Genomic DNA, 72,089 nt, shown 5'->3' with positions numbered 1-72,089 from the left:
CCTGATGCAAAGAACTGACTCATTGGAAAAGAGCCTGATGCTGGGAATGATTGAAGGCAGGAGGAGAAGGGGACGACAAAGGATGAGATGGTTAGATGGCATCACCAACTTGATGGACATGAGGTTGAGCAATTTCTGGGGGTTGGTGATGGACATGGAAGCCTGGAATGCTGCAATCCATGGGGTTGCAAGAGTCGGGCACGACGATGTGACTGAACTGAATGGTTTTAGCATTCAGAAGTGAACACTAGTTATGTGCATTATTTCACTCAGAGTTGAAGCATGATTTTCTGAATCTATCGGTATGTTTCTGCTTTTATTTTCTGGGATTCTTCTGTGAGGACCTCTCCTTTGTCAATCATTGGTAATCCCCCAAGGTATTAGGAAAGGCAGAATAAAGGCTTTATTTTGCTTGTCAATTTTTAAAAAACTGAGTTGGTCTTTTAACAACCCGTAGTGATGGTCAGTTACATCTTTGGACTCATAGATTTTCGTATCTATATCTTTTACTTGCAGCTATTATTTGTTGGATGTCCAAATGGTTTGATCCTTGGCCAGTGGGAACCCCTCAGATTTTCTCCTTTTGTTTTCTTTTAATAAAACCCCAGTAATTCATGATGTTTTCCATGCTTTCTGGCACAATAAGGTATACTAGACTTAGTATATTTCTACACCAAATCTGGATTGAGTCATTTCTCCAAGGAAGAATGCTCCCTTTTATTGGAAAATGCTATTTAGAGACCACCATCTTGGTTCTAGAAGTAAATTGATTGACTTTTTAAATGGCTCTGTGATACTCCGTGACATGCCATGACGTGTTTAACCATTGTTCATTTTTGGCATTCACTTTTCCCCCAGTTTTGTCGGGTTTTGTCTTTCAATTACAAAGCCACATAGAAGTTACAAGAAAACTGTATAAGAAGCTTGCTATGGTCCTTGCGTCATTAACAGAAATTGTAAAATTGAAAACCAATACAAGAAGAGTTGAAATTTTTAATATAAACTCTGATAACCAAGTAGTTCTTGGGCATTATGTGAGGACTAAAGGAAAATAACACTTGTTCAGGTAGATAAAGAATTTCTCCTTTGCTTCCTAGAGTTCATCATTAAAAAGACAAGAAGTTGATACTCTCTTCTCCTTTCCTCTCTTGGTTGGAGAGGAATTTTCCTTCCTTCCCTCAGGGATCTCAGCAGAAACATACTTTCTGTTTGCTTTTTCTAACTGTGCTTCTGGCAAAGGGATGCACACAAGCTCTCCAAGTCATGAAGCAGCTTGGACCTCTCATCAGCTCCATACAACTTTGGTGGGAGGTACAGCTGTGTGCCATACTGGCAGTACATTTTATTCTTGCAGAGGGCATTCTGGCTTTCTTGATTCTATATTTTATTTCTTTGCCAATCATCAGACAGTGTGCAATGGAGGAAACAAAATTTATTGAGAGCTTTCAGCTCTGTGACTAGCAATAACCATTCCTGGCTGGTTACAACGTTCCCCAGATGCACCATGCTATATAACCCTGGCTTTCTAGTTTATTGTGAATTCACCGCACTGTACTAACGCTGCCAACTGGCCGTCTTCTCGGTATCTACATAAAAGAGAAAGATCTTGGTAACACTCTTAAAACTTTTGATAAAGCTTATCAACTTTACAAAAAGAAAATTATGGGAGTACATTGCGGAAAATTACACATAAGGAATAGCTTGATAAATTTCTACAAATTGAACACATTCATATAGACACTGTTTGGATCAGTAAATAAATAGTTCATTATAAGTACCCCTAAAGCCTTGTTATGTTGCTTTCAGTAGCTCCCCTTCTACCTCCGAGGACAGCTATTATCCTGATTCTTTTAAAAGCACAGATTACTTTTACCCGGCTTTGGACTTGTATAAATGAAATAGTATAGTATATACTCTTTTGCATCTGACTTGTTTCTCTCATCTTTTATGAGATTCAGCCATATGAATATGTGTAATTGGAGATTGTTCTTTCTAATTGTCATATGAGTTTCTGCTGTGTGCCTCTGCTACAATTCATGTATCCATCTTCTGTTTATGAGTGTTTGGATAATTTCCAACTTGGGGCTATTAAAACAATATTGCTATCAGCCTTCTAATACATGCCTTCACTGAACATATGTGTTAGTTTCTGTTGGTTCTACACATAGAAGGGGGATTTATGGTCATAGCAGTATGCTCTGCCTTATTAGAAAGGAGCACATGGAAAATTTGGGGGGTGATGGATATATTTACTTGATTATGATGATAGTTTCCTGGGCACACAGTCAGTCCTCCATATCTGTATGTTCTGTATCAGCAGATTGAACCAACAGTGGATCAAAAATGTTGGGAAAAAGAAAAAAAATTCCAGAAAGTACCAAACACCAAAACCCGAATTTGTGATGCTTTGGCAACAACTATTTACATGGCATTTACGTTGTATTAGGTATTTTAAGTGCTCTTGCTTTTAGTCGCTGAGTCTGTGTCTGACTCTCTTGCGAACCCATGGACTGTAGCCTGCCAGACTCCTCTGTTCATGGCATTCTCCAGGCAAGAATACTGGAGTGGGTTGCTATGCCCTCCTCCAGGGGATATTCCCCACCCAGGAATCGAACCCGCATATCCTTCATCTTCTGCATTGCATGCGGATTCTTTATCCACTGAATCACTCAGAAAGCCCTTTATTAGCTAGTATACTCTATTTGGGGCTTCCCTGGTGGCTCAGATGGTAAAGAATCTGCCTGCAAAGCAGGAGACCTGAGTTTGATCCCTGGGTTGGGAAGATCCCCTGGAGAAGGGAATGGCTACCACTCCAGTATTCTTGCCTAGAGAATTTCATGGACAAAGGATCCTGGTGGGCTACAGAGAGTTGGACACGACTGGCCAACTAACACACATTCTAATTTTAAACAGAGTTGATGATAATACCAAAGAAAATTGCATGCTATCCATACTATAGAACCAGATTCTGATTATTTCATGTCTGATGAGTTATTTTATGAAATGAATCCTCCTTTGTTCTCTGTGTCTCTCCTCTCTCCAGTAGCCACACGTGTTACCATCACGTCTTTATATTACTGTGAACACAGCGATTATCCAAGCATTGTCTTTGGCTGCTTAGTGATCCTGAGACACTTCCAGGGAGTCTGTGAGGTCAAATCTGTTCCCAGTTTTGCTTTTTTCACTCTGTTGACATTTTCAGTGATAGTACAGAAATAAAGGTAGATAAACTGCTGACATCTCAGCACAAATCAAGACAGCACCACCAGCTGCACTGGTAGACATGTATTCTTCATCTGCATGCACTGGCAGAAAGCAAAACAAAGAGTTTCACTCAGGAATGACGTTGATGAAGCAGCACTACTATTAATTTTATTAAATCACAATCCTTGGATGTGCATGTCTTTACAGCCTATGTGCTGATATGGGGAGTACAAATAAAGTCTTCCTATTACATAGAGAAGAACAAACAAAGGCATTTTGTGCTTGACTTTTGAGCTGAACTAGCAGCTTTTTTTCATGAACACCGTTTTTCAAAATTTGACAAGACAGACTGGTTATTCAGATTATTCAGACTGGAGTATTTAGCAGACATGCCCAGAGATTTTCATTTAAAGACAACAATCTTAAGAGATTCTTTTTTCTTGACTGAGAATGATATTTCCTGTAAAAGCTTGAACACAGGTAGAGCCCAGGGAGTTCCAGGGATTTGCTGCAGGACACATAGCGTAAAGCAGCAGATGAGGATTAGGTAGGAATCAGGCCCTCTTGCTTCCAGCCCACTATCCTTCCCATTTCACTAAATGAGACAGGTGGCTTTTCATATTTCATGTGTCCTCTCCTTGAGACAGAGTTAATGCAGCAAGAGAAAGAAATGCTAGGTGGAAAAACTGACAAGGCAGGTATTACACAGCCACTTAATTTTTATTTTGTAATTTTCACAATCTGAGCAACCAAGTAGAATACATGAAGGAAGACACTAAAATGCAGCATAATAAAATTCATTTGACCAGGAATATGAGCTTCCATGTTTTTGTCTCCAGATCAGCTTTTTTTTTTTTTTTTCTCCATTTTTAATGTTAACCGTTCTCTGAGTCCAGTACTCACTTTGGCAAAAACTACATTTAGTTGCAAATTGAGACATGGTGCATAGCTACTATGATTAAGGAATTCAGAATCTTATCCAATATAAGGCCTTGAGGGCAGAAAGAAATGCTGAAGGAAAAACATTTCAACGTTGCCATGTCCAGATGAATGCCTGAAGTAAATATTAACTGTTATTTCTGCAAACTTTCTCACTGTTTTATATACTTCATTTCCCCCGCTTTTGAGAAACGACAACGTATCCTAGCAACATTATGGGTTTCCACTCACGATGAGTCTTCTCAGCGTGGGCTGAGTGGGTGTTTGTAGCTCAGCTGGCTGGTGCCAGAGTGGAGGGCATGTCTGATTTGATTCCACCCCAGGCACTGAAGGACTTTCAAGATTTCCCTCTTAATATTTGGCTTTACTTGATAATCCCAGAGCATGCTGGGAAATCTCAGCAAGAGGAAAAATTTAGTAACCACAGGGAGGCCTGCTCAGAGGGTTTTGTGGGATAAGTATGAAAGCTTCTGAGTATGACTATTAATGACTCTTGAATGTTCTGCTTTTCACAAGATTTCCCATCAACAAAAAGTGTGTAGGCTTATGAGGACAGAGGGTGTTAAGAAAACTCAGCCATCCCCAGAAAGACAAACGCATGATTGAGTCATTTCCCAAGAGAGAAGCCACTAGCCAGGTATGTGGAACCATATGGGCCAGCCTGTAATTTAGAATTTCAAAAGCAGGAGCCAGCCAAGGGTTGCATGGGATTTTAGCCTCATGTTTTCATCATCATTTTTTGTTCTTGGTTTTGAGTACTGACATTGCCCTTGGCATATGCAGAAGAGGAGACATGCTATCTGCCTCTAATCAACATTGGAGGAAGTGCTCAATTTAGAAACAGCTTTTGTAGCCGAGATGGTGATCAAACCCCAAAGGCTTGAAAAATTTCTCTGTGTGTGCAAATCAGTATCTCGTGTATTTTCTTTTCAATTCTGTTTCCCCCTTTTGTTGTTGTTGGCCTTTGTTTATATATGGTTACTAAGACTCTCTGTCTTGGAAATGTTCAGCAATTAAGCTAGATCCTTCTGTGGTCTGGGTGCTCCAGTTGTGAGCTGGCCCCAAAGAGGTGGTGGTATAGAGGGAGCGTTTGCACTCTGCACTGGGGGCGGACAGATTTCACTGACTGGGCTACAAGGCTCTGAAAAATTCTAGCTTTTCTGAACATTTGGAAGCATTTGACAGTGGTTGATCTTGACATAGAGGAAATCTAGCCAGCGGCATCTGTGTATAGCATGTCCCAGAGTACAGGAGACTTTCCTTATGACCCTGTACCTATAGGACTAACCTAACATGATAGCTGGGTTTCCCTGGTAGCTCAGCTGGTAAAGAATCTGCCTGCAATGCAGGACACCCTGGTTTGATTCCTGAGTCTGGATGATCCCCTGGAGAAGGGATAGGCTAGCCACTCCAGGATTCTTGGGCTTCCCTGGTGGCACAGGTGGTGTACAGAATCTGCCTGCCTGGGGGACCTGGGTTTGACCCCTGGGTTGGGAAGATCCCCCGGAGAAGGGCGTGACAACCCACTCCTGTATTCTTGCCTGGAGAATCCCCATGGACAGAGGAACCTGGCAGGCTGCAGTCCATGGGATTGCAGAGTTGGATATGACTAAGTGACTTAACACAGCAACAAGACAGCTAGAATGACTCTGGTATTCTATATGCTGGAGCCAACCTCGCCTTTGTTTAATTGGATTCAGCTGACTTTATTAGGTTCCTACGAAGAAAAAAATACAAGAGATTTTGAACATAATTAATTCTTGTGACTTATTACCCTCATTTTAAATCGTAGGAAACAGAGATTAGAGAGAGAATAAGTGGCTTATCCAAGTGCGTACAACTGACTCTTCTTGCCACATATCTTCATTTTGATAAGAGAGACAGCTTTCCCTTCTGTAAGAAAAATTCGGTCTCATGGTCTGATTAGTATCTATGACTTAAAAAAAAAAAAACACTTAATTTTTCTAGATTGCTTTTAAGTGTACAGAAAAATTGAGAAAAAGATACAGAGATTTCCTGTGTGTTATGAATACCTGCCTCCCAGCCCTCACATACTGTCAACATTCCCAACCCTCGCACATTGTCAACTTCCCCCTCCAGACTGATGTATCTGTTACAATTGATAAACCTACATGGACACGTCATTATCCTTCAGAGTCCATAGTTTACAGTCGGGTTCACTCTTGGTTTTGTGCATTCTGTGGGTTTGGACAAATGTCTAATAATATGTGCCCATTATTATGGTAGCATATATAGCATTTTCACAGCCCTAAACATCCTTGTAATCTCTTATGCATCTCTTCACATTGCCCTCTCTGCAGCCCCTGGCAACGACTGATCTTTGTACTGTCTCCATCATTTTGCCTTTGTCAGAATGTCGTGTGACTGGAACCACATGTTATAGAGCCTTTTCAGATTGGCTGTATCCAGTTTTGTGTGCCTGCGTGCTCAGCCATGTCTGACTCTTTGTGACCCACCAGATCCCTCTGTCCACGGGATTCTCCAGGCAAGAATACCGGAGTGTGTTGCCGTTTTCTCCTCTAGGGCACTTAGTAATACGCATTTAGATGCCTCCGTGTCGAGGATCTTCCATGTATAGTATCGTGTCATCTGAAGACAGTGACAGTTTAGCTTCTTTTCCAATTTGGATTCCCTTTACTTATGTAGCTAGGACTTCCAAAACTATGTTGAATAAAAGTGGTGAGAGTGGACATCCTTGTCCTGTTCCTGATCTTAGAGGGAATGCTTACAGCTTCCTACCATTGAGGATGATGCTAGGTGTAGGCTTGTCATGTATGCCCTGCATTATGTTGAGATATCTGCCCTTTATGCCCACTTTCTAGAGAGTTTTTATCATAAATGGGTGCTGAATTTTGTCAGAAGCTTTTTCTGCATCTATTGAGATGATCTTTATTTTATTGATGTGGTGTATAACATTGATTGACTTGTGGATGATGAAAAACCCTTGCATCCCTGGGGTGAATTGCACTTGATCATGGTGTATGATCTTTATGCTGTATTGTTGGATATGTATTGCTAATATTTTGTTGAGTATTTTTGCATCTATGAAATTATCAGGATTCATCAATGAATTTGGTAAAGTTTCAGGTTACAAAATTAATACACAGAAATCAGTTGCATTTCTATATACTAACAATGAAAGATCAGAAAGAGAAATTCAAGAAGCTATTCCATTCACCATCCCATCAAAAAAAAAAAAAAAAAAAAACTCTAGGAATAAACCTATTTAAGGAGACAAAAGACCTGTACTCTGAAAACTATAAGATCCTGATGTAAGACTTCTCATTGTCTATTAATGAATTGATAGCTCATTTTTCTTTAGTGCTGAAGAATGTTTTACTGTCTGTATATACCAAAGTTTATTTACCAATTTACCTACTGAAGAATATCTTCGTTACTTTCAAGTTTTGGCAGCTCTGAATAAAGCTGCTATAGAAACCTAACTGCAGTCCCTCAAATTTTGCTGTGTGGCAAAGATTATATTTGAACCAAGATCTTTTGGAACTGAGTCCAAGTCCATTATCTTTTCACACTTCCATCTTGTTTTCCCTGCTTCTCTGTAGCTCAAACGGTAAAGAATCTGCCTGCAATGCAGGAGACCAGGGTTCGATCCCTGGATTGGGAAGATCCTCTGGAGAAGGGAATGGCAATCCACTCCAGTATTCTGGCCTGGAGAATTCCATGGACAGAGAAGCCTGTCAGTCTACAGTTCATGGGGTCATAAAGAGTCGGACATGACTGAGCAACTAACAGACATATAGATCTTGTTTTCAGGAGAGATTTTTAGCATCTGTGGTGGTGCTGAAAGTAACAAAGAAGATCAAAGGAAGAAAAAGACTTCAGGAAAAACCAGTAAAGAATGCTGAGGTCAGAGCTTTTATTGTCTTTAAAAAAGAATTGATTCGAGTTTTGAAAGTAAACAACTTTTTGCTTTGTTCTTGTGTCTTTGATGAAATTTACTCATCAGAAAGTGATAAAAGTTTGCTACAGTATAAGCATCGTTTCATCACAGAGTCATTTTTTGATTAGTCATGGTATTTCCCTCATGATGAAATGAAAGTTTCATAAAACTATACTTTGGAATAGAAATGGATGGTAGTTTGGTCAGTTTTCTTGGTAAGTAGAGCCTGACAATGAGAAGACCTGAGCCCAGGTCCATTTCAGTGATCCACAAAAGAGATCAAAGTAGAATTTCTCTCTGTTTAAAGTATTCTGTTTTATTGTTAAATATTCACTTGGAAAGGATTTCTTGAGAATTTTTCTCAAGGTCACTGAAGCTAATTTTGGTAATAAATTTAGGATTTAAAGGCAAGTAATGATTTGATTGAATGAAAATTTGACCACTAATTGTCTAAAAGTACAGAGACTGTGTGATTAAGGGCCAGGAAGACAACTGCAACTATTTTGGGGGGTTGAAAGTGTTAGTCACTCAGTTGTGTCCAACTCTTTATGACCCCATGGACTGTAGCCCACCAGGCTCCTCTGTCTGTGGAATTCTCCAGGCAAGCATACTGGAATGGGTTGCCATTTCCTTCTCCAGGGGATCTTTCTGACCCAGGGATCAAACCCACATCTCCTGCATTGCAGGCAGATTCTTTACTATCTGAGCCATCAGGGAAGCCCTGGTGGGGGATTGGGGGGATTGAAGAATCTATAAATGTAAACAATCTGATTTTGTTAATGGATTCTATGAAATTTCAAGGTAATCATTTCTTAGGTTACAGCAGCAGCTTTTGTAGAGCCAGTGCTATGTCCCTTTGTCTAAATTGTAACCCCTTGATGGTGATGCAAAGCTTTTGATAAGAGCTTGAACATATGGTGAGAATCACTTTGAAGCTAGCTTCAGAATCCTGGTTTTGTAGTTCTAGTGACTAACCTCTTTGATAAAATAAGCTGAAAAATCTGTTTCAAATGCAATATACGTATTTTAAAAGTTAAATACCTCCTAAATGATCTGAATCTGCAGTTCTAGATCTTTTTTAAAAAAGATTTACTTATTTAATTGAAGTCTAGCTGATTTACAGTGTTGTGTTAGTTTCAGGTGTATAGCAAAGCATTTCAGTTGCATACATATGTATCTATTTTTCCAAATTATTTTCCCTTATAGGTTATTATAAAATATAGAGTGTAGTTCCTTGTGCTACACAGAAGGTCCTTATCGGTTATCCATTTTCTATACAGTAGCATGTATAGTACAGTTCTGGATCTTAAATGGAGTTTCTGCATAACCAAAGGCTGAGTTTCACTGTGGTTCACTGGTCATCTGAGTTACTACAGCAGGATGCTGAGTTTTGATGTTCCTTTTCTTCCCTTGTAAAATCACCTCTACTTTTGTATTAGTGGAGAAAGAGTCCATGAGCTGTATCAATGGTGAAAGGATATTGGAGTAGGCTTTTAACTGTCTCCTCACCTCTATTCGTATTCTGTACAGTTTTATACGCATATTGCCATTGGAGTGTATAGTTATCTGCCACCATCCAGCCCAACATGAGGCCGTCTGACGTTGAGCTGGGGGCACCATGTAAAAGCTGTAACCTGCAGCGCTCCGTCCGTGGCCTTGTCCCTCCCTCCAGTCTTCTCTCTGCTTCTCTTGGCTTCCTGTTTTCTGGCCCTGTGCCTGGCTACAGCATTCCGTGCTCTCTGCTTCACTTTACTCTCTTCCTTACACAGAGTTCTATCCCTTCTGGGTACAGTCTTGGTGATGGTGTTCACGGTGGTACCTCTAAGTTTGCAATGCAGACTGTGCAGCCTTTACAGACACTCCTGGCATGTTGTTTATCCAAGAGTGGTTTGAAGACCACTTCTGTCAGGATGACCTTGGGAGGGAAGATTGTGAAATATCTGAGTTGACTGAGCCAGGACCTCTGGGGAGTGGGGCCCTGCAATCTGCATTTTAACAGACTTTCTCTTTAATTTTTTTCTGACCAACATTTTGTAGATACTGTTCTAGGTTGGATGTGATCCCAGGCATGCCCATCCTCTCTGATGTCCTCTGCAGTGACTCCTCTACCTGTGAGGGCTCCCTGGCCTGACCTGACTCTGTTCCATGAGTGTGGTTGACGGTGGATTATTTATATTGTTGTTGTTTAGTCGCTAGTGTCCGACTCTTTTCGATCCCATGAACTGCAGCCCTCCAGGCTCCTCTGTCCATGGGATTTTCCAGGCAAGAGTACTGGAGTAGATTGCCATTTCCTTCTCCAAACGATCTTCCTGACCCAGGGACTGAACCCGTGTCTCTTGCATCAGCAGGCGGATTCTTTACTGCTGAGCCACCAGGGAAGCCCAGGTTGTTTGTATTGCTCGGGCCTTTCAGAAAATCCTGAGAGTGACTGCCTGCCCTTTGCAATCACAAATGTAATTTTCCCTTTACTTTGTATATAACCTACATTTCCCCAAAGCCTCATCTGTTTGTGGGTACAAATAAAGCCACTTAATGTTTATAACCCAAATTTCACTGACTCATGCCCATACTGACATAATACAAGACTTAATTTCCTGCAGAATTTTCCTTGAGTGTTTCTGGGAGGTGTGGGGAGGAGCCTCCCAGGTGCCGTCAACCCTGCTTCTCTGCGCCTTCTGCTGGTTGAGGTGTGTTGCTTTCGGAGTCATTTAGGCTCTGCGTCTACACGAATCCAAGGCTGGTGGCCTCCCTGCAGGTGTTGACCAGGACTACGTGCTCTCTCTCTGTACTTTCGGAGCCACACACACTTGAGGAGCCAGGGGTGGAGCTGTGTTCTCAGGCATGCTGACCAGGTCGGAGCCATTCTGTGCTCGGTATAGAGGTAAGAGGATGCTGTTTGCTCTGCCTTTGTTGTAATTTTTCCATCCAAGCAACACAGTTATTCTCCAGAGTCTCCAAAGCCCTTTTCATTCAGTTTCTGTGAGTAGCTCCTCTCTCCAGCGTCCCAAACACTGTATTTTTTTTTCCAATCTGATCACTTCCTTGTGCATGCATGCCAAATCCCTTTAGTCGTGTCTGACTCTCTGTGACCCCATGGACCGTAGCCCACCAGTCTCCTCTGTCCATGGGATTCTCCAGGCAGGAGTACTGGAGTGGGGTGCCATGCCCTCCTCGATCACTTCGTTGGATGCCTACAAATAAACTACATTCCCCAACAAAAGCACTGTGAAAAATCTACTCCTTAGACCCATTCACCAGGTCATCACACATGCTCAGCTATATCTGAATCTCTGAAGCTCATTTTATACTTAGGTGGGGAGCTTCCCTGGGGGCTCAGTGGTAAAGAGTCCATCTGCTGATGCAGGAGACACGGGTTCGATCCCTGATCTGGGAAGATCCCACAGGCCATGGAGCAACTAAGCCTGGGAGCTGTAACTACTGAGCCCGTGTGCCACAGTTGCTGAAGCCTGCATGCCCTGGAGCCTGTGCTCTGCAACAGGAGAAGCAACCACAGTGAAAAGCCTGTGCACCGCAACTAGAGAGCAATCCCCACTCGCTGCAACTGGGGAAGAGCCTGGCAGCAACAAAGACCCAGCACAGCCAAAAATAAATAAAATTATATATAAAGAAAGAAATATAAACTTAGGTGGAGACTCTTCCCCTACCCAACACACACATCTGTTAAGTTCCTGACTCCAGTGATCCCAGTTTTAGAGTTACTACAGAGAGATCCTTGAGAAGAGGTTGAAACAAACTTTGGAAGGTAGAATAAGCTGTCAGAGTGAAAGAAGGCAAAAGCATAGATTACTGAAAAATTACAGTTTTTTTCTTTCAAGGACGACATCTAAGATTTAAGTTGAAGAATATGAAAGAAAAGAGAGAAGCAGAGAACTGAAGCGCATGCGGGATTCAGCATCTAAATGGAACACAGTCTTCCCTACCTTCCTCCCCCGTTACCACACAGGGCCAGCTGTCACCAAGAGCTGCTTCCAAAGCAATTACCATTCCTTCATCAGCAAGGAGGATAAAATCTTCACAAAGCAACAGATGACTGGATGCGATTGGTTCTTCTGACTCTGGAACTGCTTTAGAAAGGAAGTTGCATCCTTGCAGAATTATTATTATCAATCAACCTTTATTGCTTCAGCTTTCTTTATTGCATTCTAACACACAAAGTAATGAAAACATATAATAAAGAGAATAAAACACGTAATGCATCACTGTGCAGATATTGCAATCATAGCAAATCCGATGTAAATGCTCTACAGGGAATACTTGGGCCTTCCAATACATTGCTAACAGTTTGCATGATACTACATCACGTTATTTATCTACTAAACCTGTCATGCTCTGCTAAATATCGTGCCAGCATCAACCCCAAATAGCAGTACTCTTTTCTATCCTCCCAACGGAAGGCATATTTCTTTGCTGTCACTGGTTTTAACGTTTGCAAAGAGTGGCTCCAGCTCCTGAATAATTAATGCATAACAATTACTAAGCTACGCGTAGTTTACTGTTCTAGCCCCTCTGGTCCTTGCAGCGTTGCTTGCTTTAATATGCACTTCGAATTGGAACCAAGAGGTAGTAAAAGTCATTAAGACGGCACGGAGCTCAGTCAATAATGATTTACAGACTTTGGACGCATCCTGGGCTTCTCATTCATGGCTCTCAAGCCCCATCTGCTGCTTGTGTTCTTTCTTATTCCCCTTTTGCAAATGCTTCTCTGATGGAGGATTTCTGCTCCGTTTACACTTACTTAAAAGAATCGACACTGGAGAGTTCAGGTCAAGTACATATTTCCTCTTCGGTATTTCCAACTCAGAAAGAACATTGGCAATGACTAAATACACTTGGCCTATCTCTGCCAAATATATATTAATACATGTCAAGCAACTTCATAACCTCATATAGTATGGACACTTAGTAAATATTAAATAATGATAAGAACTACTAGAGCGATTCACCCAAAGGACTGTAGGAGGGGCTTTTTGAAAGCCAGCTGGGAGGGTTTTAAAGAGGAAGGAGAGCATTCTCATGGTGGGAGCAGGAGAGGAGTACTGTGAAGGCTGACTCTGCTGTTTGTTGCTCATGGTTTCTTCTCAATATTCCTTGAGAAACTTCAGTGATTCCCATGGGCTTTAAGCTGTGCCATCCCAAAGGGCAGAAATGGAGCATTTTAGGAGTTTTGTCTGAGAGCTGGAATGATCCAATGCTCCAGGAATATCTAAACAGAAGATGTGAGCGACTCTGGCAGAGCAAATGCCCCTTGGGTGGGCATTAGAATGAGAGCCAGTTGCTACTAGAAAGTCAGTGACACAAATTATATTCTCCTTGGTACTTGGTCTGGGGCTGAACATATACAATAGAAAATTGGTCAAGATATTTGTGAGGTGGTGGTAAATAAAAGAATATGTTGTAAACACCATGCCACACTAACCAAATTGGGGGTTTGGTTATATATATATATATATATTATATATATTATATATATATAGTATATACATATGCTTTGGATGCTAAGTCGCTTCAGTCATGGCCGACTCCTTTCAATCCCATGGACCATAGCCCGCTGCCAGACTCCTCAATCCATGAGATTTTCCAGGCAAGAATACTGGAGTGGGTTGCTGTGCCCTTCTCTAGGGGATCTTCCTGATCCAGGGATCAAACCCACGTCTCTTATGTCTCCTGCTTTGGCAGATGGGTTCTTTACTGTTAGGGCCACCTGGGAAGCTGGATATATACACACACACACATATATATATGTGTGTGTGTGTGTGTGTGTGTGTGTGTGTATGTGTGTGTGTGTGTAAATATCTGTCAATCAGTCAACTGATCAATCGGTCAACTGATCAATAGGTATCTTAGTTGCTCCATGTTTTCCTCTTGTAGAATATTATGCCATTTACCTTTTTTTGGAGTCTCTCAAATTTCTCCATTAAATACAATTTTTTTAACATTTTAGAAATAAATATATAAATTCTTTGAGTCTGGTTTTGTAGACTGAAAAACAGATTGGCGTTTGCTTATGGTAGGCAATATTAATTTGAGATGGTTCAGAAAAGGTCTTTGACTAAGTGGACCCTGGAGACCTACATGTTAGCATAAATCTAAAAGGTCAAACTTGCTATTTCCTCCTCACCCAGCAGCCCAGGCCGTACGTACTGTAATTGGTATTTTGCCCTTTCCAGCTCTGAGATTGTTGCAAGGCCTGGCACTGGGCTAAGTGGAAAGGACCTGTGTCATTGGTGGAGTAAACAGAAGGGCAGCTGAAAGCGTGCATTAGTCCATGCTGTGATTGGTTTGCTGATGAATCATTTGTCATCATGGTTCCCTTTCATCAGGAATGAAAGGGAGGAGAGACAGCTGCAGCATGACCCTACGAGCCTCACAGTACTGTGTGTAACAGACCGGATGTCAGAATCTCTGGGTTCCTTAGAGAAATAGAAGACACTGGCCACAAAGCAGCATCACCTTCTGTGACAGATTCCCCACAGAGGACTCCCATTAGGTCAGGTTCCTCCGCAGCTCGTGGCAAGCGATGAGTCCACTGGACGCCTTCTTTGTTCAATGGGTTGGTTGCTGATTGCCATGGTGGAGGGGCTGGGGTGAGAGGAGTCAGGGATTCTAGGGGAGACCACCAGACACCTGGGTTCAGTCCTCGGAGCTCTCCCTGTCCCATCGCCCTCTCCCTCTGAATGTCGGCACCCCGTCCTCCTCTCCAGGGGGTTACGGTTACTTGTGTGAGTGACCCAATTCTTAATGGAAGGGGAGGGGAGGGGAGGTGACTGTCCACATGAGATGGCTTTAAGGGGATGGAGAAGAGGTCATATTAACTGCTGCTCGTCAGTGGAGGGGGAGCACCCAGACTGCTTCGACCTGAGTGCTGGCTCGGCCATCACGAAGCTCCTGGGGGTCAGAGCTGGGCAGCCTCTCAGTGGCCCATTCCCATCCATGAGGTCTTGCCTTTCTCCTCCCCAGCCAGGAAATCATTTACTGGACCGATGACATAAGGACCAAAGATCCTCTCTTCTTCCTAGTTTGTATCAGCTAGTACCTGTACTTCAGCTTGTCCAACAGGAGAAAAATACTTGACTTCACTCTCTCTCCTCTTCTTTAATACTCCTGCATGTGTCGTGCTCAGTCGCTCAGTCGTGTCTGACTCTTTGCCAACCTATGGACTGTAGCCCACCAGGCTCCTCTGTCCATGGGATTCTCCAGGGAAGAACACTGGAGTGGGTTGCCATTCCCTCTCCAGGGGATCTTCCTGACCCAGGGATCAAACCGATGTCTCCTGCCTCTCCAGCACTGCAGGCAGATTCTTAACCTCTGAGCCTCCTGGGAAGCCCCTTAATACTCCTAAGGTGATTCATAGTGCCTTGCTTGAGTCAGAAGAGACACCTGGTGGAAGCTTAGAAGAAATTCTGGGGAGGGGGAAAGTTGATGTGGGAAGGAGATTGAACATTGTGTGTGTGTGTGTGTGTGTGTGTGTGTGAGTGTGTGTGTATGCATATGTGTGTGTGAGTGTGTGTGTGTATGTTTGTGTGTGTGTGTGTGTATGTATGTGTAATCACCCTCTGCTTCTGTCTTATGAGGACCCTTCTGATTACATTTAGGGGCTACTGGAAAACCCAGGATAATCTCTCCATCTCACAATCCTTAATTTAATGGTATCTGCAAAGATCCTTTGTCCTTAAAAGGTAACATTTACAGGTTCCAGGGATGAGGAATTGATATCTTTGGAAGGTTATTTTTCTGCCTACCAGACTTCTCTTGTTGTTCAGTTGCTCGGTTGTGTCTGACTCTTTGCAGCCCCGTGAACTGCAGCACACCAGGCTTCCCTGTCCTTCAGCATCTCCTACAGTCTGTTCAGACTCATGTCCACCAAGTCAGTGATGCCGTCCAACCATCTCATCCTCTGTCGCCCCCTTCTCTCCTTGCCCTCAATCTTTCCTAGCATCAGGGTCTTTTCCAGTGAGTCAGCTCTTTGCTTCAGGTGGCCAGAATATTGGAGCTTCAGCTTCAGCTTCAGTCCTTCCAATGAATATTAGTCCCAGTCATTTCACTTGTAAAATGGAAATAATGGTACCTAACTCGCAGATTATGGTGAGGATTAATTCAGTGTGTTATATGATAATTGACAAGAGAGATCTTCAGAATCCCATTTAGACTAGGAGAGCTGCAGCATGCATCCTGCTCTCCTGTGGGAAGATGCAGCTAGCAGCCTGTGTTTTCTGAGACGGGGTTAGGACAGTTGGAAGTGGAAATCATAAGAAGCCACTAGTTTTTGTTCAGATCAGACATTACAAGCCTGCTCTGTGCTGGATACTCTTTTGAGGACTGAGATTACAAAGATAAAGCCTGGATCTTGAGGGATTCCATGCCTGAACTGTTCCATTTGGGGTGCACAGATGTATACAGTATGAGCCCATTGTGTTAGGGGTCCTGCTACGAAGAGCCCAGAGTGCTGTGGTGCAGAGTGGACATGGAGTTGGCCAGGGAGGGCTTCGCATCTGCATGGTGGAGGTGTTGGGAAAACTCAATTTGCCTGTGGGTCCGACCCCTCTCAGTTGCTTGGCAGTTACACATTAAATAGGCCATTTCTATGCCCGGTGGCTCCTGAATTTTGGAGTGGAATAGATGACGATGTTGTGGAATGAGATACAAATGTGGATTTTTCTGCTTGATTCTTTTCCAAAGTGTGAAGGTCACAGAGAGTTGTATATGGGCGATGCTTTTCAATTTAGCACAGAGCCCAGGAGGGCTCTTTTTCCTTTTCTCCTACTTCCCAATTTAAACACGGCTGAATCTTTAATAATCAAACCAAATAAATGATGAAATGTCCAGCGACAGCTGGTGGATTTGATGGAGCTGTCCCTGGAAATAGAAGTGTAATTCTGTCGTGTTGATGGGAAAGAAGATGTTGATCAGCACGTTCCGAGTTCATTATCATGCTCACGCAGACCGCTGCCTCGTGATTTCCTGTCAGATCCCTTGTTCAGTCTGCAATCGCGGTAGACACAGGAATGTGTCATTCGCATCTACTGGGAATAAATGGTGTTTTCTCTTCCAAGTGTATTCTTGCAGCCCTCTAAGTAATTATTATATGAGAGCTAACGGTTGTAGTTCCAGTTTTAGAGATGCTGATAAATTATGGGGATCCCATTTGGAGAGACAGGGCATATTTATCAAAAGATAACAATTCCCAGTAGCATCTTCCAAAGCAGCAAATGAGTAACTCAGACAAGTTTTGGAAGAGAGTGGTGTTTGGGGAAGAGGTGAGTCCAGAGCTGAGCTTGAGAGTGCTGGCAGATAGGAGGGCCTTGGAAAGTGCTTCCCAGAAACCCAGAAAAAGTGGGACTAGCAAGGGACAGAGGCAAAAATGTGCTGATGTGCCTTTGGGAACAGGATTTATATCCATGTGGATAAAGTAGTATGATTAGAGCCATACAATGGTACAATAAACGTCTGAATAGGAGTTTCAGTCCAGATTCACTCATTCAGCATGTATTCATTCGTCAGCTGCCTATTGAGAGGACGCATCAGCTACTTATTGAGACCCTGAAGTAAGTAATGTATTTTGTGTGTTGCCATGTTGGTAATGAGAAATGAAGACGATTTTTGAGCTTTGGAGTAAAGTAAGAACATGTAAAATCATAGACTAAACTAAAAATGGTGATCTGAGAAGATTCCTTGAACTGCCTTGCATAGGATGGGTTAGAATGGGAGATACTGAAAATAGAGAGATGAGTTAGGGAATGTTGCTAGTGAAGGGCTTTGATAAGCGAGGCAGCAGAAGGAATGCATACAAGCGATGTTATCAGGACAGAGTGGTGGATCAACAACAACAGGAAGGTGTTGTTTCCTTTCAGTTCTATTCCCCTGGGCTTCCCAGGTGGTGCTAGAGGTAAAGAACCCCCCAGCCAGCGCAGGAGACATAAGAGACACGGGTTCGATCCCTGGGTCAGGAGGATCCCCTGGAAGAGGGCCTGGCAAAACACTCCAGTATTCTTGCCTGGAGAATCCCCTGGACAGAGGGGCCTGGTGGGCTACAGTCCATGGGGTCACAAAGAGTCGGCCACGACTGAAGCGACTGAGCACACACATGCTATTTCCCTCTAGACTGTCAGCACACCAAAGACAACAGCCATTTACTGTTGTGTCTACAGCCCCAAGGCCTGTGCTGGGCACGCGGTAAGTTTTCAACAAATGTTTGTTGACTTACTGATGATTAAAGATGGATCGAACGTGAGAAAGGAGAAGAAAGAAGAATCAGAAAAAGTTTGGGTTCTCAGAACAGAGGACAGTTATTCGTTATGAACAGGAAAAGAGGTGGTCACAGCAGAGCTGTTCCTTCAAGAAAATGTTCTGCTCTCATTGATCAGGCTTTTGTGACATTGAGGTGAAAATGAGAAAACCTGGGGCTGGTCTAAGTCCGTTAATCAGTTGCATTGATTGTAACTAGGTTACATGTTAGGAAGAGAAACCAAGGCCCATGGCATCTAAGAAAATGACTCAGAAGCTTGGAGAGGAGGAGAATGTGAGTATAGTTTGAAAAAATCTAAAATTCTTCACTGTCACACAAATCTGGTTTTATGCTTGGGAAAGATACAACTCATCAAAAGAAACTTAAATATTTGCATATCAACTGGGGAACAAATGTTAAAAGATTAGTACACTTGGGTAAAAAGTTTAGCCCGAAGTCTTTTGTAACACCCTTAAAACCGTACCTCACAGATCTGGGCAATTGTTTCAGAGGCAGGTTCAGCAGACAGGCCAGGAAGGAATCTTTCACCCCATTTTTAAAGTTTTATATACCAGAAACCCTGAGTAAATCTGTGCCTGTTGTAAATAATTTGGTCACACAATTCACACAGTGCAGAAATGTTGGCCCCATAGAGCAGAAAGTTAAAGTCCCCTTCACAGACATCCATATCATTTTCATTATAGGCAGCCACTGATAGAAGTCGGGTTTTATTTCTTTCATATATTTTAATCTATGCACATAACACATAGAGGGATTTGAAAAATAAAGGTGTGGGACTTCCCTGATGGTCCAGTGGTTGGGACTCTGTGCTTCCACTGCAGGGGCACTGGTTCAATCCCTGGTCGGGGAACTAAGATCCCATGCCTCAAGGCAAAGCCAAAAAGTAAAAAATAAATCAATAAAGTTCCAAAAAAAAAAAACAATGACATAAGTAAGATTATACTATACGTATTTGTTTTGGGGTATCTTTTCTTCTTTAATATCTATAATCTTACCATGTCCATATATGTAAATCAGTCTCATGCTTTTAACAGTTTGCATGGTATTCCACTGTAATAATAGTTAACATTATATAAGTATTTGCTGTATGTCAAGAACTGTGCTAAATATCTTAATATGATTTTCTTAATACTTATGCCACTCCTAAGGGTAGGTACATTTATAATCCCCATTTTGGAGATGAGAAAACTGGGGCATTAAGAGATTAAGTAAATTTCTCAATAACACAAAGATAACAAGTGTCAGAAACAAGATTTTATTCCTGGTAATCTTATTATTATTATTATTTTTTTTGGTGGGTGGTATGGCATCTGGGCTCTTGGTTCCCCAACCAGGGGTCAAACCCATGCCCCCAACATTGGGACCTTGGAGTCTTAACCACCAGACTGCCTCAGGGATGCTATGCTATGCTATGCTATGCTAAGTCGCTTCAGTCATGTCTGACTCTGTGACACCATAGAGAGTAGCCTACCAGGCTCACCCGTCCCTGGGATTCTCCAGGCAATAACACTGGAGTGGGTTGCCATTTCCTTCTCCAATGCATGAAAGTGAAAAGTGAAAGGGAAGTCGTTCAGTCGTGTCTGACTCTTAGCGACCGCATGGACTGCGGCCTACCAGGCTCCTCCATCCATGGGATTTTCCAGGCGAGAGCACTGGAGTGGGGTGCCATTGCCTTCTCCGACCTCAGGGAAGTCCTGAGGTAATCTGATTTTAGAGTCCTTGGTCTATACTGCCCTCTTATGGACCTACCATAATTCATTTTGGAAAAAAAAATCACCATTCAGTTCAGTTCAGTTCAGTTGCTCAGTCATGTCCGACTCTTTGCGACCCCATGAATTGCAGCACACCAGGCCTCCCTGTCCATCATCAACTCCTGGAGTTCACTCAAACTCATGTCCATCGAGTTGGTGATGCCATCCAGCCATCTGATCCTCTGTCGTCCCCTTCTCCTCCTGCCCCCAATCCCTCCCAGCATCAGAGTCTTTTCCAATGAGTCAACTCTTCGAATGAGGTGGCCAAAGTATTGGAGTTTCAGCTTTAGCATCAGTCCTTCCAAAGAACACCCAGGACTGATCTCCTTTAGACTGGACTGGTTGGATCTCCTTGCAGTCCAAGGGACTCTCAAGAGTCTTCTCCAGCACCACAGTTCAAAAGCATCAATTGTTCAGCACTCAGGTTTCTTCACAGTCCAACCATAGCCTTGACTAGACAGACCTTTGTTAGCAAAGTAATGTCTCTGCTTTTGAATATGCTGTCTAGGTTGGTCATAACTTTCCTTCCAAAGATTAAGTGTCTTTTAATTCCATGGCTGCAGTCACCATCTGCAGTGATTTTGGAGCCCCAAAAAATAAAGTCTGATACTGTTTCCACTGTTTCCCCATCTATTTCCCATGAAGTGATGGGACCAGATGCCATGATCTTCATTTTCTGAATGTTGAGCTTTAAGCCAACTTTTTCACTCTCCTCTTCCACTTTCATCAAGAGGCTTTTTAGTTCCTCTTCACTTTCTGCCATAAGGGTGGTGTCATCTACATATCTGAGGTTATTGATATTTCTCCCAGCAATCTTGATTCCAGCTTGTGCTTCTTCCAGTCCAGCGTTTCTCATGATGTACTCTGCATACACCATTAATAGACTCTTACTATGTTTTCAGTTCTTCAGTTCATTCATTTATTCATTGAGCAAGTATATATATATATATTTTGAATGCCTACCATCTACCACACACTGGTCTAGGTACTCGGGATTCAACAGTGAACAAACTAGACAAAAATTCCTACCCTTGTGGAGTCTACTGCAGAAAATAGACAAGATAAATAGGTAAAGTATACAATATTACAGATAAATAAAAAAGCAGTGAAAAGAGATATGAACTATCGGGGGCTGAGAATTTTAGGGTGTTCTGATGAAGCTTTTTTGAAAAAGTAACATTCGAGCAAACTCCTGAAGGAGGTAAAAGCATGAGCTTTGTCAATGTTGTACACTAACTCTCCTGGATACTTGTAGATATTGAATTATCAAATCTCTCCTCCTTAGTAATTGCAGCAATCAGAGAATTATTGCTTTGTGGTTCTGGTTGTTCCTTGGGAGATGCAGCTGAATTATAAATATCAAAGAGCAAGAGAAGAAAGAGCCAAGTTGTTTCGCTTTTACAGTAAGCCAGTCTTGGAGGGATGTCTCCACTCCTAGATTGCATGGGAACACCACTTTGACCAGTGTGTTATCTCCGTCAGCCATTTCTTTCCAACTCTTGGGAGCCTGGATGGCTGTCTGTTTTGACCGAGACAATGTTCCATTAGCCAAAAAATCTTGTTGAAATAGAAGAGTCTCTTCTAGGTAGAGTTTAAAAACTTTTAATGGAAAGGAAAGGAAAGAACTCCGTGTTGGATAGTCACTGGGAGGAAATCAAGTTTTGTTTTGTTTTGTTTTGTTTTTTCATTTTTGTACTCCTTTAGACAGCCTGAGCTGCTTTTATTCATCATTCTTTATAGTGTCCTAGGCAGGTGTAACTGTCACATAGAAAAAGATGGACTTAATGGGGTATGGTCATAAAATAACTTTGTTTTCTCCTGTGGCTCTCAGACTAACTCACTGTGCTTGCTTAAGTCTCCTAGATTTTTCTGGTAACTCTTAGACTATCAAAAGTTCTCAATCACTGCAAGTCATAAGAAAAATTTCAGTTCAGCAATTTAAAGGTGCAGCCCAATTTAATAATAAAAACTCTGAACTTCATTTAAAGTTTGAGATTTCCCCCTCTCCCAACTTACTGCTGCTGATTTGGAATTGGAAGCTAAGGAGAGGAGAAGAGAGAATATCAACTTTTATATTTTCCATTTGTGCTTAATCTGCACACACCCACTCCACTCTACCCCACTTATTCTCCTCCAGAATTGTAGTTGGCAGAAAAAAGAAATAAGGGATAGGAAAGTTCTTTCTTCATTAAAAAAGATGTTATCTGGCATTGAGGATAATTGCTATGCATTTTCAACTTTATAGGACATAGAAAAGAAATTCTCCAAAGGAATTTTTTTTTTAATGAAGCAAATAAAACATTGTCACCAAATACTGAAAAAATTGCACTAAAACAGAGTCACAGATTCTTATTTTAATAGTGAGACAAGTACCCTAAATAAAATGAAACTTACACAGAATCCAGTAGCACCTTAGAAGATAATACACCATCCCTGCAAATGTATTTGGAAGCTAAATAGTTGATTTGATATAAAAATGCACTTCCCAGTTGGCAGAGTGGAAAAGAACCTGCCTCCCAATGCAGGAGATGCGGATTTCATCCCTGGGTCAGAAAGATCCCCTGGAGAAGGAAACAGCAGTCCACTTCGCTATTCTTGCCTGGGAAATCCCAGAGCCTGGTGGGCTACAGTCCATGGGGTCACAAAGAGTTGGACACGACTGAGCATGCATGGACACATGGTAGAAAAATATGTCATAATGGATTTCATCATACTAATAGTTGTACGCAGGAAAAATACTATGATAATTTTTATGAATACTAAAAAGGCATTTGACAAAGTTTGAGATCTATTAAAATTAATTAAATAGGAATGTATAGATTTTTCTTTAATATGGTAAAAAAATGCCCATCTCAATCCACAAAATAGCATCATACTTAGCGGATAAACACTAGAAATAACATTTCCATTAAAGTCAGAAATGAGAGAATGTCCACAAACACCACTATTGTTTAACACTGTTTAGTAGGGAGAAGGCAATGGCAACCCACTCCAGTACTCTTGCCTGGAAAATCCCATGGGCAGAGAGGAGCCTGGTAGGCTGCAGTCCATGGGGTCGCTAAGAGTCGGACATGACTGAGCAGCTTCACTTTCACTTTTCACTTTCATGCATTAGCGAAGGAAATGGCAACCCACTCCAGTGTTCTTGCCTAGAGAATCCCAGAGATGGGGGAGCCTGGTGGGCTGCCTTCTGTGGGGTCACACAGAGTCGGACACGACTGAAGTGACTTAGCAGCAGCAGACTGATGTAATAGATAATGCAAATAGGCAAGGGAAATACACGTGGAAAAAAGAGGAAGTAAAGTCTTTGCATACAATGTGATTTGTAAACCTCTGAAACCAGTGATCAATGGAAAAATGACTGCAAACAACAAGATAATTCAGGAAGACGACTGCTACAGAGTTATATACTTAAATAATTAACTTTGATAGCTACAGACAAAAACCAATTAAATAATAATGGAAGATCTCATTTATAAAGCAATATAAATTTCCAAGAATGAACTCAAGAAGAAGTATGTAATTTCCATACAAAGAAAACTTTGTAAGACCCTTGAGGGACATAAAAACGGTGACTTGAACAACTCAAAAGGTATGCAGTATCCTCAGAGAGGAAAATGATGTGTCATAAAGAAGTTGGTAGTTGCCAAGCTACATGTATGAATAGTGCAAGTCCAATGCCGTAGAAGAGGGAATCATCAGAGAGTCAAGCTGGTGTTTCCCTACGTAAAAGTTGTTGCTGTCCAATATTTAATTTCAAATTTTAATCCTGTTAGCCACTTCCTTATTATTTTGCATAATTAATAATTGTTAAGATTCATTCATACACTTATTTTGCCAGCATTTCTTTTGCATAGGAGACCTCACCCCAGGACCATATTCTTTCTTCCTAAGTATAATCTTCAGAATGTCCTTTATTGAATGTTTATTGGTAGTAAGTTCTCTCTCTCTCTCAGGTTTTTTGGGGAGCTGGAAATGATTTATTTTGATTTAAAGAATGTGTGTTCTTAGTTAGGTATCATATTTAGCTGACAGATTTTTTGTTTTTGGTACTTTGATGGTATTATTAATTGTCTTCTGATTTCCGTTCTTGTTGAGAAGTCAGCTGTCAGGTTAATTGTGCTTATGTAGATGATTTTCTTCTCTTTGACTACTTTTAAAATTGTTTCCTTTGTCTCTGACAATTAGCAGTTTTTAACTCTGATTAGTCTAAGTGTAGATTTCTTTTTTTTTTTTTCTGTTCTGTATGGGATTAGTAATATTTCTTGAATTTAAGAATCTATATATTTCATTAATTCTAGAAAGTTCCCATTCATTATTTCTTCAACTATTGCTTCTTTAACATTCATTTCTGCTTCTTTTGAAATGCCAATTAAATATGTTGTAGACATTTTTTCAATCTGCCCTCCTTGTCTCTGATGCCCTGTTTCTTCCCTACTTCTGTCTCCTTTTCTTGCTGTGCTACATTCTAAAAACAAACAAAGATTCTTTGGTTCTGTTTTCAAGCACCCTACTTAGAGGAGCAGCCCATGTCACTCTGTACTTAATTTACCTATCTTCCAGGCACTGAATGAAGAAAGGAAACAGAATAAAACTCCCTTTAGCTGCGAATGTGTTGGTGGGCACTCAAGTCCAGACTGACTTAGAGACACCCACCAGGGCCGCAGACTTGCCCATGGAATCCCTGGTCCCTGGTCTCCTGGCCAAGGTGCTGAGCTTCGGATTTGGTGTCCTTCGGTCTGCCACCTGGGCACTACCTGGTTCCCCTGCTCCAGCGGAAACCTGTGAAACCCTACCCCTACGCGTGGTCTCAGAACTCTTACACTTCTCTCAGGGTCCAGAAACTTCTGTGTTGTCCAATTCAAGTGGTTCCTGCAACTCCTCCATTTAAAGAGGGGCCCAGCTTAATTCTTAGAATAATAAACTGTTTTGTGCTATCCCGTCATACAGCTGAGGAAACAGAGGCATAGAGGCCAGGGCTCAAGGCTGGTAAGCAGCAGAGGCAGAATTTGGGTGTGGATGGCCTGGCTTCAGTCCCTGCCCCTGCCTGCTCTGCTGTGTTGCTCTTGGTCTGTGACACGGAGGCTCCTCACTTCTGCTCACCCCTAGGTATAAGTAAGCATATCCCAGCTTTAAAAAATAAAGTGCCGCTCTTCTTTTCTGGGGTACAGTGAAGGTTATTATTGTTGTCTAATTGCTAAGTTGTGTCCAACTCTTTCGCAGCCCCATGGACTGTAGCCTGCCAGACTCCTCTGTCCATGGGATTTCCCAGGTTTATGAATACTGGAGTGGGTTGCCATTTCCTTCTCCAGGGATCTATTCTTCCTGACCCTGGGATCGAACCCAGTCTCCTGCATTGGCAGGCAGGTTCTTTCCACTGAGCCACTCATGGAAGCCTGTAGACAGTGAGGGAAGAAATATTAATTCTCAAAATTTTTCTTTCTAACCCACTGTTACATACCTAGTGAAAAACAGTATGTTGCTTTGAAAACTGCATTAACTTAAGGTCCTCATATCTTAAGTTTTCTCATATTAAATTGGGGATAGTCCTTCAACTGTGATTTTGCCTCTGTGTTTTACTTCATCAATATTTGGTGATATGAGAAAAGAGGCATTATCTAAGAAGGTGTTTGGAATCTTCAGGAAAAAAAAAAAAAAAACTGTGTGATATTATAAGAAGAAAATTGATGCACAGCAGATACTATAAGTGGTAAAATGAATTTTAACTTTGGTGTCCCTGTATGCTCCCTATCCAGTTCTTGGTAAAATATACTTCAATCTAGAAGAAAATAGGGTCCCTGCCAACTGTTATTAATGCTCACTTGCTTTTTAATTGAAGTGCACTCTTGGAAAATGCCGTATGTATCTGGGGAAATATAATGCATTCAGCAAAAGAATAAATCTTTTTTTTGAGTTAGTTAGACCCAGGGATTTTTTTTTTTTTTTTCACTTTTCAGTCATTCCACAATGTTTCTGGTTTATCAGCTCCTTTTTCTTTGCTAAGCAGTGATGGTAATGCATACATTTGCCTTTTCCAGTAAATCATCCTTTTATAATTTGGCTTTCTTTCAATCTCAGATTCCCATCAGAAGGGTTTTACCTCGAGGCATATTGCAACCAATTTCCCTCGTAATTAATGCCATATCTGCCTCAGAGTCCATTTCAACTCCCAAATGAAAATTGATGAGGCAGCCAACCACAAATAAGGATCACATACCACTGATTAAACTATCAGTCTAGTTTCCCAGCTATTGCGTTACAGTGCTGAATCATAACCGGAGAGTGAGTTTTCTAGTCTTTTGCAATGTGTATTGCTCAAAGTAAGTGTCCATAAATTACTATTAGCAGATGAGGAGAAGGATTTTATATGACCCCTATCAAATTCCACCAGAAAGACTAATGATTAAAGAGGTTTGTGTCATAGGGACTGAGACGCCACAGCACAGGAAAAAAAAAAAAAATGTGTCTAGACTTGATAAAATGAGCCACAAACTGTGATGAAAGCCTCTAGGAAAAGAAAAACTACTCACCGAAGTGCTTTTTCTCATCTAGGTGGACTGTGGATGGCATGTTGCCCTGGGAATACGGAGACCGAATTCTCCACCCACCAGCCTTCGGTTCCATATTTCAGGGTGGGAGTGGGATTAGAAGGTGGTATATGAGGTAACTGTTCACCAAATGGTCAGAGCAAGAATTCATTCCCTCATTCATTGTGTTCATTCACTCATTTACTCAATATTTACTTACCCATCTTTCAGGCACCATGTTAAGAATGGGAGCACTCAGTGAAAAGGATGCCAGCTTTGTCCTGGTGGAGCTGATACCCTGAGGTGGTAGGTGTTTCCAAACAAACTTGGGTCTGCTTGCCCACCTGTAGCAAAAGCAACGCACTAATATCAGGCTGTAGTGAAGGAAAGTACAGCGTTTATTGCTGGTGCCAAGCAAGGAGTCTGGGCATCTAGTGCTCAGAAACCTGAATGCGCTGTTTGAAGACAAGGTGAAGAAGAGGACTGTGGTGTGCATGATCGACTCGTGTACATTCTTCTGAGGGAACCAAGAGCCCACATCAACAACCTTCTGGTTCCAAGCAGTTTGGGGTCTCTGTGCCTGTGGTCAGCATATAGTTCACGTCTTCCACCCAGTGGGGGTTGCAGTATCTACAAAACAGCTTAAAGGACATGGCTCAGAATACTATCTCTAGCCCTTGAGGAGGTACTCAAAGTCCTTGATTTTAATGGCTAAAACTATTGTTATTTTGTCTTACTTGACTGTTTTCCTTTGTTTCTGCATGTTCTCACTCCTCTGATTAAACTTATTCTTTGGCACTCTGGGAAGGCCTAGTAGGCTGAAATTTTCCTATAGACAAGAGGCAGGCAGAGGACATGGAGGGTGGGGTGGGGATCTGTCCTTGGAAGGCCCCATAGGGGTCTGATTGATTCCAGTGGTGATGGGGGACAGATCAGTAACCAGATCAATCAATAAAGGGTAATCAGTGCTGCAGGAGAAGTAAGCATCGAGGCGCTAGCTGAGCACATAAATGCTGTGTGTATGTGTGTGTGAGAGAGAGAGCTGGGGGAGGGAGCAGACTTCCTGGAAGAAGTCACCGGGGCTCTCAGCAGTAGATGGGGAGAGCTAGCGAGGTTAAGGAGCAGTCAGGGTAGGGCAGGCATTTCAGATAGTGCAGGCCATTTGAGGCAAGTTTGGGATGGAAAAAGAGCATGACCTCTCCGGTAACTGAAAATTTAATCATCGCGAGAACAAAGGTGCGAGGAGTCTTGTGGAGAAAAAGATCACTCGAGGGAGGCTGCCAGATGTTCTCCCTGGAAGTGTCTGTCCATGAGTGACAGCAGAGCAGCTGGGAGTGCGATTATGAGAGCAGAATCGTGTGTGTGCATGTAAGTATATAAATTTACCTCCAAACGTGTTGGGTATTTCGGTGCATAACACATGCTTGCTGTTTTGGTATCCTTTAGACATGTTTTTAAGGAAGCCATTTTAAAAAGTAAAGTTAGCATTACTGTAGAGATGAACCCTGCCCCCAAGGACCTGTCTGTGACACCCTCCAGCACATTCTTTATGTCCCAGTTTGAAGGATCTGACTTTGGTTTATCTCACTAATACCTGTAGTAATATCCCCCAAAGTAGTGGCAGAGTGGAGGCAAGAAATTCCAGAGCTTCTTCCCATTATAGAACAAGCTGTACTCAGTGGGGACCTAAATCACAGTGACTTACTAAATTAAAAAGCTTGACCCTTCCACCTTTCAGAGACTCAGCCACCCTGTCCAATTTTTCAGCTGCCCACCGCCACAGCGTGTAGAGGGCTGTCATAGCAATCCAGGGGAGGGACCACGGTGTCTGCTTGTCAAGGATGCCCTGTAGAATCAGTGGATGCTCAAAAAGGATCCTGGCTCAAAAAAATACATCCAAAAAAAAAAAAAAACAAAACCCATTGAGTAAATGGTTTAGTACTACGTATTGCCTATGCTTGTACTTTTAATAAGCTGATTGGTTTTCACAATTTATTTTAGATAGCAAAACTTCTTGTCTCAAAAAACGATAAGCTCACTTTCTAGCTATTATACTTCTTAAAACTGAGGAGATGATGATGATAGTAGTTGTTTGTCCAATAACATGCCCAGGACAAATCGTATGAGAGGAACACAGTCAGAATCATGTGGCGAGATTTGGCTTTGCCCACGTTCCTTGGAAACTAGAAATTTCTAAAGGTATTTTGTGTGCATGCTGCACTGTGTGAAGTTTTTAGGTTTTTAACTTCAAGGACATCAAAGTATTGGAAGAGATTCAAAGAAGGATAATAAAACGCGCATGGGGCTGCCTTACAGAAGTGGGCCAGTCACGTAGGGTAACAGCGAGCTTGCCCGGGCTCTTGCTGAGGAAGCCACAACACAGGGCGCTGAGACCCCCTCCACCCCATCCGTGGGACAAGGGCATAGACCATTATTTATGCCTGACTGGCCTGCCTTTGAAGAACACTGCAGGTATGTTCAGAGCACAGAGCCTTGCTGTGTGGTTTCTTCAGAGAGGGTTTAACCACACACATGTTTGCCATGTGTGGTAAACATGCTCCTTCCTTCCAGTTTTTCCCTTACACAATTTTAAGAGGAGGGAAGTCTCTGGATCTAGATCCTGATCCGGGAGTAGATGAATGAACACCACGAATGCCTCCAGGCAACGGGCACCCTCCCAGACACGCTGGATCTTGGACTTCGTGCCAGGAAGAAGAGAGCTGGGCTCTGCACAATGGTGAGTCCATCCTGGGGTGAAGAGGGTGACTTGGAGCACTGGAAGGTTTCAAAGTCCCAGGTTATTTTTTATGTGTAAACTGCCCTTGATGTACACTTCTGCATCCAGGCAGCTGGGGCTTCCCTGGTGGCTCAGCTGGTAAACAATCCGCCTGTGAAGCAGGAGACCCTGGTTTGATTTTGGGTTGGGAAGATCCCCTGGAGGAGGGCCTGGCAACCCACTCCAGTATTCTCGCCTGGAGAAGCCCCACGGACAGACGAGCCTGGCAGGCTACAGTCCACGGGGTTGCAAAGAGTTGGGCACAACTGAGCGAAGAAGCGCAGCACAGCACAGCATCCAGGCAGCCACAAGCCTGGTTGGTCGGTTCCTGCTCCTTGCTTTCAGAAACATTTAGGCCAAGGTTGGCAAAAGCTCCTCATTATTATACACACATCACAGTGAGAGAAACGGCATTGCAGTACAGCTCCAAACTCACCCTCTCCCGCTTACACACGTGGGTGCTTCCTCCTCTTCTACCAAAATGTAACAAATGTCTCTGCTTAGTTTCAAGTCTTCCTCAAATGGCCTCCTTCTCATCTCAGTCTGACATCTCTTTATGTCCCCATGAGTAAGTCTGTGCCAGCTAAATGCCTCACTGCTCCCCCAAACATCCCAGTCCTATTTTCTTCTGAAACTAACACTAAGGGAGGCGGGGGGGGGACTGTTCATTTTAATAAATAAAGTTTTCAAAAGAAGCTACCCCAAGTATCTAGGGCTGATAGTCATCCCATACCATTGAGATCTTAGAAGTTGCTTTGTTTCACTGGGCCATTATTTTGATGTCGTGAAGAAACACGGAACATCCCTTAGTTCCATCCTCGAGGGCAAGTATTAGTACAGGATGGAGGTAACTGCCTCGACACCGGGCTCTGGCCCCTGACACAGGCCATGTGAAAGTGAAGAGGAGGAAGTTGTGAGGGGAACCGATGTTCTCTGAGTTTCCATCATGTGCCAAGCACTGAGCTAAAGGTCCCAAGCACGTTCTCTCCTTCAGTCCCCATAGTCATCCTCTGTTGTGCCCTTTAGGACCCCTTGGTTGGCTTGCTGTGTTAAAGTGACGTGCCTCAAGCCACCCGGAGAATAAATGATGAGGCTGAGGTCACACGGGATCTTTCTGCCTCCTAAGCTCTTGTTATTTCCATTATGCCACATTTCTTTACAAAGACATAGAGAGTAGGGGTGGGGAATACTGTAGAAACAGACAAAAAAGACTTATTTGTGTTCAGTATCCAAGAAGTCCCGTACCTTCTGCGATGGCCCCAGCTTTATTTTTTAAAGAAGATAATGACCAGGAGAATGAGCATTCAGTATCTTTCAGGTTCGGCTCTACGCCTGTTTTTCTTCAACATCTCTGTCACTAGGAAAGGATTTATTTAAAAATCTTGTTCTGACTAGTTTCTGTCTCAGTACAGATTGTTGAGGAGCTCAGTGTTTCTACCGTTTGTTCATTAGTATGGCTATTTTCTGTGTTTTATAATTTCATTATTACAAGTGAACTCAGTAATTAAAATTAACTTTAATTAACTCAGTAATTAAAATTAACTTTGTTGTTGTGTAGTTGCTAAGTCATGTCTGGCTCTTTGCAGTCCCATGTACTGCATCCTGTCAGGCTCCCCTGTCCATGGGATTCTCCAGCCAAGAATACTGGAGCGCGTTGCCATTCCCTTCTCAAGAGGATCTTCCTGAACCAAGGCTCAAATCCATGTTTCCCACATTGGCAGGCAGATTCTTTACCACTGAGCCACCAGTGAAGCACTGGAACCCTTTAATACACCCCCAGTTAGAGGGTCATTGGTGTTCTGAGTAATCCCCTGCCTGCTCCTGTTTTAGCAAGGAACTAAAAGAATTTAGACTGAATTTATTCAAACATGCATAAGATCCATTGATTCAATATTCCCTTCAGTAGTCACACACTTTGGTTGCACATGTTAGTTCCATGTCTTTTCATCCCACGGCACCTAAAAAATTCAGCATTGGAGTTCTCTGATGAGCACGAGACAAAGGGCTAGGACAGAGGATGTCAAGTCCTGCAGATGCTCAGGATCAGAATTCTTTCTTAACCTCTGCCCGTGATCCTCTCTGTGGAGAAATGCCACAGCAGAAATATCTTGAGAGTTAACCCATGAATTGCATAGCCCCCATCAGATATGTATTCAGCACCTCTTAACCAGAATAATGACTTACTCAGGAGTAAAAGGACATAAAAAGAGGTAAAGATTAAAAGACTGAATAATAAAATGGGTGAGTCAGTTAGCAGAGCAGAAGAAAAGAGTGTAGTCATAGGATGGCAAATGTTATAATTATCAGGCTCCATGAGTGCCAAGTCCAAGAAGTGATGGGAAAGCAGAATTAGTGGGGACAGTGGCAGAGAGCAAGGTTAAGGTGGGGGAGGGGGCACGGGAAATGGAAATAGGCTAAGAATTAGGAATGAATCGCAAGAAGCGGAACCACTGACAGCAGACAGCAAAGATGGGGAGGAGCAAGAAGGCACTCCAAATTGAAGACTGCAACAAAATAAGGAAAAGAATGAATTATATATGAGCAATGAGTTTCAGGGCAAGATGACATATACATTTCAATGACTCCTGAGGTTGGCATCACTGGATTATAGCACAGTACCACAACTGGTGCTTAGAATGATGAGGCTGAGCCATTGAGAATATCTTAAATTATGAATATATTATATGCTAGACTGCAGACAAGTACAATAAATTTTAGAAGGATTTTAATAAAATATACTTGAAATTTAAGCTTTATCCACGAATGCATAAATATCCAGCTATTTGCAAGTATAAGAAGTTCCTAACCATCCTAGGTTAACTAAAGCATTGCCAGAAAGGTCACGAGCCACATTTCCAAAGGCACACAGATGTGCAAGTAGGGAAAGGAAATGGAGTCCTCTTGGTCAAGCACAGGGTCCGCGGGAGCGAGAGTGGAGGGCGTGTGGAACTGGAAGGCTTGGCCACCACTGAAGGCCTTTAAGCAGGAGTGTGCCGTGAGCAGACGTGTGTTTTGGCAATATCATTCTGGTGGGGCACTGTGGGAGGCTGCCCTGGAGGAAAACTCGGGAGCAGAGGACGGCGCGATAGCCACTTATCTTGGATGTAAAATGTAAGGGGCACCAAAGCCTCCAGTAATCAAGCTCAATATTATTTTAATGGAGTATTAAAAAAAAAATCAAAATTAGTGCAAAAAATCCTTGATGAACAAGATATCAAACTTTAAAGACAGAATTGGCAGTGACGCAGAAAACATCCAGGTAAGGCTGAATGAGGCAAAAAGCAGTTTAGGAAAAAGAATTACATGACTGGCGAGACACAAGAGTGTGGCAGGAGAGTCAAGGACAAAGCCCAGGTTCATGGCTCGTGTAGCACTGTCATGATGCATCCTCAGGGATGCAGAGAAGAAGCTGGTTTCAGGGAGGAGGATGAGGAAATGTGCTATAAGTTTATTGCATGGGAGGTGTTACGTGGGTTATCACACAGAGGAAGTCCAGCCAATGGCTGGTCAAGCACTTGGTGAGACATCTAGATGGGTGTAGAGACAGGGGCTTTTTCATGTGTAGATGCTCATGGAAACAACGTGTAGGTGAGCCTGCCCAGGGAGTGGGTGCATAGACAGACAAGACAGACCGCAGTACTGAACATGTTAATAAAAAGCAGTAGGAGTGGGACTTCCCTGGTGGCCTGGGGGTTAAGAATCTACCTTGCAATGCAGGGGGCACGGGTTTCGTCCCTGGTCGGGAAACAGATCCCACATGCCGTGGGGCAACTAAGCCTCTGTGTGGCAACTTCTGAGCCCGCGTTCCTCAACTAGAGAGTCCACGCGGTGCGAGGAAAGATACCACGTGTTGCAACGAAGACCCGAGGTAGACAAGTAAATAAATACTGTTAAAAAAAGCGATGGTAATGTTTATTGAGGCTTACTGTGTACTAGCTACTCTGCTGAGTTGTTTACAAGCATTTTGTAATCACATCCTCACAACAACTGAAAGTTCTGTGCTGTTATCCTCATTTCACTGATGAAGAAACGGATGTTAGAGAGCTTGCATAACGGGGGATTTGAGCTCAGCGAGTAAATGACAAGGCCAAGATTTAAACTCAGGAAGTCTGAAGAGACAGTGGAGGCAGCCTGGCTTTGGAGAGCAAGGACCGGGGTTTGAATTCCATCTGGTGTGTGGAGTGGAGTTTGAGGGCAGATTCTCTAGGATAGCAATGAGAGGGGCCACTCGTGGAAGGGCTGAGCTCCACTTCCGGGAGAAGGCATGGGTAAGAGGCACCGATGTGAAGAAGCAGAGACTTTTTGTTATTCTCCACGCCAACAGCAGAGAGATGTCTGGAAAGGACTGTGATGTTTAAATTTACCTTAAGAATATATTAAGACTTTAAAATTTTTCTGAAGAGATTGAGTGAAGACTGGAATTGTGTGCAGTGTTTTGGCTTTTCTGCAGCCCTGAGCACATGGGACCTGGTAATATTTGGATTACATATGGCTGGCAGATGGTGGGACCAGACTTACGCTCAGGTCTTCTGATGCAGGGCCAGCATCCTATCCACCAATCCACATTGCTTTTGTTTATGAGTAAGACTGTCAGTGTGCAGAAAGTGTTAGTCGCTCAGTTGTGTGCGATCGCATGTACTGTAGCCTGCCAGGCTCCTCTGTCCATGAAATTTTCCAGGCAAGAATATTAGAATGGGTTGCCATTTTCTACTCCAGGGAATCTTCCCAACCCAGGGATTGAACATGTGTTTGCAGAAATAGAGTAAAAAAAATTTATTTTCTTTTTAAATTGTGAGGATTCTGGTTTCAACTATGCTGGATCATGAAGAAAGCTTTCAGGAGACAAAAGGTTAGGGATGGTTCACACAATATTAGCTAGATGAGGAAAGGCTTTTATTTCATTAGATTGATTTAATAATCATTGAGGGCCTGGTGTCATGGAGAAGGACTTAGAGAGGATTGCAGAAACTAAAAGCAGGCTAAACTTAACCTATTCACTGAAGTGCCCCATATCTGAAGCTGTTCATGCTAGAACAGAATTTGATTCATCAGCATGTACCTGACGTGCCCTTTGGAAACTGTGTTAACCATTTTATTTAAGCTGTGACATTTCATCCAGGTTCACTTATTTGCATACTTGTGATTTCATTTGCATATATTTTACTGTGCTGCACTCTGGGAATATATTTACTTATTTCTATTCTCTCTTCTCTTAAATTTCTTTCCCCCTCTACAGTCCTTTGGTAATGTTGCTGACCAAATATTGAGGAAAACATTGACAACTCTGGAGCTTCTATATCCAATCTGCCATCAAAACTTTTCTTCCTTTAAATATCTGCTGGAGGCTTGAGGATATATTGTACAACATGGGAATTAGAGCCAATATCTTATAGTAACTGTAAATGGAAAATAATCTTTAAAAAATTGTATTAAAATTTAAAAATATGTATTAAGAAAAACATTGGTGAATACGCTCCCTTAGTTTTTATTTTCACTATCACCCTAGACTGGGGATTTCTCACCTTCTGACTGGTCTCTTGGACTCTTTGTTGGCTCAGTGGCAAAGAATTCACCTGCGAATGCAGGAGATGCAGGTTCGATCCCTGGGTTGGGAAGGTCCCCTGGAGAAGGAAATGGCAACCTGCTCCAATATTCTTGTCTGGGAAATGCCACGTACAGAAGATCCCGCTGGGCTACAGTCCATGAGGTCGCAAAGGGTCAGACACAACTTAGTAACTAAACAATAACAGCTGGTCTCCTGACTTTGAGTCAAAACCATGCAATTCAGTCATTTTCTACATCCCGAATACTTCCCCTAAACTCACCACTTAGTGCTCAGTGGCCCTCACAGTGAACTAATTGCACGTTTATGTATTAGATACATCATATTTCAGATTCTTAACTCCTGCAATTGTGAAACTGTTAAACACTAATAGTTGTATTTATGGACTCACCCACTTTCACACTAAAGAGAAATAAGTCTTTTAAAGTCTGCTTCTCACCTTCTTCTGCCCCCTGAGAAATACTGTGTCCTCGATAGCTTAGTTCCTTATTGGGCCAACACAGAAAGAAAATTAGAAAATGGAGAAAAAGGAATGCATCGGAAGGGCTGGAAAAGTGTTTTTCTTTGGTGGAAAAGAAGAAAAAACAGAGATGGAAAGAAGCGGGGAGAGAGTAGAAAGATGAAGTTCTTTAAAAAGAATGCGGTTTCAAAGTAGGACTTAGAGTTTAGAGAAAGTGGTTGGAGATGAATAGAGATGGGCTGAGGGCAGATTCTGGGAGAGGAAACCTAAGCTGAGGATTCAGGAAAAGCAAGACACGGAGAGAAGCTGAGCTTAATTGTGCTGGTGTTGGGCCGACTGCTTTAACAGTGACCCAAATAAGAGTAGTGTGAAAAATACGGAGGGTTTACTTCCTTCATAAAAACGTCTGAGCTGAGAGCAGTCCACCAGGAGAGGGGTGCTTTATGAGGTTGAAAATGTGGCCCAGGTTCCCTCTGTATTTTTGCTCCCACACACATTGTCCTTGTCTGTGTGATCCAAGTTGGCCCATCTCCTCTACATCCATATTCCTACCCAATGGAGCGTGGATAGAGGAAGTAAGATCACTGAGTTTTAAGATCACTACATTCAGAAAACTAAGATCATGGCATCTGGTCCCGTCACTTCATGGGAAATAGATGGGGAAACAGGGGAAACAGTGTCACACTCTGCTCACACTCCATTTTCCAGCGCACCATCAGTTGGCCATACCAGTTGCAAGGGAGGCTGGGCACCATTGTCTTTAAGCAGGTGGTCCTGTGCCCAGCCAAAGCTTAGGGGAGTATGTTACTAACAGGAAGAAGAGAGGACTGTAAACTGAGGAACAGTCAGTCTCTGCACTTTTTGTTAGATACCATAGTCAGATGGGCAGAAGATCTTCAATAAGTGAGCTTGAATAGGTTATGCAGAATTCGAGGGATAATCTGAATTCAGATGGTAGAAGTCAGGTATGTTGGAATAGGAAAGGAACATTGTATGTGGAGTACTGTTGGCCTTGAAGTACAGCAGGACACGCTCCAGGGTCCCTGAATCTGGACCGTAAGTGTGTCTCTAGTTCAGAGATGAGCAAACATTTTCCGTACATGGACAGATAGTAAATATTTTAGCCTTTGAGGGTCATACAATCTCTGCCAATCTACTCAACTCTGATGTTGGAGCATGAAAGCAGCCTAAACAGTATATAAGCAAACAGGTGTCATTGTTTCTCAATGAAACATTGTTTTTTAAAACCGGCTATGGGTCAGATTTGACCTTGGCCATAGTTTACTGATCCCTGCTCTAGTCTGTGGTTTTAAAAGTACAGTCTTCTGAAGTTAGCATCTGACCTCATTAATCATAACAATTCTATCTACCTTTCTCTGATACAGAGTCTACCCTGGTGGCTCAGATGGTAAACAATCTGCCTGCAGTGCAGGAGACCCAGGTTTGATCCCTGGGTTAGGAAGATCCTCTGGAGAAGGGAATGGCAACCCACTCCAGTATTCTTGCCTAGAGAATTCCATAGACAGAGGAGCCTGGCGGGCACTACTGTCCATGGGGTCACAAAGAGTCCACGAGTCCACCTGACTGAGCAACTTAATACTTTGACTTTTCACAAATAAATTTATTTAACTGAGTGTGTTCTATGCTAGGTAATGGGATACAAAGGAAAGTGAGCCATAGTGATTGAACATATAGGGAAGTCATTGTCTTGAGGAGATATTATATATAAGGAAGTAATTTCTAAAGCAGCATGATAATAGATATATTTAACAGATTCTGTAGAAACACACGGGAAAGAATGCCAAGAGAAGGTTTCTCAAAAGCAAGGCTTATGCTGGGACCTGAGGATGAACAGAAGAATCCCTGGCTCAGCATTGAGGGAAGGGTATTTAAGGGAAATTTAAGGAAACAGTGTGCATAGGTATATGTTTAGTTGCTAAGTTGCGTCTGACTCTTTGTGACCCCATGGACTGTAGGCCGCCAGGTTCCTCTGTCCATGGGATTTCCCAGGTAAGAATACTGGAGTGACCTAGAGGAGAACATAGGCAAAACACTCTCTGACATACATCACAGCAGGATCCTCTATGACCCACCTCCCAGAATATTGGAAATAAAAGCAAAAATAAACAAATGGGACCTAATTAACCTTAAAAGCTTCTGCACATCAAAGGAAACTATTAGCAAGGTGAAAAGACAGCCTTCAGAATGGGAGAAAATAATAGCAAATGAAGCAACCGACAAACAACTAATCTCAAAAATATACAAGCAACTCCTCCAGCTCAACTCCAGAAAAATAAACGACCCAATCAAAAAATGGGCCAAAGAACTACATAGACATTTCTCCAAAAAAGACATACAGATGGCTAACAAACACATGAAAAGATGCTCAACATCACTCATTATCAGAGAAATGCAAATCAAAACCACTATGAGGTACCATTTCACACCAGTCAGAATGGCTGCGATCCAAAAGTCTACAAATAATAAATGCTGGAGAGGGTGTGGAGAAAAGGGAACCCTCTTACACTGTTGGTGGGAATGCAAACTAGTACAGCCACTATGGAGAACAGTGTGGAGATTCCTTAAAAAACTGGAAATAGAACTGCCTTATGATCCAGCAACCCCACTGCTGGGCATACACACTGAGGAAACCAGAAGGGAAAGAGACACGTGTACCCCAATGTTCATCGCAGCACTGTTTATAATAGCCAAGACATGGAAGCAACCTAGATGTCCATCAGCAGATGAATGGATAAGAAAGTGGTGGTACATATACACAATGGAGTATTACTCAGCCATTAAAAAGAATACATTTGAATCAGTTCTAATGAGGTGGATGAAACTGGAGCCTATTATACAGAGTGAAGTAAGCCAGAAGGAAAAACATCAATACAGTATACTAACGCATATATATGGAATTTAGAAAGATGGTAACAATAACCTGGTGTATGAAACAGCAAAAGAGACACTGATGTATAGAACAGTCTTATGGACTCTGTGGGAGAGGGAGAGGGTGGGAAGATTTGAGAGAATGGCAATGAAACATGTAAAATATCATGTAGGAAACGAGTTGCCAGTCCAGGTTTGATGCATGATGCTGGATGCTTGGGGCTGGTGCACTGGGACGGCCCAGAGGGATGGTATGGGGAGGGAGGAGGGAGGAGGGTTCGGGATGGGGAACACATGTATACCTGTGGCGGATTCATTTTGATATTTGGCAAAACTAACACAATTATGTAAAGTTTAAAAATAAAATAAAATTGGAAGAATAAAAAAAAAAAAAAAAAAAAAGAATACTGGAGTGAGTTGCCATTTTCTTCCCCAGGGGATCTTCCTGACCCAGGGATCGAATCTGTGGCTCCTGCCACATCTCCTGCATTGCAGGCAGATTTTCTAACTGCTGAGCCACGGGGAAGCCCAGTGCGTAGAAATGCGAATAAGAGAGTTTGGTATGTTTGGAACACACAAGTGCTTAAGGAGCAGAGAGGTCATGGCTTAAAAGTTCAGATTATAAAAGGCCATTTACAAGTCATTCTAAAGAATTTTGTTTTATCTCAACAGGAGAGCCTTTGAGAAAAAAATGGAGCCAGGCAGGGACATGATCAGATTTGAGTGTTGAGAGAGATCCCTCCTGCAGGAGCGTGTGCCGTTGACTGGAGGGGAGTGAGAGGAGAGAGCTGGGAAGCTGTTAAGGATTACCATATATTTAGGCAAGGGAGATGGAGGGCCTGAATTGGTTACCAGTGTAGGGAAATAAAAAAAGGAATAGACTCAAGAGATCTTTGGAAGTCAAGATAATAAGAATTGGAGGTCAACTGAAAGCAAATTGTGTAGGAAGAAAGAAGAATCCAGTATGGTACTCAGGATTCTGACTTGGTTTGCCAAGTACATGAGGCACTTATCAAGACAGATTATGGAATGTAGAAGGATTAGGTTTGGGGAACTGGATATGCATTTGACTCGGAAAATCCAAGTGAAGTCCATAATGCAGATGGATGTTTATGTTTGTTGCTTGGGAGATAATCTGGACTAGAACTACAGACCTATTTGATTAAGATGCTTCAGTTTGGGGGAGATATTTACATTCTGTTGCAGCTTCGCTGGTGACTCATGGTAAAGAATTTACCTGCAATGCAGAAGACCCAGATTCAATCCCTGAGTCAGGAAGAACCCCTGGAGAAGGGAATGGGTACCCACTCCAGTATTCTTGCCTGGCGAATTCCATGGACAGAGGAGCTTGGCACACTACTGTCCATGCTGCTGCTGCTGCTGCTGCTAAGTCGCTTCAGTCGTGTCTGACTCTGTGCGACCCCAGAGACAGCAGACCACCAGGCTCCCCTGTCCCTGGGATTCTCCAGGCAGGAACACTGGAGTGGGTTGCCATTTCCTTCTCCAATGCATGAAAGTGAAAAGTGAAAGTGAAGTCGCTCAGTCGTGTCCGACTCCTAGAGACCCCATGGACTGCAGCCTACCAGGCTCTTCCATCCATGGATTTTCCAGGCAAGAGTGCTGGAGTGGGGTGCCATTGCCTTCTCCGTGGGGGTGACAAAGAGTCAGACACAACTGAGTGACTAACACTTTAACTTTTACCCTCTGTTACATCCTAGGTTACAAGACCACAACAAGTTACAAGACCAAAACAGGCAAATACAGAAATCAAGGGAAATTCAAATGTGAATCTGAGATATAAAATCAAACCGAAGACTGCCTACACTAACAGTAGACTTCAAGATTTGCACTGAAATTCCTCAGGATCCATACAAAGAGTGAGGTAGTGACTTGAGTCCATAGAATTTATTAAGTATTTAGGGGAAACCAATTGGTTTTGGTCCTGAAATTTGAGTTTCCCATGTTATGTTGTGAGCAGTTTCTCCCAGCATATCCCCATAGCAAATAAAATGCCTTTCACTAAGCTGTTTCTTCTTTGGCTCTTGGAAGGGTCATGTGAAAGCAAAGCTGTGCCAGAGTAGTTTTATATGGGTCAATCATCCTCAGCTCATCTGTCATCTCCATAAAGTCCCTAGATCAGTAACTCTTCCAAGGGCTGTGACAGAGAAATTCTGAACCAGGTAGAACCTCTATGTCATTCTGCTTCCTAGAGTAGGCTGATCAAGTAAACAATGACCTTACTGACCGTGTGTTTAAAGTGACAGTTTTCTTCTCTTGTTCTATGGACTCTATCAACGTCATTCTTCTTGATGTATGTATTTAAGGTTTCTGAATTAGGGCAACATTATAGCGCAGGCATTTTCAGTGCCACTTGGTTTAGGCCAGAAAATCTTTTGTTTTTCAAAATGTTACAGACAGATCAGCAGAATGAACTGGCCCTGAACCCTCAAGGGGTTATCCAGGACTTATTCCTGTCTCTGTAAAAGGTGAGCTAAGTATACTTAGAGTCTGAAACAGGAGAGGAGAAGATTGTCCAAATCAGAACCTGCATTTGTCAGTTTTCTTCCTCAAAAAGAGCATCTCTCAAGAGTACATTTCATCTTGAAATCCAGATTTTATTCTTTTTATCTGTCCATGAAAATATTAATCAGTTGATCTAAGAAGGAAATGGAAAACTTTATTCGAGCCAAATTGAGGATTATAACATATGAATAGCTTCTCAGACAGCTCTGAGAATTGTTGTACCTGTTAGAGGTCAGAGCACAGTTGTATTTTGTTGTTGTTTTTTCCATTTATCTCTAAGTATTTCTTTTTTAAAACTTGTTTTTAAACGAAGGATAATTGCTTTATAATACTGTGTTGTTTTCTGCCAAATATCAACATGAATCAGCCGTAAGTGTACCTATACCCCGTCCCTCTTGAATCTCCCTCCCGCCTCCCTCGTTTTGTGTTTAATGATGTGTAGTTGATTGACCCTGAGGTGTTAGTTTCAGGTATATAGCAGAGTAATTCAGTTATACATCTATCTATCTGTTCTTTTTCAAACTCTTCTCCCTTATAGGTTTATAAGTTTTTGAGACAGAGGGCTGTACATTAAATGACATGTTATTGATGGTTTACACAATCCAGATCTACATGAACAAAGCGAGCAGTGGGTCAGGGATCATCAAGGCCCCTTATAGGATTAAGAAGGAAGGTTATCTCCTAAGGAGTTGTGACCCTTGATGAGATTAAGAAGGAAAGTTATCTTCTGAGGAGGTCTGGTTAATGTAGATACGCAACACACACAAAGGGGAGGGAGGAGGCCCAAACAGGCAAAGAACAATTTTATGTTTAAATTTTTCTCATCTTGCCACGAAATATGAATTTTCTTTCACTGCATCTAAGAATCAGATCCCTTATGCATGCTGTGAGAATATCCTTAGGCACTGCAGTAGGCTGGATTATTTATACTTATCCTTCAATCTTTTATGATTGGAGATGCTGGGAATTGAATTGGTGAAGGGAACAAAAGATTTAGAGAAGTACATACAGAAAATGATGCTAAGAGTGGGGCATATGCATGTAACAAAGAGATTTACTTCACTCATGTCCAGCTTAGGTTCCTAATGTCTTTCCTGGTAACATTTTTATTTCCATTTATTAAAATTTCCAAACTTACATCTGGATTTTGCAGCCATTTTTGGTAAACTGTGGTACACAGAAAAAGTTTCAAAGCATAAATACATAGTATTACACATTGTTATGAGCAAATACTTACGCAGCAGCCACCACACAGACCAAGAAATAAGATACTGACAAAATTCCAGAAACAACCTTTGCATACCCACATGCCCCTTCCCATCACCAACTCTCTTTCATCCTGTGGTAGTCACGGAATCTAAGTGCCTGACGTTGAGCTTCTTGATTGCCAAAGCATCCATCTCAAAGATTTCCATCTTGAATAAGCATATTGCCAGCTACAGAACTAGACGCAGAGCCAGGCCGCCCTACTCATGAAGTTCTCGTTTAGAAAGTTCTGGGCAACCCAGATAATTGACCACTTGAATGACTCCACTTTTTTTTTAATCCTGTGTCCTAATGGTCCCTCCTATGCTTTGAATTTGCTGATAAAGAGTGAACCAGTGATGGGAATTCCCTGGTGGTCAAGTGGTTAAGACTTTGCCTTCCAAAGCAGGGGATGAGGGTTGGATCCTTGGTCAGGGAGATAAGATCCCACAAGCCTCATAGCCAGAAAATCAGAACGTAAATAACAGAAGCAATGAGGTAACAAATTCAATAAAGACTTTTAAAAATGTTAAAAAGATGCATTGATAATTGGGCACACATAATTAGGGAAAAAAACAGAGTACCCATCCCTTGGATCCCAATAAAGGCAGAGCTCCAGGTCCTCACTCCTCCCCGTCTCTCAACCCCCATAATCTCTCCGTGTGGCCTTTGGGCATGCTGTATACCCTTTAGGAACTATAAGTAATAAATCTTGTTCTTCAAAGTTCTCTGATTTTTTTTTTTTTGCTGAGGTATGTTTTGCAATCATAATAAGAACCACAAGGACTGTTCCAGTTGCCGTATTGGCTCTGATTCGGGACTTGTCACTGGGAATTCCCACAAGTTGTAAGACCCAGGCAAGTATTCAGGCAGCTCTAGCCAACAGCATTACTATCGATAGTAATGATTGAGCCCAAGAGAACAGGTCCTGTCCTTCGCTTGTAGGGTAGTCATCATGCAACCCTAAATACTAACTTCTGAAAACTTCTATGAATGAAATCACGTCGTATCTATGTCATATCATGTGTATTTTTTGTGTCTGATTTCTTTGACCCGGTGTTATGTTTTTATAATTCACCATATATAAATATATGTGTGCTATATTTCATTCATTTTCACTGCTGTGCAATATTCTACAGTCTGAATGAACCCCCATTATCTGTTCTGTAATTGAAGGACGGTTGAGTTTTTTCCAGTCTGGAGCTTCCCCACACCCTATTTCTCCAGCTACCCCTTTACTGTTCCTTTGTAATGTATTTTCTAAAATATAACAGTATTTGAAAGAGGAGACGATGAGAGTTTGCCTACTGACAGCCATTACAAGGTTTTTCTGAAATCGGTTTTTTACAACTTTTACAAACAATAAACTCGTTTAACTAACCTTACCTTTTAACTGGGGCTTCCGTGGTAGCTCAGTGGTAAAGAATCTGCCGGCAATGTAGGAGACCTGGGTTCAATTGCTGGGTTGGGAAGATCCTTTGGAGAAGGGAATGGCTACCCACTCCAGTATTCTTGCCTGGAGAATCCCATGGACAGAGGAGCCTGGCGGGATACAGTCCATGGGGTTGCAAATGGTCAAACAGGACTGAGCAACTAACACTTTAACTTTCACTTCACCTTTTAAAGTGCGATTCATATAAAGGTGCCAAGTAAATGGTAAACCATTAAAAATACTGAGTATTAGTTGTCCTGTTGCCAGAATTATTATACTTTTAAAACCAAGGTAATTAGTTAACTAACATGAATAAATGCATATAATGTCGAGGATTGAGTGCTAATTGGTCCAAAGCTCTACAAAGTAGGGGCTGTTACTCTCACCATTTTGCAGAGAAGACTGAGGCACAGAGGTGCAATCCTTCACCTGTGGTCACACAGCTGGTAAGAGATGTCAGTAGAATTCAGCCCAGATGAGCAGACTCCTTAGTTGTGTTCTTGATATGGCTCAGATAGTAAAGAATCCGACTGCAGTGCAGGAGACCTGGGTTCGATCCCTGGGTCAGGAAGATTCTGTTGGTGAAGGGGATGGCTACCCACTCTAGTATTCTTGCCTGGAGAATTGCATGGACAGAGGAGTCTGGAGGGCTATAGTCCATGGGATCACAAAGAGTCGGACACGACTGAGCAACTAGCATACATACCTTGACTAAAAACAAACATGGAGAGAAAAGGTAAAACAGACTTCTGATTAAGGAGTCTGTTTCTTAATTACGTTTGCAAGATCATATGATACCTAGCTCTGATCAGAAGCAAACCTAACTATACAGCCACCATAACTGTGTTAAGGCAGAGAAAGGACTTGTAGCTGGGCTTCTCTGCAGGGTGATCGGATCTTCCCTTTGTTCTCATGCTGGACTGAGGCCTGCACAGGTAGGGTGGCTCAGAAGATGCCCTCACTGAGCGCTCACACAAGCCAAAGCTGCCATCTTCGCCTACAGCTGCCGTCTATCTACAGCCGGCCCCCCCCTCACCTGTGGAGAAGGTCTGACTTGGTCACAGCCCTTAGTCAGAGAGTGGGAGCCGCAAAGCCGGAAGGTAAACAGCAAAGACAATCTAAGTAGAAGCACTTTATTCCATCCACGGTCTTTAGTGCCTTCCCCAGGACCCACTCCCTCACTGGCACTCAAGAAAATATGGAGCTGCTTTCACTAGTCTTTATAAAGCTGCACCCTCTTTATGTTAATTGAGAGTAATTAGAATGTCATTCTGAGCAAAGCTGTGATTTCCATGCTTCCCTCCTCTTTGGAAATGTTGTATTCTTCGGAACCTGCTGTGGGCATGTTCATAAACAGGGCTCTGGTTGCACACAGAGTTCCCTGCCAAAGCGTGTGTCTGCGGTGATACAGACCCAGCCATGAATGTGCAGCATTGTCTTTTTGCATCCAGAAGCAAAGGCAGTCAATTAAAACCCTGATTTATTTATATAAATAAATAAAATTTCCTTCAATTGAATATCTTGTTCAGAAGAATTCTATTAATATGATTTATCACAATAAACAGTGTGGTTCCTGCTTTAATTGATTTATCTTTTTCTCCCTATAAAATTTTCCCAGTATGTCTGTTCTGCACCAACTTTTATTGTCCTTTTCATTCCCTCCCCCGCCCATATCTGTGTTGGCTTTGATAATTTCAACAGGGACTAGATGTTTTTTTAATACAGTCTGCCTCCTAAATCATTCATTTTCTCATTTTTAAACTGCTGACTGCAATCATCCCTTGCATTTATTGAAAATTAGCATGGGTTTTAAACCATTAGTCAAAAAAGAAGAGGCTTAAAAAAAAGCTTCCTGCTGTTCTTTGTGGATGAAACAGTTGACATTTTGTTAAGAGATTTTTGTCTGACTTTAATTCTCTAGTTTTAATGTATTCCTAACAGTTATAAGTGGAATAGTTTGTCCTAAATGGAAGTATATCTATGGTAGTGTAGTTATATCCAGTCTTTAAAATGGATCATTTCATTTCACACATGCTATAGAATCTTGAATTTCACCTTTTTATTCATCTCAATTTCTTCACTAAAAATGACACTGTTGCTCCAAATTCCTACATCAACGGATTGGGTATATCAAATTGTGGTAGTAATTGTTCATAAGTACATATTTTATAACATGTACTAATAGAGTCATAAAATATATTGCAATAACATTGTGCTCTGCCTGATAGAATTTCATCATGAGGCTCCATTAACACATTCAGCTGGTATCAGCTTTTGAAAATGCTTTCCATTGTGGTGGAAGGGAAATACTCTGTGTAAGTGAATGGAGAAAATGGGATTCAAATAGGAATTTCTAGGAGGGCTGACTAGAATGAAAAAGGGCAGACACTTGAATGGATGCTGACCAAGCATTTTTTGGACACTGTTTAAAAATCTGAATTCATTTTGCGGCTCTTTGTACTTTCCAAATACCAGTCCGGCTGCCCCCCTGACGCCTGAATGACACTGCCTTGGGTAAGGTCACCACAGGCTCCTACCTAGCCACCCCAGTGGCTCTGTCTTGGTTTTCATCTTCCCCATGCAGGCATCAGCTCTTCCTTTTGCAGTTTGCCTCTTCTCTGGATCTCTTTCTGAAGGATCCTCTTCCAGCCACTGCCGTCCTCTAGGGCAGACGATGCTCACGCCTGTCCCACTGGTGGGGTCTGCCCCTGGCTCTCTTGTTGCACCTCTGCCCTCCATCCCTGGGCATTCCCCCTCTTCTCTCCTCTTCACCACCCCCAGAGCTGACCTCTCACTCCATGCCAATATCCTGGAAAGGCGGAGACCTCAAACTTGCCCACAGCCAGGTAATATTTCCCTGTCCCTCAAATCAGCTCTTCTTCTGAGGGCTACTTGCCCTCAGGGGACACTTGGATTTCCCCTGTGATAGCCCCAGTCTCTTCTGTCACACCCGGCCACGTCACTGATTCTTCTGTCGCTGCGTCTTTTGTTTTCCTTCCCTGTGTTTCATTCCTGAGCATAGCCCTCCTCGTTTCTGCTCCTAGAATATTGGGACAGACTCCTGAATTGTTGCTCTGATTCCTTCCTCTTCGTCTCTGACTCATCCTACTCAGTATGGAAAGTTGGTCGTCCTAATACTTTCTCGGGCTTCCCAGGTGGCTCAGTGGTAAAGAATCCACAGGAGACACAGGTTTGATCCCTGGGTGAGGGAGATCCCCTGGAGGAGGAAATGGCAACCCACTCCACTATTCTTGCCTAGAAAATTCCATAGACAGAGGAGCCTGGTGGGCTACAGTCCATGGGGTCCCAAAGAGTCGGACATGACTAAGCATTTGAGCACACATGCAGAATGCAACAGGTGTCCTTATAAAAACAACTGCAGTGATTCCCTGTTGTCTGCTAATTAAAATTTATCTACGACTGGGCTGTAATTTCTTCCTGGGCTTATTTCCCACTACTTGAGTATATGTGCACTTCAGCCACACCTAATTGCTTGTAATCGTTAATAGATGTTATTTCCACTCACTCTCAGGCACTGCAAGTAGGTGAATGACTAAATAGCATGTAAGAACTGCTTTATGTAGCTCATCTCACCATGAGATATTAATCATAACATTTTAATTTTGAAATAATATGTAAGGTTTCTTTTAATTCTTGTTTCAATTATGTAGGTTATCTTAAGAATTATGTTCAAGTCTAAAATGACTTTCTTTTTTCATGTATGCCTGTAATGTTGTGCTTTATAATAAGAAATGCACATTTGGTCCTCATCCTATTTCTGGCACAGAGTTCCTAATGCCCTTGGAATTTCCTGTGATGAGAGCAATAAAGGTATCTTTGATTATGTTAAAGAGGTGATTTTTGGAAAGTACCGAAGGAACCTTTGGAGCCAACCTTCCAGTTCCACCCGCCCGTCCTCCAGGAAGGGAAGGGAGAGTGGCTGAGGATTGAATTCAGTCACCAGGGGCCCATGATTTAATCAGTTATGCCTACTTAATGAAATTCTTATAGAAACCTCAATGGACAGGATTCAGAGAGCTTGCAGTTGGTGAACAGGTGGAGAGGCAGGAACAGAGGCACCTGGAGAGGACACGGGGGCTCCAAGCCCCTTCCTGCTCTGTGTATCTCTTCTGTATAGCCCTTCCTGGATTATATCGTTTTATAATAAACCAGCAATCTAGTTATGTAAATACTTTCCTGAGTTCTGTGAGCTGCTTTAGCAAATTAATTGAACCCAGTGAGGGGGTTCATGAGAACCTCTGGTTTATAGCCAGTTGGTGAAATGAGCAGGTAACAACCCAGACGCCTTGGAGTTGGCATCCGAAGTGTGGGCAGTCTTGTAGCACTGAGTCCTCAACCTGTGGAATGTGATGCTTACCTACCAGGTAGGTAGACTCAGAGCTGAATGTGTGGGACAAATTCCAGCTGGTGTCTGAGAGTTGCTTGGTTTGGGGGGAAATCCCACACATTGGAACTGGAAACTGAATTGGAATACTCTTTTCCATCTTTTGGAAAAGTGCCTGACAACTTGAACGGTAACACCTGACTTTCTCTCCCAAAATGAAAGGTCACTTAACTTCCATAGATCGTGTGTGTGTATGCGCGAGCGCGTCCTCAGTCACTAAGTCATGTCTGACACGTTGTGACCCCACGGACTGTAGCCCGCCAGGCTTCTCTGTCCGTGGGATTTCCGGGGCAAGAATAGTGGAGTGGCTTGCCATTTCCTTGTCCAGGGTATCTTCCCTGACCCAGGGGTCAAGCCTTGTATCTCCTGCAGTGGCAGGCAGATTCCTTACCACTGAGCCACCAGGGAAGCCCTCCCTAGATCATGCATATATTCTTTTGGTATTAATTAACTTCTTATCTGGCTTCATAATCCTTCCATCATTTTGGTCATAACCCGTTTGACGTACTTCTCAGCTTGTTCAGCTCTTAGACCCCTCAGTTAGGAAGTGGAGCCACATTTCACACCTCGTCCCTGACTTCTACACACAGTCTGGCCTCCCCAGCTTCACTCCCCCTGGCCCAACCCAGTCTTAGGTGTGCTTCAAACAGACCCCCTGACTTATGGAGCTTTACCCTCTTTCCTTATTTACATAATGCAACACATGCTATAATAGCTGATTGAATTTAAATAAGGAATCTATTTACAGTGGCATGTTTTTTTTCCCCCCTTATACAAAACTGGGCTTCCCAAACATCACTGACTGTCTATAATACCTTGTCAGGTCAATTTGATCATTCTTCTGGACTCATTTAATTATTTTTAAAGTAGAACATTTCTTTCTCTAGACCCTCCTGTTTATAAACAGGTACTCATTTCCCCTTGGGTCTGTGCTGCTCCGTGAGCCAGGAGGATGCTTGGGAGCTCACACCATGTCACATCTCAGTGTTTGGCTTGGTTCCAGTTGGGGAATTGCCTCTGACACCTGTGATTTTCAAAGCAACAAGTTTCCCCTACTTCTGACCTGATGGAATCCATCGTGTAACTTGCACAGTATGAAAACCCTAATGTGGAAACAAATGAAGGACAGTTCTCTGGAGGCAAAGGATTGATTTCTAACATAGGGATTGATTACATTTCAGGCAATGGACTATAAAGGTCTGCAGACTGGTATAATGGTTTCTTCTACAGCATTGATATAATTAGCAACTCATTTTAATTGAGAAGGTGTATGACTCTTGGCCAGGTTCCCATAGCCTCTGTCACAAAATAGGAAATGGGAGATAAAACCAAGTCAGGATTCATTTTGTTGGAATTGTAATCCATATATAGTAATGCCAAGTATAGTAAGAATAAATCATCTAACTTAATGCAAGTACCCGTTATAACATACCATTGATTTGACCTGACTCTGAGTAAGAAAAATAAGCAGTTTATTTTACATGAATTACTGAAGAAGTAATCTCCTACGGAGATGCTTCCCCTTCCCTGAAAACCTCTCTCATCATGGAGCCTTGCCTCTAAATTTTTGCTGAACTTGATAAACAAAAATTCCGTTTATTAAGGTTAAAGCACCCAGGTGGTGCTTGTGGTTAAGAACCCACCTGCCAATGCAGGAGATGCAAGAGACTTAGGTTTGATCCCTGGTTCAGGAAAATCCCGTCGAGTAGGAAATGATAACCGACTCCAGTATTCTTGCCTGGAAAATCCTGTGGACAGAGGAGCCTGGTGAGCTGAAGTCCATGGGGTTGCAAAGGAGGTGACACGACTGAGCGACTGAGCCCATAATGTCTACTGAAGTCATTCAGCAAATGCAAGGGGCAGTTATATACATATATTTTAAAGATATTGACTTTTTTATTTGGCTGCCTGAGTCTTAGTTCTGGCTTGCAGGATCTTTTTGTAGTGTTTGAACTCTGCAGTGTGTGGAATCTAGTTCCCTGACCGGGATTGAACTCTGTTTGATCTTAGCCACTTGACCACCAGGGAAGTCCCTATATGTTAGCAATCACAAGTATCACCTGGGATGCTGTTGTTCAGATTCTGATTCACTGGGTCTAGGATGGGACTGAGAGAGTCAGTGCCTAGGCAGGTTGATAAGAAGTCCAGGGGTCCCCAAGGAGAGAGGGGTCTGGAATTCTCAAAGAGGAGGAAATGACAAACTTTGTTTTTTCCTCTACATTCTTTAGTCACATAAAATGTTTTTATCTTTAAGCCTCAAACTGATGATTACACAACAAACAATTCAGTTTAAACTCTGTACTAAGGACTATTCTAGGACTTCCCTGGTGGCTCAGACGGTAAAGCATCTGCCCGCAATGCGGGAGACCCGGGTTCGATTCCTGGGTCGGGAAGATCCCCTGGAGAAGGAAATGGCAATCCACTCCAGCACTCTTGCCTGGAAAATCCCATGGATGGAGGAGCCTGATAGGCTACAGTCCATGGGGTTGCAAAGAGTCGGATACGACTGAGCCACTTCACTTTTCACTAAGGATTATATAACAACAATGTATCCTGCTTGAGGATAGTTTCTCCTTCCTCAAAACCTTCTGGCTAATCCTGTTATCTTATAATGTAAAGTATGGGAGTGAGTCTAGTAAGACCTTTACAACCTTCAGACATTCTTTTGATTCATTGTAATAACTAATTAAAAAGTATATAACTCCCTTGCTAACACTAGCGAAGGGGGAACTCTTTCTGTCCCCCTCTGATGTCTATGTCAGAAGCTTTCTCTCTTTTATACTTTAATAAAACTTTATTACACAAAAGCTCTGAGCAATCAAGCCTCATCTCTGGCCCCAGATTGAATTCTTTTCCGGAGGCCAACAATCCAGCATCTTTCGTGGTTCAGCAACAACCTTTCAGGACCTAAGAATTTGACCTTAAGCATCCTCAGTGAGTCTGGTATATGGATTGTATTTTGATTAATACTGCTCCAAATGTATAGATTATATATGAACTAGTATTAATTATTGAATCTCTTAGGCTTATCTGAAATTCCTTTTTCCTCAACAGCATGTTTCAGGATTTGAACACAAAACAGTCGAGTTTTGTCGCGGAACCAAACTTAGGTCCACTTGCCCACGTGTGGTAAATTCAATTTACTGACACCAGATAGCAGTGAAGGAAGGTGCAGCATTTATTACAGGATTTCAAGTGAGGAGTCCAGGCAGCTAGTGCTCAAAAGACCTGAACTCCCTGATGGTTTTAAGAGAAAGGTTTTTAAAGACAGGGTGAGGAAGGGGAGTTGTGGTGTAGACATTGTTCTGACTGGTTGGTGGTGAGGTAATCAAGGGTCAATACCATCAGTCTTCTGGGTTCAACTGGTCTGGAGTCTACAGGTTTGTAAGCAGCATACAGGCAGCTAAGATTGTCTGTAGGATGGGACAGTCATCTGAGAAGACAGGCTCAGACTGGATGTCTGTGCAAAAGAGCCCTGAGCGGGTGATCAGGGTCATCGTAGAGGGTGCATGTGGGAGGCAGCAGAGCCTCAGTGAGGTGCCTAGGAGGGACTACGTAAGAGTCACACTTGGAATCGTGCAAAAATGAGTGTTTATTTCCATTTTGGACCCCAGGCACTTTACTCAACTTACCCTAGTTTTGGCTTTGGTAGATAACTTCTTCAATGGCTCCCAGTGATTCCCCCCCACACCCGGCCCAGTTCTGCTATGCATGCCCTTGTGTAATCCCCTACGCTTGTGTGTGGCCCAGACCTGGTTACTTATTTGGAAGTAGTAGAACATAGCGAAGATGTTGGCATGTCACTTGCAAGATCAGGTTATAAAGGACTGACTTCCACCTTACCCAGCGTTCTTTCTTGCTCTCTTTTGTTTTCTAATTCAGATGAAACAAGTTGCCATTTGTGGCTTATTGAGATGCACTGATATTTCTACCCTATTGAGGGGCCTATGGAGCAGAAAACTGAGGGTGGCCTCCAGGTAACCTCCAACAAGTACCTGAAGCTCTGAGTCCAACAGCACCCAAGAAGCTGAGCTCTTCCAAGCATACTTTTCCAGTTGAATCTTCAGATGAGACCACAGCCTCAGCTGACACCCTGATTGCAATCTATTAGAGACACTGAGCCAGAAGACCCAGCTAAGCCATTCCTAGATTCCTGACGATGGAAACTGAGACAGTAAATATCATTGTTTTAAGCCACTAAGTTTTGGAGTATGTTCTCTGCAGGAATAGGTAACTAATACAGCCCTTAAAGATTTGGGCAGTGGTGGGGGTGGGGGTGGTGTTGTTGCCGAACGTGAAGAACAGTGCAAATAAGGAAAATGAAAACGTACTCAGGACACACTGAAGCACATCATAGTTTCGCCCAGGGGTGGTCTTTTCTACAGGGGTTACTTCTTTTACTTCTTCCTTGTCTCCTCCAAACCCTTCCTTCTCTAAAACTCATTTGGAGAGTTGCCTTATCAGGATTGACTCTTAAACTTTGAAATTTCTCCTGTTGAATCTTCATGACTATTGCCATCACCACCCTCATGTTTATCATGACTTCTTTCCCTGAAATTTGCCATGGCTTCCAGTAAGATTGTGACTGTAACCGATAGTGACAACATCTTCCACTTATCCAAGTTCTCTTCTGCCCAGCAGCAACAGTCACTAAAATACAAAAGTTAGAATGTCTGACATTGCAAGGGTGTAGCGCAACTAGAGCTCATACCTTGCTAGTGGGAAGGCAAAACGGTGTCACCACTTTCGGAAACACTATGGCACTATCTTATAAAGTGAAACCCAAATCTACCGTGTGACCCAGGGGCCATATTTTTAAGTATCTACTCAAGAGGAATAAATAAATACTCATTGGAAGGGCTGATGCTGAAGCTGGAGCTCCAGTATTTTGGTCACCTGATACGAACAGCCAACTCGTTGGAAAAGTCCCTGATGCTGGAAAAGATTGAGGGCAGAAGGAGAAGAGGGCATCAGAGGATGAGATGGCTGGATGAACTTATGCAGTGGACATGAACTTAGGCAAACTCCGGGAGGTGGTGAGGGACAGGGAGGCCTGACATGCTGCAGTCCATGGGGTAGAAAAGAGTTGGAGATGACCAGACAACGGAAAAACAGGAGAAATAAAAACTTATGTTCACGTAAAAGTTTACACTAAATCATTTATAGAAGCTTTATTTGTAATGGTCCAAACCTAGAAACAATCCAGATGTTCATCAACAAGTGAACGGAAAAGCAGCTGTGGTGTATCCATACAATGGAATGCTACACAGGCCTCACGGCGACCCACAGGCATCACGCTAAGTGAGAGGAGTTGGAATCAAAAAACTGTCTACCCTGATTCTAATTATGAGAATTCTAGAAAAGGCAAAACTATGGGGATAGAAAGCAGGTCAGTGATTATCATGGGCCTGACTTTGAGGGAGGAGATTGTTTATGGAAGTACACAAGGAAACCTTTAGGGTAACCGACTGTCCTCTATCATGATTGTGGTGGTGGTTTCATGACTGTATTCATTTGTCAAGACTCATTGAACTTTGAGTACATTTACTGCGTATAAATTATACGTGAATAAAAGTGTTTAAAAGAACAAAAAGGCTAAGTGGCCATGTAAAGAAGTAATTCAAGTTCTTTTTTCTTTTGTCTTTATGATCACGGTGTAATAATTGGTCATTGTTCATTCAAAACCTTTCGTTTAAATGTGAGAATACATAGCGCCAGAGTGGTTGGAGATATGTGAACGGATATGGTTTTGGAATTCTCGGAATTACTTTCTGTCCGAATCAAATGATTATTAAAGGAAAAGCAATAAAAATGTGTTGCTTTCGAGCTTACATATGTACTATTAAAACTCAACAGTAAGCTCAGCAATTGTTTAGACCTTAGGCCAACAAAAAGATTTTTGGTAAAGAAATATTTTGTCATTCATATGGTTTAGAATTGCTGGCTTATAGTGATGACAGAACGCAGACCAACATTTAATCCGCTTTATTATTGTCTTAAAATCCTTCCCAGACAATGCAGCCCTATCGCTGGCATCTGGATGAACTGCTCCTATGCACTGTTCTTCACAAACAGAAAGTACTTGTGGTCTCCTGGAACCCCAGAAATAATAGCACAAATTCATAGGCCAGTCTGATTTGCCAAGTCTTTCAATGTTTTATAATTATTGACAAGTATTATTGATTGCCTACCACAGACCAGGCGCTAGTTCTGGGTACCAGCCCTGGTCTGTGGTGCTAGTCACATCACTGAAAATGTCAGTAGTCACAAGGGCTTTAAATTCTGATCATGTCTATTGACACTGTAGGGACAAGCAATAGAGTCTCCAATAGGTCAGCACTGTAGACCTTCCTAGAAGTTACAGTTCATCCTTAGTTTTCTCTCGACCATCTTTCTCAGAAACCCCCCAGGTAATCACCTTTTTCCAGTATCACAACCAATCATATTCCTCATACACTTTGGGTGTGGGGTTCAATAGGTGTGACATTATCCTCTCAGAAGAGAGATCCAACAAGTGGGACCTTCTGCACCAACTTCGATTTATTTGTTCTTTTGTGTCTTGTACCATCCACTTGATAATTAGCTTTCACAATTCTCTATTGGAAACAAGGTGCTTCTGAAGTTTTTTTTTAAATTAATTTATTTTTAATTGAAGGATAATTGCTTTACAGAATTTTGTTGTTTTCTGTCAAACCTCCACATGAATCAGCCACAGGTATACGTATATCCCCTCTCTCTTGAACCTCCCTCCCACCTCCCTCCCCATCCTAACCCTCTAGGTTGATACAGAGTCCCTGTTTGAGTTTTCTGAGAAAATGAAAGTTAAGTCATTTAGTTGTGTCTGACCCTTTGCTACCCCATGGATGGTAGCCTGTCATGCTCCTCTGTCCATGGGATTCTCCAGGCAAGAATACTGGAGTGGGTTGCCATTTCCTTCTCCAGGGGATCTTCCTGACCCAGGGGTTGAACCCAGGCCTCCCACACTGCAGGCAGACTCTTTACCGTCTGAGCCACCAGGGGCTCCTGAGTTTCCTGAGACATACAGGGAATTCCCGTTGGCTATCTGTTTTGCATATGGTAATGTAAGTTTCCCAGTTACTCCCTCCATGCATCTCACGCTCTCCTCCTGTCTCCCCATGTCCATAAGTCTGTTCTCTATGTCTGTTTCTCCACTGCTGCCCTTCTGAAGTGTTTGATATAGGAATGCTGCTCAGAATTATAAGTGGCCTTCTTGATATTCTGCATCACTAGCTAAGGTTTTCATAGCAAATATCTGTGTCCATCAGAAAAGGTCTAAGCTGAACTTTCAAGGAGTTTCAGAAGGATAAATGTTCCTTTGATGGTTAATACAGGCCAAGTTAGGTCAACCACAAACCTCTGTGCCTTAAGAGGGCTACCCTATATAGCCCACCCCAGTTCCATTTGATTTTTCTTTTTTCTCCTTTTAAGCCCACCCAAAGGACTAAGCAACTTCCCTTTCACTTTTCACTTTCATGCATTGGAGAAGGAATGGCAGTCCACTCCGGTGTTCTTGCCTGGAGAATCCCAGGGATGGGGGAGCCTGGTGGGTTGCCGTCTATGGGGTCACACAGAGTCGGACACGACTGAAGTGACTTAGCAGCAAAGGGCTTCCCTGGTGGTTCAGGCAGTAAGGAATCTGCCTGCAATGCAGGAGACCTGGGTTTGATCCCTGGGTTGGGAAGATCCCCTGGAGAAGGAAATGGCAACTTTCTCAAGTATTCTTGCCTGGAGAATTCCATGGACAAAAGAGGCTGGGACCTACTGTCCATGGGGTTGCAAAGAGTCAGACACAACTGAGTAACTTTCACTTTCACAACAATTCTTAACCTAGAAACATAGAGTTCCTTAGAATACATGAATTGGGGCCTGGATTTACAGAGATGAAGAAGCTTCTTTGTGATTAACTGTAGGAACCCAGCACAGTCAGCACTGGCTTCCCCAAGACTTCCAACCACGCACTCTAGTCCCTCCCAAAGAAAAGTAGATCCGATCTCAGAACCAGTACTGGGAGTCTTCAGAATCTCACAAGAACTTTTACATCTTCTCTGTTAATAGTTGTAGGATGAAGATGATGATCGTCAATGAGTTTTTTCTATTGAGATTGCAGCATCTTCTTTTCAGATCAATGTTAGCATATTCCTTGTCAAGCAAGTTAATACTCCATCTCAACCAACTCCTTTTTATAGGCTTGACAATGTCATTGAATGATTTGAATGAGAGAAACAGGTTGAACATTTAGAAATTAGATGAAGAAAGGCATTTTTACATTTTGCCTTTCTGTGAGCACTGCTGACTTACTTTTAACACCACAAAAAATCACTAGTGATATAACTATTAAATGTCACTAACAAAATACTCTGCCATTTGTATGGTGATCTGACTCATTGTTATCTCGTTTTTTGCTTATTTGTGTAGACTTAACTAGTTGGATAGCATCACCTACTCAATGGACATGCATGCATGCTAAGTCACTTCAGTCATGTCCAGCTCTTTGTGACCCCATGGACTATAGCCTGCCAGGCTCCTCTGTCCATGGGATTCTCCAGGCTGGAATATTGAAGTGGGTTGCCATTTCCTTCTCCTCAGTGGACATGAACTTGGGCAAACTCTTGGAGATAGTGAAGGACAGGGAAGCCGGGCAGGCTGCAGTCCACGGGGTCGCAAAGAGTCAGACATGACTTAGTGACTGAACAACAACAGTAATTTTAACACCACTAAGGCCGTAAAAAGGTTTGACTTGAGGTCCATTCTTTGGGGTTATTTCTTTTGCTGCTGAGACTATCTTCAGCTGCCAGGGGAAGATATGTGCATGAATCCTCTTCCCTGTGCCAAGGTCAATTACAGCTGTGTAGAAGGAACCCAGCTGCAGCAGGTTGATAAGTTTCAAGAGGCTACAAAGTGACTGAGTTAGGCAAGAACCAGAGGATTTGGGTCCAAGTTGAATGCTTGATGGGGAATGTTTGATGGGGAAGTTGAGGGGAAGGAGCTCATGGAAAGGCACAGTCCAGCAACTGCTGAGATGGTGTGGTCCAGAAGCCCTGCATGCCCAGTGTCCCCTCTGTGAAGGTCTGCTTATTTTCAGTATGCACAGCAGGGGGCTTGCAAAATTGTCCACCCAGTGGCAGAGGACCTGAACCCTCTGGTCCCTTGTCCTCTTCCAGTGTTCTTGGGATTTCTCAGGAATGTTCTAATTCAAAGGAAGCTTTTACTCCAAAAGCTTCGAAAGTCATTTTATTCTACAGATTACAGTTGGAATGAAAGCCTTGCTTACTCTTTTTTTTTAATTTATTTTAATTGGAGGCTAATTACTTTACAACATTGTAGTGGTTTTTGCCATACATTGACATGAATCAGCCATGGGTTTACATGCCTTGCTTACTCTTTAAAAAAATTGTAATTGGAGGAAACTTGCTTCACAAGGTTGTGTTTGTTTCCGCCGTACAACAATGCAGATCAGCCATAACTGTACATATATCCCCTCCTTGTTGAGCTTCCCCGCCGTCCCTCCCATCTGGGTCATCACAGAACGCCAGGCCGGGCTCCCTGTGTGACACAGCAACTTCTCACCAGCTGTCTGTTTTGCACACGGTAGGTGTGTATGCGATGATGCTACTTTCTCCATTCATCGCACCCTTTCCTTCTCCCACTGTAGGCCTGCTTAGTCTTAGCTCCATTGCTCTTAAACCTCTCTACTTGTTCTCGCTGGTAAAATGCATGTGAATGGGAGAGATTATTTCCAGGTGTGGGGTTTGTATTAGACGTTATTCTTTTATTGACTCCTATTCAACAGATAAGCACTCAATGCTCACTAGATGCTAGGGGAACATGGGCGCCCACTTGTTCAGAGCTTGTGCACAGCCCTGGACCTGAGGGATGGGAGCCTTGTGCTTCGGGCCCTGAGTGGAATCACACACACAGGTCTTGCTGAGGGCTGTGTTCTTGTCCTGCCCGCGGCTCTCTGGGGGACGGTTCTATGAGGACCTGCCTTGGCTGAGGCCCTTTTGGTTGAATCTCTTAGTACAGCCGCACAGGCCGAGGCCTCCCGTTGAGTAATATAGCCTGGAGGGAAGAAAGGAGATAAACTTCAAAGTCAACAGCTTTACAAAGCAAACAACTCTGCAAATATCCACATAGGCACAAAATTCCTTCTACTTTGTATGGTAGAAACAATTATTTTAGCATTCTCAGATTGTACAGTTTTTCAGGTTATGAGGTATGTTTTTCTTCTGGTACATTTCTCATTGAATAAGTTAATAAATTAATTAAATGAATAATAGTCTGTAGTTATTGCCAAATAGACAAATATTTGGAGAGGGACTTGAGCCATGAGAAATCTTCACATGAATTGCTTATCTTTAATAGCAAACTTGCTTCAGATAGAAACAGATACATTCAGTCTCAGTGTTTTTAAAGTACAGTCTGCAGACCCTGCACAAAAGAATCGTTTGGTTCAGGCCATACTAATAACGCTCTTTAAAAATGCGTGTTTCCGACTCTATTTCAAAGAACTTCTGAGTCAGAAACACAGAAGGTTAAGCTTGAAAGTCTGTATTTTTTTTTTTTTTTGGTCCCACTGCATGGTATGTATGATCTTCATTTCTAGACTAGGGATCGAACCCATGCCCCTCCATTGGAAGCTCAAAGTCTTAACCAGTGGACCACCAGGGAAATCCCTGGAAGACTGTATTTTAATAACATAGACAAGTGTCTTATGTGCACTAAATATTGCATATCTCTGTTTCTGGTTTCATTGGCTTCTGTGCAGTTTTACTCTACAAATAAGGCTACCAGATGATAATCCTCATGCTTTCTGTCAGGCATGGGGATCCAGCTAAATTCTGGTTCTGCCATTTACTAGTTCCATGACCCTGGTCAAGTTGTTTAACTTACTCATGTGTCCAACTCTTTGAGATCCTATGGACTCTAGCCCACCAGGCTCCTCTGTCTATGGAATTTCCCAGGCAAGAATACTGGAGCAAGTTGCCAATTCCTTCTCCAGGGGATCTTCCCGAACCAGGGGTTAAACCCGCATCTCTTATATCTCCTGCATTGGCAGGTGGATTCTCCACCACTAGCACCAGCTGGGAAACAGAACCTTGCCCAACAGGGGCATGAACCCACAACCCTGAGATTAAGAGTCTCATGCTCTACTGACCAAGCTATTTGGGCAGCTAATAGAGATCTCCTGTAAACACTCACTTGTCTTTAGCACTTCCACCTTATTAGTGTTGTTCCTGTATTTGCACAAAAGGAAAATGCTATTGTTGATTTTTCTTGATTTTAAATCATTTGCAAAAACCGCGCTTTCCTTTTGTGCAAATACAGGAACAACACTAATAAGATAGATGTGCTAAGACACGTGAGTGTTTACAGAAGAAAGGCTCTGTTGGAGTTAGAAGAGCGTAATAAGTAGGAGGCAGAGATTGAGAACATCTCCTAGAAGAAAGGGATTTTAATAACTACCTTTCCATAGACTGTTGCTTACAATCTACGAAGGCTTTCCACAACCATTCTTTTTGGTTCATAAAGTCCCATGTGGTTGGTGGAAGAAGAGAGATGGCAGACCTTGGGGTGAAGATGCGTGATCTTTGGTGTGATGCTCCTCACTGATGTTTATTCTCTATGTGATCTTGATCAAGTCCTGTAACCTGTCTGAGCTACAGTTTCCCACAGAAGTAAAGTGGGGATGAAAATGAGATATTCCGTGTAGAGCTCATAGCACAGTGTTGGAAACACGGTAGATACTTAATAAACATAAGCATTATTGCTGTGACTCAAATAAGCCAGTGAGTCTGCACAACCAGCGATGGGCTGAGCAGTGGGTTAGCCTAGATCATCTCTGCCCAAGCCCATTGCCGCTTCTACTAGATCAAGTGCTCGTAAATCTCAGAGAGTTGTTGACATTTGATAACAAACCCTACTCCAATTTCTTTAAGCCCTCTTAATTTCCCCATAAAGCCTTGCTTTTTATTGTCAGAGAAAATCGTCTTTAAATTGACCTGCCAACCGTGTTGATAAAACAGCAGGCTGACAGGAGGCCATTCTTCTTGAATTATTTATCTGGAAACCCGACTTCCAGCTGTAGCATCGGAGTCCTCCTTCCTGAGGCACCTGGTTCCGGTCAGGTAGTTAAACTCACCAAGCAGCTGCTGGTGCTGAAGGCTGTGAAGGTAGCGGGCCTGCAGGGCCTCCCACTGGGGCCTGGGGCTGTAAATCCTCATGATGCTGTAAAAGTAGCGCTGCTGCCCCTGGGTTAGGTCCTGCCAGAGCACAGCGGGGGACTCTGGTGAGTTGCTGGACTTGAGGATCAGAGTGTGATGTATTCAGAGCTGACTTGCACAGAAATAAGATGCTTCTCCCACTGTTTCCCTCCCCTTGTCCCTCTCTCAGTGAGTTTCCTTTCACCTCCCTTAGTTTACTTAAACTGTCTTCCACTGGCATCTGTAATGGTGAAAATGAGTTAAAAAAAAAAGATTCTAGATAGGTAGGTCACAGTATTAGGCTGAGGGAGATCCAAGGATTTTCAATATCTGATTCTGAAGCTGAAGCTCCAATCCTTTGGCCACCTGATGCAAAGAGCTGACTCATTGGAAAAGACCCTGATGCTGGGAAAGATTGAAGGCAGGAGGAGAAGGGGATGACAGAGGATGAGATGGCTGGATGGCATCACCGACTTGGTGGACATGAGTTTGAAGGAACTCCGGGAGATGGTGAAGGACAGGGAAGCCTGGTGTGGTGCAGTCCATGAGGTCACAGAGAGTCAGACTTAGCGACTGAACAATGATAACAACCTGTACTGATCTGTTATAATCCTTGTTGAGGAAGGTAGACTGAGAATCTGCCCAGGGCCTGAAGTGTGCCAGGCCTCTGGAGAGTAAAAGAACTTTCCATTCAGAGCTCTCAGCTTAAGCAGAGAAGATAGATGAGTGGATGGGTAATGTGATAAGCATTCAAGGTCATTAGTGAAAAAGTGCTATGAAAACAGAGAAGGAATAGAAGCTCATGTTAAGGAGTCAAGGAAGCTTCCTGAAAGAGAAGACCAACACGTCTGAGTCTGCCTTGTCAGGAGAGATTCCCTAAAGGGGCTAGAATATGAATTCTCAAAGGGCATTGGCATCGCTTAGGAATCTGTGAGAAATGCAGATTCCCAGGCCTCACCAGACCTACAGAATCAGACATGGGGAGGGGTGGACCCAGGACTCTGGTGACGTCTGGGTGGTTTTTGACACTCTGCCATAAAATTTGGGAACCACCAGGCTAGAAGAAAAAGAAAGGCTGATTAGAAAGAGAAAGTGGTACAGATTTTCTTCTGGGGTACAAAATATCTGAATATATTGGGAATCAGACTTTTGGCATTTTTTTTTTAAACTTTAACCTGGCGGCTCAGACGGTAAAGAATCTGCCTGCAGTGCAGGAGACTCGGATTCGAGCCTTGGGTTGGGAAGATCCCCTGGAGGAGGAAATGGCAAGCCACTCGACTATTCTTGTCTGGAGAATTCCATGAACAGAGGAGCCTGGCAGGCTACAGTCCATAGGGTCACAAAGAGTAGGACACAACTGAGCGACTAACACTTTCACTGCAATTACAAAAAAATTATTTTAACCAGGATATAGAGTCTGAGCTGGAAAAGCCTCTAGAGTGGACAGCGGAAGATCACGGAAGCCTTTTATGCTACACTAAGAGGTTAAAGATTAGCTTTACTATGAAGAACCACTGGTCTTTCTTTAAGGCAGTGGTTCTCAACAGGAGTGATTTTGACCCTCAAGGGACATTTGGCAGTGTCTGAAGAAATTCTTGGTTGTCAGAGATGGTGGGAAGGAAGATGGTTGCCGCTGGCATTCAGGGGTTAGAGGCCAGGGATGTTGAACATACTACAGAGCACAAGACAGACTCCCAGTGCCCCCAGACAAGAAGTACCCAGGCCCAAATGCCATTCTGTGAGCTGGCTGGATCTGCATTTTAGAAAGACCACCCTGGACCTGCAGGCAGAATGGCCTTGAGGGAAGACAGACCGCTGGTAAGGGGACCATTTGGAAAGCCACCACCTACTGCAGGGAGGAACAGGAAGGGCTGCACCGCAATTGTTGTTATATACCTGCCGCATATATAGAGATGAGGAAACAGAGGAAGTGGCAGCAACGCTTTAGAAAAATCAAGGTGAAATAAGTTCGTGTGTGTGTGCATGCTAAGCTGCTCAGTCGTGTCCAACTCTGTGACCCCACAGACTGTGGCCTGCCAGGCTCTTCTGTCCATGGGATTCTCCAGGCAAGAATAGTGGAGTGAGTTGCCATTTCCTTCTCCAGGGGATCTTCCCGACCCAGGGATCGAACCCATGTCTCTTATGTCTTCTGCATTGGCAGGCAGGTTTTTTACCACTAATGCCACCTGGGAAACCCCAAATAATTTCACCTTAGGCTAAAACATTCAAAGCAATGACAGAATTTCAAAACCAGTTGATAACCATGTAGTAAAAAGTAAACTTAAGATAATTACGTATAAGCTAAGTGAATTTTATCTGTTAAAACATTTTGTGTGGTGTTGAAATCTGTCAGTTTTTTTTAAGATCTAGAGACCTTAAACTTGATAATAAAAATATATTCAGAGAGCAAGTAGCTGAGCCAAGTACTTCACACTTAAGATATTATTTCAGTTTTACAGTTTCCGAATTAGATGTTTTAAAAGATAATATATTTGAAGAAGAGAATAGATCCCTAATTAAGCCTTTTCAAATGATTGAGAACAATATAACATGAAAATTGCAAGCCATTTCAAGAGCAAAGCTCCAAAGTGCAATGGGAGTTTCCATTATATAAGATAGAACCTTAAAAATTATAGTTTTATTTTACAAGGGGGAAAAAAAAAAGCATAGTTCTTTTCCTTAGGAGAATACCATCTTCCTAAATGAGAAGTAATAGATAATGCTTTTTTTTCTGATTTTATTTTATTTTAAACTTTTTATTTTGTATTGGGGTATAGCCAACACAGCTCAGAACACAGAGGTGTGGGCTTTAAAAAAAGCTTTTTTTTTTTTTTTTTAAATACACTTACTCCTTGGAAGGAAAGTTATGACCAACCTAGATAGCATATTGAAAAGCAGAGACATTACTTTGCCAATAAAGGTCTGTCTAGTCAAGGCTATGGGTTTTCCTGCGGTCATGTATGGATGTGAGAGTTGGACTGTGAAGAAGGCTGAGGGCCGAAGAATTGATGCTTTTGAACTGTGGTGTTGGAGAAGACTCTTGAGAGTCCCTTGGACTGCAAGGAGATCCAACCAGTCCATTCTGAAGGAGATCAGCCCTGGGATTTCTTTGGAAGGAATGATGCTAAAGCTGAAACTCCAATACTTTGGCCACCTCATGCGAAGAGCTGACTCATTTTAAAAGACTCTGATGCTGGGAGGGATTGGGGGCAAGAGGAGAAGGGGATGACAGAGGATGAGATGGCTGGATGGCATCACTGACTCGATGGACGTGAGTCTGAGTGAACTCCGGGAGTTGGTGATAGACAGGGAGGCCTGGAGTGCTGCGATTCATGGGGTCACAAAGAGTCGGACACGACTGAGCGACTGATCTGATATGATCTGATCTGATAGCCCATTAAGAATGTTGTGATAGTTTCAGTTGAACAGGGAAGGGACTCAGCCATACATATACATGTATCCATTCTCCCCCAAGCTCCCCTCCCATCCAGGCTGCCACATTACGTTGAACAGAGTTCCCTGTGCTCTATAGTGATCCTTGTTGGTTACCCATTTGAAATACAGCAGCGTGTACCTGTCCATCTCAAACCCCCTACCCATCCCCTCCCCTCATCCTGCCCCCTGGCAACCATAAGTTCATTCTCTAAGTCCGTGAGATAGCAGATGACATTTTTGATGTTGTCACCCTATTGCTTAGCTTTCCTTGAGGGGAAGCGTTCCTAAAGGGGGACGGATGTAGGATTAGATCATCCGAGTGCTCCTTCATTCTCTCAGACACACTGTCGACACACAGTGAGGGTGTGCGTCGAGCCCTGTGTTCTCCCTAATGCCAGGTAAACCCTCACCCCCTGCAGAAGAGCCAGAGAAGGCCCCTCCACCTGCGAATAACATGCTGTACCTTCAACAATGGCGTGTCAGAGGCAGAGCGAGGGACTCGAATGCGAGGAATATGTGGCACATTGCACAGCTTTTGTTGTCTTTTCCATTTCTCTCCCATCTTTATTCTGTATCTGGAAGGAATAACAAAGCCAAAGCACAGCATAAATTTTCATGTTGTTCAAACAATTTGGGGGGATGTACCTAAGTAAGTAAGCAATCAAGTAAACAAGTAAACAGATAGATGTTATTTATTTCAAGGGAAAAGACATTTTCTCAAATGATTTCATGGAATTGGACCTCACCAGACTTCTTAATTCTGCACGTTTCCCCAATTCTCATCCCTTACTTGTTGTTCCATCACCAAGCAGTGTCTGACTCTTTGCTGTAGCCAGGGACAACAGCACGCTAGGGTTCTGGTCCTTCAGTATCTCCCGGAGTTTGCTCAGACTCATGTCCACTGAGTCGATGATGACATACAAACATCTCTTCCCTTGTCGCCCCCTTCTGCCCTCAATCTTTCCCAGCATCAGGGTCTTTTCCAATGAGTTGGCTCTTCACATTAGGTGGCCAAAGTATTGGAGCTTCAGCTTCAGTATCAGTCCTTCCAGTAAATATTCAGGATTGATTTCCTTTAGGATTGACTAGTTTAATCTCCTGGCCATCCAAGGGACTCTCATGAGCCTTCTCCAGCGTTACAGTTTGAAAGCATCACTTCTTCGGTGCTCGGCCTTCTTTATGGTCCAGTTCTCTCATCTTTACGTGACTATCGGAAAAACCATAGCTTTGACTATACAGACCTTTGTCAGCAAAGCGATGTCGCTGCTTTTTAATATGTCGTCTAGGTTTATCATAGCTTTTCTTCCAAGGAGCAAGCGTCTTTTAATTTTGTGCTGCAGTCACCACTGCAGTCATTTTGGAGCCCAAGAAAATAAAATCTGTCACTGATTCCACTTTTTCCCGTCTATTTGCCATGAAGTCATGGGACCCAACCCAAGGGAATAAATCAGAGTCCTTTGTCTTTCTGCTTACTCTGCATTTGGGACAGGTGGGTTGTAAAACCACATCAGGTCTTAACAGTTATTTCTTGATAACTCTAAATAATAGTTATTACTTTATCTGATTCTGCAAGTAATATATATCATTTTTGAAAATTTAAAAATAGAAGAGGAAATACGATCATCCATAATTTAACAGTGCATAACTATTGTTGTCACTTGATTGATTTCATTTTACTATTTTTTTCCCCGTGTACATCCACTGTGATATTAGAACAGGGAGATCATCCTCTCTCTGTTACGCACCTCCCCAGCACATTTAATAACCTTTGAAAATGTGATTTATCATGGCAGTATATATATCTTTACATCATTTTCCATTTCTTGCACATTCAGATTTGCTGTTTTTCCAGCCTTGTACTATTAAAGAAGCTGTTAAATCTGGCCATGTTTCTAACCTGACAAAGATACAGAATGAAGGAGCCACAGCTGCTATGATTAAGTCTCATTTCCTTTCCACACAATTCAGGATTTAGAATCTGAGGTGTGTAGAATAATTTAAAAATTAGCCATCAAGAAAGAATAAACATATTGGAGCAGGGTTGACATGGCAGAGTGGAAATCCCAGCATTTCTCCTCTCTTCCCTCCTCTGCCCTTGCCAACGATGTCTACCTCATCGGTTTACTTGATTACCTGAAATTTTTAAAAAGTTCACTTAACTGAAGTATAGTTGATTTACAGTGTTGTGTTGATTTTGGCTATACAGCAGAGTGATTCAGTTGTACGTATATATACATTGCTTTTCACATACTTTTCCATTATGGTTTATTACAGAGTGGTGGGTATAATTCCCTGTGCTATAGAGTAGGACCTTGTGGTTTATCCATTCTATATATAATATGATTAGCTGAGATCTGAAAATAGAATGCTCTCACTTTAGGCCAGTTCTTCCTCTCTCCTCTACCCCATTGTATGCTCACGCACATGTGCATGCAGGAGCACCACAGGACACGCACTTAAGAATTTTAACATGGGAGAAATCTCTGGTTCCAAGTTTACAGAGCTAAGGCTCAGATTTTCCAGAAGAGAAATTGATTAGGGGAATGTCAGTCGGCATCTTTGTGTGTCTTGTTTCCTCAGTATAAACTTATAATTTAAACTATTTTATTCAATATTGCTTTCCTTCCATGTGCTCTCCAGAAACCATCCCAACCAAGATACACTCTTTTAATATTGATGGTGATAGACGCCTACACTCTACCCTGTAATCAAATCATCTCCATATCCCTCCTCCCATTTTCCAGGTCTGTAGAGCAGAACATAAATATTCTTCAAAGCTGGAAAGATTTTTTTTCTTTTCTCAAATAGCATCAGGAAATGACTGACAATCTTTCTTAGGGCAGCATTTCATGTGTGCTTTCCTTGGGCTGTTGCTAAGGAAATCCATCTTACTGAATCAAGTGGTCTGTGCTTGATAAAGTTTGATTAAAATGCTTGCAGAGCTCAGGGAGGAAATATCTACCAAAAAAATTATATCTGAAACCAAAAGACAGATTTGCTTAAAAGAAACTTACCCTGTATTGTAATCTCCCCTCAGTGTAGTTTTCCCGCAAGGTCTCTTTCTTCATGGGGTGGTGGCGGTACAATCCTGTTTGTTGATAAGCTGATATCCAAGCGACATCATGTGATGAAACAAAGAGCTGGGAGATTTGGCTGCTCGCCTTTCCCTGCTTCTAGGCAACATGCAGCTGCACACTTTAATCTTTTATCTTTTTTTCCCCCCAAATTTTATATCTAATTAAGTGTCCACTTCTAATCTACCATATCTGCATTCAGTGCAGACACCAGGGAGAAAAGTACATGGAGACAGAGAGACTGAATATTAAAGGTCAAGAGATCCATCAGAGCAACAGCCCATTATATGTGTATTTCTCAGACTTAGAATCAGTAATCCCCATCCCTGTTGCTCAGAAGGATGAGGGAATAATTCCTAAATACAGATTACAGGCATAAACTTGTGGTGATCTATGGAGTGGTCCCATATGTTAAGATAATGTTCTGTTCTCAGTTTTTGGAGTAGTGTGCTATTCTCCATGTTTGATCTTGACTTGAGGGCGCGTGATGAAGAACTTATGGCACAAGATTCTTGCCCACATGGACGTCATCAGCGTGAGCCTCCCATTGTAACCTGACTCATGAGAGCAATCTTATCACTTCCTCTGGGCTAGCGTTATGACTACAGACTACTTTTTTTCAGATTGTCTGCAAAAATGAAGAGTTCCAAGGGAAAATGGAAGAGGAAATAGCAAAAAAGAAAACCACGAATTCAAGACTCTTCAGAGGCTAAAGGGAAGAAAAATATAGAGAGATAAAAGTGATGAATTGTGTAGCTTAAAAGAGAAAAGGCTCAACAAAAACAGTTTGCATTTTCCCACAATAATTTAAGTGCAGACCTTCTGGGGAATAAACATGATACAAGCAAGAGTCTATAAATGCCAGTGAATACCCCCAAACCTCTCAGATTCAGGTCAGAGAGGTGATTCTCGACTGAGAGAGAGAGATCAGTTGTCTGCAGAGTTGACACTGTCTGTTGAGTCTCCCTTGAATGTTTTTCTAGGAAGTGATGAAATGCCTTCTAGGCCTCACCACATCTGCTGACAGTTACACACGCAGATTCATACCAACATGCATCACTCCCTGCCAGGTAGGGAAAACAGAGACAGATCTAGGCGTTTCACTGAGAGGGAGCTGAAGATAAGAAATAGAAAAGTTTGGGAATGGCCTGCATGGGAGCAGAATAAGAAAGGCTAGCTAATCCAAAGATTGGCAATTGCACTAAATTGCTACTGTACCTAGAGCTGGCGGTCAAAGGGAGAAATGATTTCAGCCAGAGCCCATGAACACTGGGCCACAGAGGCGGCTTCTGTTGGGCCACTGCTGCCGAAACAGCACCCCAGGACCTGGTACTCACCCGCTAGTCTCGCTTCTATGTTCTTTCTGACACCTTATTACTGCTGCTGTTACCGCTGTCGCTGGCCTGGCTGCTGCCATTGCTAACATGGTCGCTGATGCTGCCGCTGTTACAAGCGCAAGCAGCAGTCATTCCCCTTCTCCTCTCCCCCAGATTTCCATCTCCTGCATCCCAGTGGATGCCAACCGGTGAGGAATTCCAAGATGTATTTTGCAGTCTTCTCACTACTGTGTCAAGGGCTTCCCTGGTATCTCAGATGGTAAGGAACCTGCCTACAGTGCAGAAGACCTGGGTTCAATTTCTGAGATGGGAAGATCCCCTGGAGGAGGGCATGACAACCCACTCCAGTATTCTTGCCTGCAGAATCCCATGGACAGAGGAGCCTGGCAGGCTACAGTCCAGGGAATCGCAAAGAGTCGGACACGACTGAGTAACTAACATTTTCACTTTCACTGTAGTAAAGAGGAAGGGTAAACGTGCAGAAGGGTAAGCATGAAGCTGAGAGATAAAAGACACCCCTGCATGTGAGAATGCCATCAACAAAAATTTAAGAGGTGCCTCGGGGATCTGTGAAGTCTGGAGAAGGCTGAAGGACTTAGACATACAGCCGGTGTCTGCCTAATACCACTAAAATTTGGAATTTTGTAAGAAAAGGCAATAAAAGATAATCACCTATCTCCATTGATGGTATCGGGGCTTCCCTGGTGACTCAGCAGTAAAGAATCCACTTGCAAAGCAGGAGACTCGGATTCGATCCCTGGGTTGGGAAGATCCCCTGGAGAGAGAAATGGCAACCCACTCCAGTATTTTTGTCTGGGAAATCCCATGGACGGAGGAGCTTGGTGGGCCACAGTCCATGGGGTCACAAAAGATTCAGACACAACTTAGTGACTAAAACAGCAACAGTAGATGGTATTAAAGAATGAGAGATACATTTTGGGACAATAAGAATTACGAATGATAAAAATGTACGGTATCACTTTTGGACAAAGAAAATGTTTCCCCGATGACAGCTAGGCTTTTCAAAGAGAATTTATTAAATTAACTACAAAAAAAAAAAAAAGGAGTAGAAACACTCCTCATCTAATTACTGTAGAAAATATCATTTTGACTATTGATGAAGATGCAGACTATTTCATAGATGAAATGTCGATACATCAATGGGGCCCAATGCTTAAGACATTGGTATGTTTAAATTCCATGCTCAGAAGGGTATACATGACCTCATGAGCATTACCAAATGAGAAAAAGCACCCCATGATTGGAATCCACAATGAGATTAAACTGTAATTTAAAGATACAGTCTGCTAGAACAAGAAGCAGAGTCTCATTGTATATCATAGAGATAAGTACCAGAAAACTGTGAGCCCAGGAAGAAGTTATGCACTCATATCTTTCTGCTTGAATTTGAGCAAACTCTGGAAGTTGGTGAAGGACAGGGAAGCCTGGCATGCTGCAATCCGTGGGATTGAAAAGAGTCAGAGACGACTGAGTGACTGAACAGCAACAACAATCCTCCTGCTCTAGGATCCTCTTAGCTGAGGAGCTTTCCATGGGGATAACTGCATTCTCTTGCTGTGGTGGAGCACAGGCTTTAGGCGCAGGGACTTCAGTAGTGGCAGCACGCAGACTCAGTAATTGCCACTCTCGGACTCTAGAGCGTGGGCTTGGTAGTTCTGGTACATGAGCTAAGTTGCTTGGAGACACGTGGAATTTTCCTGGACCAGGGATTGAACCCATGTCCCCTGCATTGGCAAGCAGACTGCTATCTACAGTACCACCAGGGAAGTCCCAGAGCCTTCACAGTCTTTGATGGACTTTCACAAAGAGCTGTTGAGTCCATCAGGCTCTATCCTGTTTGGTAGGGTTTGGCCAGGAGTCTAATTATTCCTCTGTTATCTTCTTTTTTTTTTTTCCTCTCATATCTCTTCACAGAAAATTCCTGTTTCTTCAAGATTCCCCAAACAAAAGTTCTTACACATATCATATCACATACCCTTAAGGATCACTGGTCTCAAAAGTGAGAAATCTAAGAATCCCAGTTTTAATCCTACTTAATGCACTTAAAAGGAGTGATTAGCAGCAAAGGAAAAGCTCAGTATGTCATATATGTGCCAAGGACTTTGGAAAACAGGTTCCTGAAGTTCAGAAAATAATCTAAAATGGAATATAACTCAAATGCCCAGAGATTTAACTTTGACTCTATAACCTCAAATAACTCTATTTAATAAAAAGGGGCGATGTCAGAAGGCAATAGAACAGGTGCCCTGGGTACTTGCAAGTAATTCTAGATTCAAGGGCAGATTACTTTTTAAAACTGTAAAAATTTACAAAAAAGTCTTTTTCACTGGAGATTAGCTCTAGTCCTCTGAAAACAGATCCTATGGTATAACTAATTCTAGAGCCAGGACTCAAACCCATGGTTACCTGAAGTCTATGATTTCTCCCCTTAGACTCTGGAACTAAAAGGGAATTTAAGCAACAGACCGTTGCTGTAATAGAAAATTACCCCTCTTATGGAGCCATTATATGCACACAAAATTCATGCATCTTGATGATTTCTGTCACTGGGGTATGTTTCATTTCCATCCAGAATACTGCTTAGTTGAGCAAGGGAGGCTTTAGTTTCACAAAGACTCATGGTCATAATTCTGGAGTAGATGGCTCTTATTATACCAAGTCACTGACCTTCTGACAAGGCTCCTGGGAAGGCTTTGTGCAAGCAAGTGTCTAAGAGGCCATTCCCATCAGTCCATAAATTTCCCAGGCATTTCCCAATTCACAGAAACTGTGGGTGTAAAGCTTAGGTCCTTACCCATGAAAACACTCTCTGCATGTATTCTGATTTTTTTTTTTAAGTGAACTGAATAAAAATACCATCTACCACTTGACAGTGACTTAGTGGAGCAACTTATTTATTGAGATATAACTGACATAATTTAGATTCAGTATTTGTATATTTTGGAAAATAATCACAACAATAAGTCTAGTTAATATCCATCCTTGTAAATATTTATAAACATTTAAAAGATCAATACTGACAGCTATGTCCTGAACAGTCATTTCTTTTTCTGTTGTTAGTAGGGATAGAGTTCTGGGGCTTTTAGATGTTGTAGACCTGGTATTTCTGAAATTGACAAGGTGCCTTGTAAAATTCTCATGGGCAGATAAGTACAAAACTTGAAACTGGTTAAACATTAATGCTAGAGGTGCCAATTAAAGGGTCAGTGACAACCTGGATAGGATTTTGGCGGCATGCTCTGATCTGTTCCAGTTTTACCAAGGTCTTGTATGGAGACATAGTAGGCAAGCTTATTAAGTTTTCAGATGACAAAGATTTAGTTTTCAAATGACAGAAATCGAGGTGGGATGAAGAACATAGTGGATGGCAGAATCGGGACACAAAAAGATCTTGACAAGTTAATGTGTGGATTGACTTTAAGATGATGAAATGGAATAACAATGAAAGTTATATTCTGCATCAGTTTCATTTCTAGTTGGAAGAATACAGGAGTGAAATTTGGAGTTTAGTAGCAGTTTAAGCGTAGGAAAGTATTGCAGAATGAGGCTGCTAGGGAGATTGTGGGCTCCATCAATAAAGCCTCATAAAATATTTGAAGGGCTCACATGTAAAAAAAATCTGGTTTTATTGAGGTATAATTGACATACATCTGTAAAAATGGTTTGATTTAGGTATATTAGGAAACAGTTCTGCAGTAAGTTTTGTTAGCATCGTCATCTCACATAAATATAATAAAAAGAGAAAGCAAAAAAAAAAAGAAAAAATTTTCTTGTGTTGAGATCTTTTAGGGTTTATTCTCTTATCACCTTTCACATGTACCATAGAGCAGTGTTACCAGTAGTCATCACGCTGTACGTCTCTAGTATTTCTTTACCTTGTAACAGGAAGTTGGTACCTTGGGACCACCTTTCTCCAGTCCCCCGACCCACACCCCCAGCCTCTAGTACACAAATCTGATCTCTTTTTCTATGCATTTGGTTGGTATTTTCTGTTACTGTGTTTTTGCTTTGTTTTCAGATTCCACATATAAGTGAGGTTATATACAGTATTTGTCTTTCTCTATCTGACTGATTTCACTGAACGTAATACTGTTGAAGTCC

At 42.5% G+C, this 72,089-nt stretch overlaps 1 protein-coding gene across 1 annotated transcript; it reads right to left on the bottom strand.

Annotated features, from left to right (window-relative positions):
• Positions 1 to 57,139: 57,139 nt before the first annotated feature.
• On the bottom strand, positions 57,140 to 66,718 carry FAM216B (family with sequence similarity 216 member B). Its single transcript, XM_019971215.2, has 4 exons — positions 66,571 to 66,718; positions 64,020 to 64,131; positions 60,061 to 60,181; positions 57,140 to 57,980 (listed from the first exon to the last, which is right to left on the bottom strand). Exons 2-4 carry the CDS (start codon positions 64,116 to 64,118, stop codon positions 57,763 to 57,765), a joined length of 438 nt encoding a protein of 145 aa, XP_019826774.2. The 5' UTR covers positions 64,119 to 64,131; positions 66,571 to 66,718; the 3' UTR covers positions 57,140 to 57,762.
• Between the last annotated feature and the right edge of the window lie 5,371 nt (positions 66,719 to 72,089).

This window comes from Bos indicus, chromosome 12 (assembly GCF_029378745.1).
Source record: "Bos indicus isolate NIAB-ARS_2022 breed Sahiwal x Tharparkar chromosome 12, NIAB-ARS_B.indTharparkar_mat_pri_1.0, whole genome shotgun sequence".
NCBI lineage: Eukaryota > Metazoa > Chordata > Mammalia > Artiodactyla > Bovidae > Bos > Bos indicus.
This window is presented reverse-complemented; position numbering and strand designations above follow the sequence as displayed.

Excerpts from the sequence above, each read along its gene's own strand:
- FAM216B (XM_019971215.2), bottom strand. The coding sequence starts at position 64,118 with ATGGGAGAGAAATGGAAAAGACAACAAAAGCTGTGCAATGTGCCACAT. Across the intron at positions 60,182-64,019 it reads CTGACACGCCATTGTTGAAG|GACCTAACCCAGGGGCAGCA; the intron begins GTACAGCATGTT and ends GTGCTCTGGCAG. Across the intron at positions 57,981-60,060 it reads TCAGCACCAGCAGCTGCTTG|GCTATATTACTCAACGGGAG; the intron begins GTGAGTTTAACT and ends TCTTCCCTCCAG.